At 32.2% G+C, this 72,089-nt stretch overlaps 4 protein-coding genes across 4 annotated transcripts in view; 2 read left to right on the forward strand and 2 right to left on the reverse strand.

The window, feature by feature from the left end:
• The first annotated feature begins 1,861 nt into the window (after positions 1-1,861).
• On the forward strand, positions 1,862-19,816 carry LOC145329113 (hexokinase-2-like). The gene is made up of 21 exons (XM_080173156.1): positions 1,862-1,994; positions 3,152-3,256; positions 3,704-3,784; positions 4,093-4,151; positions 4,564-4,615; positions 5,568-5,638; positions 6,953-6,999; positions 7,616-7,665; positions 9,349-9,427; positions 9,877-9,937; positions 12,701-12,754; positions 13,335-13,420; positions 13,629-13,758; positions 14,331-14,413; positions 15,051-15,149; positions 15,482-15,519; positions 15,751-15,788; positions 16,342-16,413; positions 18,219-18,288; positions 19,085-19,226; positions 19,676-19,816. The coding sequence occupies exons 1-21, from the start codon at positions 1,966-1,968 to the stop codon at positions 19,733-19,735; spliced, it is 1,506 nt and encodes a 501-aa protein (XP_080029282.1). The 5' UTR covers positions 1,862-1,965; the 3' UTR covers positions 19,736-19,816.
• A 3,895-nt stretch (positions 19,817-23,711) lies between these two features.
• Positions 23,712-26,021, reverse strand: LOC145327923 (uncharacterized). The gene is made up of 7 exons (XM_080171453.1): positions 25,878-26,021; positions 25,433-25,570; positions 25,099-25,132; positions 24,710-24,859; positions 24,535-24,651; positions 24,080-24,196; positions 23,712-23,935 (listed from the first exon to the last, which is right to left on the reverse strand). Exons 1-7 carry the CDS (start codon positions 25,939-25,941, stop codon positions 23,830-23,832), a joined length of 726 nt encoding a protein of 241 aa, XP_080027579.1. The 5' UTR covers positions 25,942-26,021; the 3' UTR covers positions 23,712-23,829.
• Positions 26,022-55,838: 29,817 nt separating this feature from the next.
• Positions 55,839-56,847, reverse strand: LOC145327925 (uncharacterized). The gene is made up of 2 exons (XM_080171454.1): positions 56,405-56,847; positions 55,839-56,142 (listed from the first exon to the last, which is right to left on the reverse strand). The coding sequence occupies exons 1-2, from the start codon at positions 56,639-56,641 to the stop codon at positions 56,062-56,064; spliced, it is 318 nt and encodes a 105-aa protein (XP_080027580.1). The 5' UTR covers positions 56,642-56,847; the 3' UTR covers positions 55,839-56,061.
• Positions 56,848-69,528: 12,681 nt separating this feature from the next.
• The window catches only part of LOC145327598 (uncharacterized), a 3,769-nt gene continuing 1,208 nt past the window's right edge, over positions 69,529-72,089 (forward strand). The window contains exons 1-2 of the mRNA XM_080171137.1: positions 69,529-69,647; positions 71,242-71,328. Of these exons, the coding sequence (XP_080027263.1) occupies positions 69,536-69,647; positions 71,242-71,328 (199 nt within the window). The 5' untranslated portion in view covers positions 69,529-69,535. The remainder of the gene's footprint in view (positions 69,648-71,241; positions 71,329-72,089) is intronic.

Below are 72,089 nucleotides of genomic sequence, written 5' to 3' on the forward strand. Positions count from 1 at the left end.
AGAAGCATATTTTGTTTTATAAGTTAACCTTTAACCCTTCAAAAAAAAATCTTATTTTTAATTTTTATCCGTACAGAAACCACCTGGAGGCCTGAAGCTCTGGAACCTGGAGGCCTATCCAAAAAATCTTAAATCTGGGGGAAATTCATCATATAAGAATGATTTTATTCCTAATAACCTATCCTCTCAGTCCAAAGATAAAGCCTATACACCAGGTTTACGCAAATGTGTCAGAACTCCCCCCCCCCCCTTATTACTCCTCCTTCTTTTTCTTCACTTCAACTGATACAAGCAACTTTTACTTTAAATGTCCATTTATTTACTCCATCCACTTTTAACTCACAAATCAGACCAAATTGTTCAGTAATTGATCAGTAATTTACCACAAAAATGCACAATTAGATCAGCAACTAACCTTTAAGTGCTTACTTACACGGTGAGAGATTACTAGGGAAATATTAAGATGAAATAAATTGAACAAAAAAATTACAAATATATACAATTGAATTAATAAATAAACAACTTTCTTAAAATAATTTTCATTACTCATTTGATACACTTTTAAAAGTATTTTTTTAAATAAACAAAACATCTTTTATAAAAGGCTCTTTGTATGTTTTGTTTACTTAATTAAGAATATACAACAATGTTTAAATTATGTATAAAAGCTATGCTTTTTTTCACAATTGACATAATTTTAAAATAGTATGGTACATTTCTATTATGTCGATGTTAAAAAAGTAATGGAAGATTACAGAAACATAGATATTAAAAATGTAAACCATGATTCTAGTTTCGCCTCTATTGAAAGTGGAATCTTACATTTCAAAAATCGTATCAGCGTTGAAGATATCTTCACCAAGAGAGGCAAAAGTGGAATCTTACATTTCAAAAATAGTATCGGCGTTGAAGATATCTTCACCAAGAGAGGGGAAAGTGGAAGGGTAGATAACAGTTTTAGAGGGTCCAAACCATAATCATAGATTATGTTTCTGCTTCTATAAAAATGGATTCAACTCCCTAACTGTATTCCCTTTTCACATTGTTTACGTGAATTTCTGCCGGGTTTGTAAACATTAACGATACCATTTATTGATAATAAGTTTTATTTTGATAAGAAAAAACATTAACATTATATAAATTTATGTTATAAAATAAATGAAAAGTGACACTGATAAGATTATGACGAAATATTGCATTTTATTTTCTTTTTATTTCAGTTTGATATTTCTATTGATAAGGACATGTGATTTTTACACTGTGTGACGTGACTTTTGGTTTATTTTCATTTCAGTAAAAAACTTTGGTCAACACAATTAATTATAGTTTTATTGACATTATAGACATGTATACGCTAATACTGCAGTAAAATAATGAAAGCAGTAAAACAACTGTATGTTCGTTAAAATTGATTTTAATCAGAACTAAATAAGCAGAATATAAATGTTTAAGTCTAAACTAAATTGTAAGAAATTTTTTTGCAAAACTGCACTGTTTATGGACATACTGACATTTTTATGACTCAATTTTTGAGTTGCTTTGCTTTTAACATTGTAGTAATAGGAATCAGTACTCCTAAATCAGATGAATATGACAATTATATCAAATAAAAAAATGTTGTCAAAAAGGTTGTCGGACATTCTAGTAACCATTGCATGTTATGTTTTCTAAATCATACAATAGTAATCACCATGCAAAATTTGAAATCGTTAGGAAAATTCTAATATGCCCGTATAAACGACAAGAACTACTGATATAAATTACTGAAATTTCGCTTTAATGAATGTTGTCATCCTTGTTTTATGCATTTTTTTTAATCTTAAGATTTAAAAAATCTTCCAAATCTTTACCAAAAAATCTTCTACAAAATGTATCTGTATTATGATATGTCATTTTCAGATTTAAAATTTTGATATAAAGTTTATAATTAATATCTTAATCTGGAAGGAAAACTATTTTTTTAAAATGGCGGACGATAAAGAGCTAAAAAGAATGTGAGTATTTTTATGAATTTTTTGTTAAAAATCAAGGTCTAACAGAACTGGTTTTATTAAAGTATAATTATTAAATTAATTATCCACGGAAAGCTGTTTATAATACGATGCGATAAATAACTATTACTATCATAAACACAAAATATATGACATAATCAAATTGTTACAGTAAATACTACCTTTTCTTCTTGATTAAATGAATCGTTCCATCAATTTAAAACAATTAAAAGTGAATATGGAAGTTTTTATAAATTAATATTCCTTTTTGTTGAACAGCAATATATTTTGTAACTTTTTGGTTGAGGGTAAATCTTTTAAAGGTGGTATATAACAAGGATGACAACATCCATAAAAGCGAAGCACTGAAACGGTAGGACAAACGGACATTAACACTTGTATAGTGTCAGAACTGAATAATCATAATATAAATGTATAAGGGTCAAAGCAAAATTGTAAGTAAATTTGAACACAGTAATAGTGTCTGACTGATTATGACGTAACAAAAAAAAATTAGCCAATGAGAGGCCACTATAAATTTTACCATTGGTCAATAACGGCCTCTCATTGGCTAATTTTTTTGTTACGTCATAATCAGTCAGACACTATTACTGTGTTCGTAAATTTGTTGAAAAAACTGCTTGATTCAGGATAATGTTTATGGACATACTTACATTTTTAGGGCTTGATTATAGAGTTGCTTCGCTTATTACATTATACTTTGTTGTCCCAAGAATCAATATGCAAAAAATCAGATCAATCAGATGATTAGTTCACATAAAAATTTGTTGTTAAAAAAGTAAAAAAATCAACATGTTTAAAATGGACGTATGGACATTTTAGTAATGATTATAGAGTTGCTACGCTATCTAAATTGTACCTTTAGCGTTTTATCTGTAACTTCTGTATGCCTTTATTTTACCTTATGCATTAAACTATAAAATAGAGGGAGCACGAGCTAAATGTAACTCTACCAACGGGGTGGGAGCCCTGTGCCGACTTTCAATCATTAAATAACAGCCAATAACATCGGAAATATAAACACAGCCAAACGAACAGATAGCAATTTGCAAGCGCAGACGAAAAGAGGTCCCAACAACTTGTGCCATGTATTTGTCTGTGTTATACATCTAAACATTTATGCCTTATATTTTCTTTAGAAATAGCCAGAAGAAGTTTGTAAAGCGTTGTACGAGTGTCAATCTTTATTCTTACCAACCTCAGTTCATTACAGAAACTAGAAGAAAAATTGAAGATCTTTGCAGGTTAAAACGAGTTTTTATCAATTTATAAAAGTAACAGGTTGTCTGCCTGTCTATATGTGTGTGTGTGTGTGTTTGTGTTTCAGTGGGTGTGTTTGTGTGTCAATGTGCGCCAATGGCTCGGATCAAGCTAACCGCTGAACTGATATGGTTCTTATTTACAATTTGTAGCTTCCACTCTCAAAAGATATATTGCCCCAGGAAAAAACATACCACCCAAAAAAAAGTTAAGGATCTACTTTATCTATGTATCTTAGAATTTAATTATCTACTCATATCTATCTATCTATCTGTCTATCTATCTATCTATCTATCTATCTATCTATCTATCTATCTATCTATCTATCTATCTATCTATCTATCTATCTATCTATCTATCTATCTATCTATCTATCTATCTATCTATCTATCTATCTATCTATCTATCTATCTATCTATCTATCTATTTAGGGACTTGGTGGTGAATAATGATCATATTCATTGTGTGGAACAGAGGATGAGAGCAGCCATTGAACAGGGTCTTGGGGCCAGGTAACAACTTTTATTTATTCATTTCATTCTAGAAGCGAAACTACTTTTCAATATTGTTCATTCATTATTCTCATATAAAAGTAAAATGATATGTGTCTGTCTTAACCGAAGGATCTCGGTAACCGCTGAACCTATATGGTTCTTTTTTTACGATGTAGCTTCCCATAGGTTCTGGGAAGGTTTATAACAATTTTGGGGAGAGTACCACTAACGTCCTAAGAGAAATCGTCCCTAGAAAAAATGACACCCCAACCCCCCCAAAAAAAAAAAATTTTATTCTTTCAAAAACTACAATTGAATAATTTCAGCACAAACAATGAAGCCTCAGTGAAATGTTTTCCAACATATGTCAGACATCTTCCAACAGGTTTAATAACTTTTATATTTAAATCATATTTACAGGGCACGGCGGCCGCGCCTCAGTCATGCTTAAGCCTCAAATATAAGCCCGCTTGTGTGCAAAGAATAAAATTCTGGAAAGATGGATTGTCTGTTTAGGAAAAAGTTTAGACATCCAGCTTATTTCAGTTATGATATGGGGAATTTAATAGAGGCTTAAATGCGGCTGACGAGCCCTATTGCAATTCCCTACAAATCTTAATAGATAGTTTTAGTTATACATAATTTTCTGTATTTAACTTACTTTCTTTTAAATTAAATGGATAGAAACGATTTCAATTTATTAAAGAGAACTTAAGGTTTTCTTAATTTAGCTGTCTATTGATTGAAAGCAAACTGTTGTTTTCGTCATAAATCTATGTAAAAATATTTGATTACAGGAGAAGAGACTGGAAAGTTTTTGGCTTTGGATCTTGGCGGTACTAATTTTAGGTATTTGATTTTCTTACCAGCATCGCTTCGAAACCGATTAAAATCCGTTACAATCATAAGATTAAATCCTATAATTGTACATTTTTATAGCCGCGGAAAGTTGTTTATTATAAGATGCGAAAAATAACTATTTTATAGTTAATACTTGATCAACAAGAACAAAGAGCCAATAGATTTATTATTGCTTGGAAATTCTTAATCTATTCTTAGAGACAGACCTTTATAAAAACAAGGATGACTACATCCATAAAAGCGAAGCACTGAAACGGTAGGACAAACGGACATGAACACTTATATAGTGTCAGAACTGAATAATCAGAATATAAATGTAGCAAAATTGTAAGTAAATTTGTTGAAAAATTGCTTTATACAGGATAATGTTTATGGACATACTTACATATTTAGGACTTGATTATAGAGTTGCTTCGCTTATAACATTATACTTTGTTGTCCCAGGAATCAATATACCAAAAACCAGATCAATCGGATGATTAGATCACATAAAAATTTGTTGTTAAAAAAGTAAAAAATCAACATGTTTAAAATGGACGTACGGACATTTTGGTAATGATTAATGATTATAGAGTTGCTACGCTTTCTAAATCGTACCTAACTACTAAAGGAATCACCATGCAAAATTTGAAATCGATAGGACAATTCTAACATGCCTAAATTAACGAAAAAAGCTATCCGTTACGGACGGACGGACGGACGTACGGACGGACCGACCCTAATTATAGAAAAGCTTTGCTTTTAAAAAGTCCTTTAGCACCATTCAACTAAGCTGTTGCAGACAATCCATAATTTTGATGTATCAAAGCGATTTAGTATAAGATTGTGAGTAATTGTTATTCCAAGAAAATTTATCTTAGGAAACGGACATGTACTCACATGTATATGTAATATGAATTATTAGATTGTAATTAGATAAAATATTCGTTTTTAAATTTAGAGTTCTGCTGATTGATATCCAGAAAGGAAAGAAATTCAACATGGAATCTAAAATATTTGCTATACCTATTGGTGAGTTTAACATTTACTTAGGGCCTGGTCATCAGCTGCCTAACTGCAACCACTAAGCCCGCTTGAATTTAAATGCAACCTTGGCAACCCAGCTTTTTGGGGATCAATAATAAGCTGCTAAACGACAGTGTATTAATGGCTTGTTACGGCTGCCAAGACCTCTATCTTATTTATATTCAAAAATATATATTATGCAAAATTTTAAACTCCTAAAGCATGTTTATTAAAAGAGCTTAATAATGATTTCTGAAAAAAAAACATGTATAGCATCGTATTACAGACAATTTTCCTAGAATATGAAAATAAGAAATCATAAAATTTACCAGTTTTTGTTAGCACGAGCCTCTCATTGCTTACAAAACAGGTTTAATATTGTAAGTTTTCATTTAAATATCCGTGGAAAGCTGTCTTTAATACGTTGAGATAAATAACTAATAGTGATTCAACTTTCCCTGCTGTTATTAGTTAACTTTTATGAGTAGATACAAAACGGCGATTTTCAAAACTGCGAATGTTACAAAACGGCAAAATTACAAAACGGCGACTGCTTCATAAATTGTTCATAGATTCAATGTATAATTTATTTGTATTCTTTTTGTTTGAATTAGTAAATTAAATATATACATAAGGGGGGGGGGGGGGGTTTAATGCAACCATCTCGTAATCAATGTATAAATGGCACTTAGAATTGGAATTTTGATCTGAAATTTTGCATGAGTAATCCTTGGTAGGTCTATTTTCCCTAAATCGAACAAAAAGTTGGAAAAGTAGCGGCTAACGGCTGGCTGCTCATCCGTATAGCCATTTGTTGGGTATTTTCAAGCGAAATCCATCACGAAACCTCTCTCCACATAATGCTCTTTTCCGATCCAAAACGTTTTCAAACGGTTCTAGCCGGTAGTTGCTGGTACTAGAAATCTAAAAAATGTTATTTTGTATCATTTCACATGATTTAAAGCAAAAATATGTTTCAAAAAGTTGATTTCTACGTAATTTATGACAGATTTGCCCTAAAAATAGTCAAAAACGGCAAAACGGCTGAGCCGATTTAGGGAAAATATACCTACCAAGGATTACTCATGCAAAATTTCAGATCAAAATTCGAATTTTAAGTGCCATTTATACATTGATTACGAGATGGTTGCATTAACCCCCCCCCCCCTTATATTTTTGTAACTATCGTTGTTTTGTAACATTTGCAGATTTGTGATATCGCCGTTTTGCAATTTCGCCGTTATGTAACATTCGCCGTTTTGTGATTTCGCCGTTTTTAAATTCGCCATTTTGTATCCACTCCATTTTTTAATAATTTAGAGATTATGGAAGGTGAGGGAACAGCTTTATTTGATCATATTGCTCAGGTATATAATAAGGCTCCAGGATAAACTCAGGAGTAACAAACGTCATAGTGGACAAACCTAGGAGTGTTAAAAATATTATGTTAAGATACAGGTTATATATATGTATATACATATATATTCAAATAAGCCCCTCGCAGGGGTTAGGCATTTAAAAACCTACATGATGGTTTAAAATAGGTTAAGGGTCCAACCCGACGTTTGTCACTCCTGCGTTTGTCCAATGACCTAAAATGCAAATAAAAAAAATATTTTCAGATAAAAGATGAATAAATTTTGTTAACATTTATCTCACTAAATTTAATATAATAATTGTCATGTCCATAGATTTTTTAAAAAATATTTATATATCAGTATTTTTCTCGTATTCATTCGAATCCGGTGAATTGGAACCGGTTCTCATCCATACGAAAAAACTATGTCTAGCATCCTATTATATCCAGCTTTCTACGAATATAAAAATGTACAATCATGAAATTAAAACCACTTTTTTAGCCAGTACCTTCGGCACCTCGGGGTTTAAAAAACTGGTTTTAATCTTATAATTGTACATTCTATATCCGCGAAAAGCTATTTATAATACGATGCGAGAAATAACTATTAAATATTTATGTTTTAGTGTCTGCATGATTTCATTGTGGACCAAAATCTTCAAGATCAAACAAACAAGTAAGTATATTATTTCTGGTATGACTTCGAAACCGAATAATATCTGCTGGATTCAGGGGCGTCCAAGCTTTTTTTTTAGGGGGGGGGTAAAAAAATTTAGGGGGGGGGGTAATTCGTGTTTGGGGGGGGTAAAATAGCGCGCGAAGCGCGCCGAAATTTTTTTTTACCCCCCCCCAAAATTTTTACCCCGGGGGTAAAATTTGATTGGGGGGGGTAATTACCCCCCCTAAAGTCTGTTGGGGGGGGTAAATACTCCCCCCAAATCTGTTGGCGGGGGTAATTACCCCCCCCAAACTAATTTACCCCGGGGGTAAAATTTTTGGGGGGGGTAATTTAATTATGTAAAAAAAGCACCTACCTAATCTATTAAGTTAATAAGTACTATCTTATAACATAAAGTAGTAAGTAAGGTCTATTTGACTATAGCTTCAGATTTCATTACTTTTAATACTGAGTTCTCCTTTTTAGGAAAGCTTCACATAGATCCCATGATGGTTCCACACTATTATAGGTCAATCTTTTGAGTGGTTTTAGGCTATTTTTCTCCTCCCTTTTTACCCTTTTGAAAACACGAGTTCTTAGATGCTAAGGGCGCCACTACTATTCAAATATATAGTAGTATCTCATTCTTTAGAACATAAAAATACAATAATTAACTCACTAACCAATGAACCAATATGATTTTACTTTAAAGTGAAGCGTCTTATAGGTCCTGGTAAGTTTTATAACTAGTTTTGAGACACCCTGACATCCTCCCAAAAGAAATCGCCTATAGAAATTCTTTTTCATTATTTAATGAAATATTTAATTTAGTTAGGTATCTATTTTATGGAATCTTCAGTGCTTTACAATTACATCATAGATCCCCGGGATGGTTTTAGCCCTTATAAAGGCCCAAGCAAATAAAACATGATCAAACTATTAAATTTTTTGTTATCATGGTTAAGAACTGTTTTAACTGGTTGGACAGTAAAATTTTTTTTTAAGAACATTCAATTTGGGGGGGGTAAATACCCCCCCCAAAAATTTTTTTTAAAGAACATTTATTTTGGGGGGGGGGGTAAATACCCCCCCCCAAAATCGTTGGGGGTGCCTACGGCACCCCCAAGGTAGGGGTAATTTTTTTTTGGGGGGGGTATTGTTCACAAAATTTTGGGGGTGCCTACGGCACCCCCAAAATCGTTTGGGGGTGCCAAATGGCCCATTACCCCCCCCCCTTGGACGCCTATGGCTGGATTAGAACCGGTTCTGAGCCATACTGAAAAATCATGTATTATAAACAATTTTCTACGCATAGTGAAATTAAAAATCATAATATTAATACCAGTTTTATTAGCCTTGGTCTTTAGTCCCTCGTGGCTATACAAACAGGTTTTAATCTTATATGTTTTCACTTTAATTATCGTGGAAAACGGTTTATAATATGATCGGATTAAATTTATAATATAAATTTTAAATAAAATTTTGAATATCTAACGAAAATTTTCTTTGTCACATGTTGAAAGTAGGTAATGCCATTTGAAACAAATATTCTTCACAAATTTTTAACAATAAAAAAAAGACAAAAGTGACCTTATTATACAAAGAAAAATTATTTCTGTGTGTTTTTTTTTATTTTTTCACAGTACATGAGAAATAACTAAATTATTTTTTTTTATCATTTTTGTAATCTTTTTTTCCTAGGCTTCCACTGGGATTTACCTTCAGTTTTCCATTGAAACAGGAAGGATTGGACAAAGGAATTCTAACTACTTGGACCAAGGTATATTATTAGCACAGTGAGAGGGAACAATGGGTTGTTTATTACACTGCTCCCCTAAGATATATAATAATGTTTCCTTATTCGTTGGCTTACCATCTTTGGAGACTTTATCAATTATAATTGGCTGGTTCATTAAGTTCTGTGTTCAAACACTTCAACATCTAATTCCAATTTACAGAAGGGGTAATTTTGTGTATTATCATTGAGGATGTACATCAATTTATCAGCCATTGTCTTATCCCTCTCGATCCCAGAATTATTAGTTTTTTACAGCTAGAGATACATAATTCAGTTGCTATATTTCAAAGAATTGGATTTATTATTAAACAAAAACATTTGGTAAATTTAATTGAAGGCCTGTTAAATCACAAAATAGATATCAGTTTTGTTTTCATATCCGCAGAAAGCTGTCTATAATACGATGCGACATTTAACTTTTTTGACATTAGGGTTTCAAATGTTCTGGAGTTGAAGGCGAAGATGTGGTCAAACTTTTAAAAGAAGCAATACGTAAGTTTTATTTTTATTTTTATTCTTATACAATTGGATGTTAACATTCAAAAACGCGAAACTCTAAAACGGCGTAAGTAAGACGAATGGTTAACGGACCCAACATGAATGAAAAACTCAACGCATCAAACTTTTAAATTTATTCAACGTTTCGAGGGCAAAACAATTTATCAAAATATGCATTTTAAGTCAATTATTACTTAATATATGTTTTATAGGCATTTTTACATATAAAAAATTCCCTATGGTTACACATTGATAACAAATAAAGTGAATAAATAGGATATATGTTTATACAAGGTTAATTAAATGCAAAGTAGGGCAGTTTAAATAACAAAATAGAATTAAATTTTAAATAAAATCTTACTTTTTTTCGTCCATGTACATTATTAACAAAACACAAATTGAAACTGGCAAATTTTTGATTGATTTTTTGTAAATTATTTGAAAGTTGGACGGTCAAATTAAACAAGTTATTAAATCATTTGCACTATAAAAAACTTCAGTATAGGGATAAAACCATGTCTGACCATGAATATAAATGGTTTCTACTGTTAAAATGTTTGGCAACTGGCTTTGAAATTTTTTTGTAAAATATCCGAAGAATGAGCATTAAATCTAACAGAGGCAGCATTAGAAGTTTGTCCAACATATTGCATTGGACATTGTTTACACTGAATAGAATAAATTACAAAATTATCTGAACATTTAATATTTGACTTGATTGGGTACTTTTTTTGAGAAAAACTGGCAACATGTTCAGAAATATTTTGACTACGATTACACAGGTTACAACCAATATCTCTTATGCTACATTTAAAGAATCCATTTCTTTCTCTTAAGTTGTATCTCTGAGTAGGATATAACTTGGCTCGAATTAGGTGTTTACCTAAATTTCTTGCTCTTTTATATCCTATCAGTTTTTTTAAAAACTGGATCTTTACTTGCTAAAGAGAAATGTTTTTTCATAGAATTAGATACAGAATCAATACGAGGGTCATATGTTAAACAAAACACAGGTCTACTGTTACTTTTTGTAAGGCTTGTGTGCGAAAAATAATCTTTACTTTCTCAAAAGCATGTTTTATAACTTTAGAGTTATATCCACGAATTAATAAATTACATTCAAGTTCTTTTAATCTAATTACAAAGTTATCATTTGAAGAACCAATTCGTTTTAATCTATAGGCTAAGCTGTAAGGAATATTTTTGGTAACAAATGGTGCATTCGCACTTTGAGGCTTTAAATAGGTTACACGATCTGATTCCTTTACAAAAAGGTCAGTTTCAAATTTATTATTTTCATTTATCCAAATATTACAGTCTAAAAAATCAACAGATCTGGGCCTAATATTTAAAATAGGAAAATTTTCAACAATAAATTGGACATTTTTCCATTTTGTTTTTACAATTTTATCTTTTAAACGATATTCACATGTAAATTTAATAGTGTTATGAAATGTACTTATATATTTTTAAAAATCAAGAAGTTCATCCTCTGTTCCTACAAACAAACAAAGAATGTCATCAATAAAGCGTTTCCACCAAGAGGGGGGACGGCCTTTCCAATCTGTGAGTAATTGGGATTCAAGTTTTCCCATGAAAATATTGGCATATGTTGGTGCCACTTTTGTTCCAATGGCTGTCCCCCACTCTTGCAAATAATGCTATCCATTAAATATGAACGAGTTGAATTTTAGAACAAAAGATAATAACATAATTAAAAAAGGAATAGATACATTACAATCGCCATATTTCTTATCATTTAAAGCTTCTTTAAAAGCTTGTATCCCTTTATTGATAGGAATTGAAGGATAAAGTGCCTTGTCATCAATACTGACCAATATAGCCTGTTCTGATTGGTCCATATTTTCATTTTGCTGATCAAGAAAACGTAGTAAATCGGGGGTATCTAAAATGTGGCTATCAAGCATTGGGGGAATATGTTTGGCTTTAAAATCTAAATAGCTACTTAGATTTTCAGTATTGCTGGAACACCCACTTAATCTAGTGGGCGGAATTTTTTTACCTTCTGCTAAACCTTTGTGTACTTTGATTAAGCCATAACCTCGCGCTTCTGCTGGTTGGTCAGGCAAAAGTTGGTCAGCCAGCTTTTTGTCAATAGTCTCGTCTACAACAGCATCCTCTAAGGCCTCCTTGATTCTGTTGTAGTGTACGTTCACTATTACTTGATCTATTTGTCTATAAACAGACAAAACAGATCCATCCTGATTGATTATTTTAGACCTGAGGTGTTCACCTTCAATTGCTGAAATATAATCATTTCTATTTACAATAGTGGATGGTAAAACGGCTTGGTAAGACAAACAAACATTAGTACTTGTCGAGTATGGGAATTAAAATAAGCATTATGTGAATGTATTAGTCTAAACAAAATTATATGTAAATTAGTTGCAAAACTGCTTAAATACAGAATACTATTTAAGGATATATTTACATTTTTAGAACTTGATTAAAGAGCTGCATCCCTTATAATATTTTGTCTTGTTATAATATTACTTAGTATTCCAAAAATAACATGAAAAATTGTTTCTAAAATGGTTAAAAATCAACCTGTTTAAAAGGACACGTACGGACATCCTGGTAGCGTTCAAAGAGTTGCTACGCTTCAATAACCTTTTTAATACAATGAACTAATTTCAGTTTGCTTTTATTGGAAATCTATTTGTCTTTCTTAATTGCCATTGTTCTATCCATACACTTTAATCACGCAGCAACTACAAAACTCATTTTTAATTTTAGAGAGGAAAGGAGATATTCACATTGAAGTTTGTGCAATTCTTAATGATACAACAGGTACTAATTTAATCAATTTAGAAAATGATTCAAGTTGTTTCCATAAAGATTTATGAACTATTAATTGTACTAGAGGCCCAGAGGAACATTTGGAGAAATAGGGGAGGGGGAAATCGCATTCGCTTTCAATTTTAGTTTTTAAAAGGAAATGGAAAAAATGTTTTTTTTTGTGGGAAAGATTTTTATAGGCTTTATTTTCTGTGGGTTGTAGAGATTCACTCCACAAATATAGTTATTAACCATGACTAGATCTAAATGCAGCTTTACTGAATAGGAGGACCATATCGGTTCAGCGATTAATTAGATCCTAATCTAAAGATAAAAAAGCTTACTACTTTATAAAATAGTATACATATGGAACTAAATTTCAAAATCTCGATTGAAAGCATTCTATACCTCTTTATGTAGTTAAAAATAGACAGAGTAAAAAAACGCATATAAAATCAAGTAAACTATGTGATTTTTCGAAGTGCAAGCTGGTAGGTATTCTTACTAGAAAATCTAAAAAAATATAATTTAATAGAGGCTATGAAAGATAGAGGTCTGATTTTTCTAGAGTAGATTCCCCTAATTGTTTCAGGTTGTTTAATGTCATGCGCATGGAAGAACCCAAAATGCAGGATTGGACTTATCATTGGTACTGGCACAAATGCTTGCTATCTTGAGGTAAAATAAATTCGGTTGTTTTATTTAAGCAATAAATGTTGCAGAGGCGTTCAGAAGGGGGGTGAATCCACTGACATTGCCAAATCAAGGGGTTAAAAACTTAATACAGCCCTTAAGGGTCCATGGTCCAACCTCCTTGACATGGGCCTTTTTAGGTTAAAAATTCGCCAGAAAATATGTGAAATATTTGAAGTTATCTTTTCTTTAGGATATTGATAACGTAGAGCTGTGGGACGAGGATAAAGGAGAACCCAGACATGTTATTATCAACACAGAGTGGGGAGCTTTTGGTAATCAAGGGGAGCTAGACTTTATCAGAACAAAGTGGGATAGTGCAGGTAATCAGGGGATGCTAGACTTCATCAGAACTAAGTGGAATAGTGCAGGTAATCAGGGGATGCTAGACTTCATCAGAACTAAGTGGGATAGTGCAGGTAATCCGGAGTTGCTAGACTTCATCAGAACTATTTGGGATAGTGCAGGTAATCAGGGGTGCTAGACTTCATCAGAACTAAGTGGAATAGTGCAGGTAATCAGGGGGTGCTAGACTTCATCAGAACTAAGTAGGATAGTTTAGGCAATCAGGAGATGCTAGACTTCATCAGAACTAAGTGGGATAGTGCAGGTAGTGTTTGGGAGTTTAACTTTTATAAACCAGCTCATAGCGCCTAATAAAAAAAAGATGTCAAACAATAAAAATGACCAATAATAGGCCAGAATAAATTTTACCATTGGTCGATTACAATGTATGTATATCTGGAATATCTTTGGTTATTTTTATTAGGCACTATAAGCTGCTTAATTTTTCTAAATATTACTATACTTTTTATTTAGATTTAATTGAAATCTTTTTGTACCAAATTTGTAATAGTTAAACGCTTTGTTGTATTCTAAGTAACATTTTATATAGTTGATGAAGGAAGTTTGAACCCTGGCAAACAAATCTTTGAAAAGATGATATCTGGCATGTACATGGGTGAGCTGGTCAGACAGGTACAATGTTGTAGAATCTAGAACAGTTCACGTTAAAATGTTCCTGGAAACGATTATTTCCAAAAATAAATGAAATTTTAAGGCTGCTAACTATCAAACGTCTAAACGTCATGTCATGCCATGTTCGCACACCGTTTTAAGCGGCACTATAAGGCCTAACATAATCTGGAATAGCCAATACTCAACAGAGAAAACTTCAAAGAAGAACGCGCAAAATATTTCGTTTTCGCTCATTTACATGCATTGTGCACCATGACTATTATACATTATGACTTTTCCGTATAATTTGTAAGCCTTCTTTTGTAGGTTAAAATTTTGTGTGAGCAAAAAAATTTCTTGAACATTATTACCAGGATCAGTTTATCATGAAATAAACTAGATCCATATTTTCATAGTTCTAAACTGTTTAATGGGGCTCTAACGAAAGAGAAAGAGCAAGAGGAAAAATTTTACTACAAACTTTTCTGTAATATAACATGAATTTATATCTTTCTAAAAAAGGACACAAACGTTTATGAATGGGATCCGGATTCAAGAAGTTTCCAAACCCTTAAAACGTATATCAAATTAATATTTTGCGATACCTTTATATTCAAATTGTATTCAAGGTAGCAAATTAACAAAAAAAACTATTGAGGTTCTGGTTGATATGGTTTGGGAGGACCTGATATTTGTTGATCAAAATACGGACAGTCTATTTGAACATGGATCTTTTCTTTCCAAATATGTCTCTAAGGTAAGTAATACAACTAGCGACTATGCCCCTAAATTCTAGGGTCTCTGTATTCAGAGGTTCAGGAGAGAAGGATAAAAATAAGCTTAAAGCCATTCAAAGATTTAAAACTGAAAATAAAACAGCATAATACCATTTAGTGGTTGGATATACCTGGTATGATGGACTTTTCATACCACCCCCCCCCCCCCCCCAACAAGAAATGGCCACTCCAATTATTTGTTGTTGAGCTATACCCCAACCCCTTTTAGTTTGCATTTTAATTCACCTTAACATATTTATCAACAATAATGCAGTTTACTGATTGTGCATTCAAATTAGAATATATATATTAGATAGAAGCTGATCCAGTTGGAGATTACACAAAATGCAGGTAAAATTCATAATTAGATATTCTCAAATGACTACAAGTAACTTATGTAAAAAAAAGTATGCTTTTGCACTTTCATAAAAAGGTCCACCTGCCTCAAAAAAATATTCCCATGTATTAAACTCTTTGCGTCTTACTTCCAGATTTTAAAACTATTATTTTAGCAGCGAATGCACGCTTCTTGTATATTTATATTCAAAAGCTTGAACTAAATAAAGGTATATTTTATTATAGGAAAGTGATGGCACAATTAGGAATGCCAGCTGTTTCAGGTAAAACATATTTTTACTGATAGAATCTTTACATTAAAAAGATAGGTTGTATGTTTCTTCATAAAGATCTCACTATCTGCTGCACTGTACCGCATTATCCTGTTAAAAAATGTTCGATTTTTACATAATATTCATGGTATTTGTCAACTTTATGCCATAGCATTTTAAGATAAAATTAGGCATGTGGCTGCACTGCACAATGGATATAAGATATGTGGATATACTGACAGATATGTTTGTTGTAAATTTAGCTTGATAATGTGGACATCATTTATTGGTCAGTTCGTTTAGTCAGTAATGTTATTTTAGCCATCTGACAGCATTACTTTATCAGAGTACATGAAAATCTGGTGCAACATCCACGTAGTAAGAGGTCATTTATATGCCATAAGAGGACACCACCCCCCCCCCCTCGTACCTTTGCTCCAAGAGATTTAAATTAGTTCATCTGTAAATAATGTACAGATGTACTATATATAGTAACAATATATATTTTTTAGAAAATCTTGCTCATAATTTTATAATGACATGTTCATCATATTATTATTTTTAGACGAGGATTGTTCAGCGGTGAGATACATATGTGAGTGTGTTTCCCGCAGGGCTGGATTTATGGCAGCTGCAGGTAATTATTCTTTGTTCAGCAGTAAGATACATATGTGAGTGTGTTTCCCGCAGGGCTGGATTTATGGCAGCTGCAGGTACTAATTCTTTGTTCTGCAGTAAGATACATATGTGAGTGTGTTTCCCGCAGGGCTGGATTTATGGCAGCTGCAGGTACTAATTCTTTGTTCAGCAGTAAGATACATATGTGAGTGTGTTTCCCGCAGGGCTGGATTTATGGCAGCTGCAGGTAATTATTCTTTGTTCAGCAGTAAGATACATATGTGAGTGTGTTTCCCGCAGGGCTGGATTTATGGCAGCTGCAGGTAATTATTCTTTGTTCAGCAGTAAGATACATATGTGAGTGTGTTTCCCGCAGGGCTGGATTTATGGCAGCTGCAGGTAATTATTCTTTGTTCAGCAGTAAGATACATATGTGAGTGTGTTTCCCGCAGGGCTGGATTTATGGCAGCTGCAGGTACTAATTCTTTGTTCTGCAGTAAGATACATATGTGAGTGTGTTTCCCGCAGGGCTGGATTTATGGCAGCTGCAGGTAATTATTCTTTGTTCAGCAGTAAGATACATATGTGAGTGTGTTTCCCGCAGGGCTGGATTTATGGCAGCTGCAGGTAATAATTCTTTGTTCTGCAGTAAGATACATATGTGAGTGTGTTTCCCGCAGGGCTGGATTTATGGCAGCTGCAGGTAATTATTCTTTGTTCAGCAGTAAGATACATATGTGAGTGTGTTTCCCGCAGGGCTGGATTTATGGCAGCTGCAGGTAATAATTCTTTGTTCAGCAGTGAGATACATATGTGAGTGTGTTTCCCGCAGGGCTGGATTTATGGCAGCTGCAGGTAATAATTCTTAATTTTAGGTAGATAAATGGTTTAACAGTATGGCTTCCAAATCGATTGATAGAACCGGTTCTCAGTCATACTGAACAATCATGTATAGAGTCTTATTACAGACAATTTTCCACTAATATTGAAATTAAATTGTTTTTAAACTGGTTTAAATCTTATAATTGTTTAATCTAATATCCGCAAAAAGCTGTCTATAATACAATGTGATAAATAACTATTATTTTCCCTGCAGTTTCGGCTATCTGGCTGCGGCAAAAACTTTTATTTTAAAGATATATGAATCATATTTTCTCTAGCTAAGGCTGACTTCATGGCAGCTACACGTAGGCATTCGTTATATGTTTTAGAAAGTTAGCTGGCTCAAGGACGTCAGATACTTTAGCATATTAGATACTCTCCCCTACAAGTACGTCAAAGCTTTTTGTGAGAGAATAGTTATTTCTCGTATCGTATTATAAACGGCTTTCCGCGGATATAGAATGTACAATTATAAGATTAAAACTAGTTTTTTTAGCCCCGTGGTGCCGAAGGCACCGGCTAAAAAAACTAGTTTTAATCTTATGATTGTACATTTCTATATTCGTAGAAAACTGGATATAATACGATGCTAAACATAGTTTTTTCGTATTCATGAGAACCGGTTCCTATCCACCGGATTCAAATGAATACGAGAAATGAAATTTTGTGATTGTAAAACTTTGGAAACCAATATAATTTACAGTTCATTTTTTGTCTTCTTGATATTCCAGCAATTGGCCTAGTACATACGACACAGCGTAAAGTGGCACCAAAAAATTACGTCATACGTTAAAATAACCAATATGAGAGGCATTTTACCATTGGTCAATTACAGTGTATACTGGCCTCTCATTGGTCAACTTTATTGAATTACGTAATTTTTTGGAGCCACTTTACGCTTTCAAATCAATAAATACTCAAATAAAAATTATTTCCTTAAAGGAATTACCGCTCTGCTGAAGAAGATGGATTATCATGATGTTGTGGTTGCAATTGACGGCTCCGTTTTCAGGTAATATTATACATGAAATGTAAGATATGGTTTTTAAAAAGTCCGTATTTTTTTGGTGTTTAGTATGCAACTTTTGTATTAATGATGGTCTTATTAGCAATAAGTAAAAGCATTTTATAACAATACCGAAAACGGCCGTAACACGCAAAGGTGAAAAGAAACAAACATGGTTGTTTACATAAAAGGGGATACATTTTTATAAATGTATGTAATGAAATAAAGCAGGAAGATAGGGATAAGACAATTGTGCTGTTTGCAACCTATCTTTTTACCAATATTGATTCGCTAGCAAAGGTAAAATTTCATAATAAAAAGGGGAAGGGAAGTTATAAACCATCATCTGGATGTTACCTTAATTCCTGTATTTTTAGGATTTACGAAAATAATAGCAGGGATCTAAAGGGATAAGAGAATGGCCGATAAAGTGATGTACATCCGCAATGATAATGCACAAAATACCCTCTTCTGTAGATTGCAATTTTTGGTTTAAACGTTTTGACACTCAACCTAATAAATCAACCAATCAAAATTCATAAAAAGTCCTCAAACTTGTTTAGCCAACAAATAAGAAAAAGTTAATAAAATGTCATTGGGGACCAGGGTAATAAATAGCCCATTATCCCTTCCTTCCTGAAATAATAAGGTTACTGAAATATTTACTGATACACTCTAATAATTTTGATTCTTTTAATTTACATATGTGCTACTTTACAGACAGTGTGAGTGATCTAAAGCTTTATTAAGTCTCAATAGTCTTTGACAACTCTTACAAAAATCCTATACAATTCGTGTTTAGATTCCACCCTCATTTCCCGAACATAATGAGGTCGCGCATAGCCCAGTTGATGGGGGTAGAGTACAAGTTTGATCTCATGTTGTCCACAGATGGATCAGGACGTGGAGCTGCTCTTGTGGCCGCTGTACTCCAGAATCAACAGGTAAATTGTGCACCTTTTTAGTGAGGCGTATATGCTATTTGTATAAATATTTATAAAGGGATCTTAAGGGATAAGACAATGGAATAAATTAATGGACTTTCCCAATGAGGATAAAAAAATTTGCTTTGAAGAATACTAGTTTGAAAATTCAGGAAAAGTACCCGATATTTTAGATCCAACGAATAAGATAACGTGGTTATAAAACTTTTGGCACTTGTGTAATTTAAAGTCCAATGTCCCCATCCTCAATTTATTTTTCTGTGCCATGAACATAAAACGTCAAGGGAGGGAGTTGACATAAGCTGATTATTACACTAGTCCCCAAACTTTAATAATTACGTTATAGGTTAGGGTTCTTTCATTTAGTATCCCTTTAAATCCTTTAAAAACTAATAAATATCTTTAAAGGTATATGATTAAATTAATACTTAATCTTATTTTTTTACTAGGAAAAGAGTGAGAAAGCGAATGCCACAACGAATGCTGAACCTACTCCAGTAGCAAACTAGATTAAAATTTAAATTTCTTTAGCTTTACATAAATTTTAGTAGAAAAACTACTTGTAATAATATGATTGTTGATGTTTAAAATAGGCATTTATATTCATTAGAAACTAACATTTATTATATAGATCTATAAATAACTTGAAATTAAAGTACAAAATTTTATCATAATAGTAGCTAAAAGGGCGTCCAAGCTTAATAGTTTGGAGATACAAAATCTTAACGTTGCAACAAAGTGAAACATCTAATCTAACATATTATGGATGATACCTGCCATAAAAAAAAATATTATTTGGTAAAGGTGGACGGCCTTATTTCTATGTGTAGACAATAGAAATAGAAGAGTAGAAGAATATTCTGAACCCTTTTTTCGTCAAATCTAAGAGAGAACATTCCTAGCAGACAAAAGTATTGTTTACTTTCGACTCAAGCTGATGTGGATTCTTAAAAAATGATAGACTCGCTATTCGATAGTGAGGCAAAATTATTTTTGTGAAAAATCATCCAAAAGCACATTAAAAATCTACAAAAATTAAACAAAATCATATGTTAATAACCCTCTTAAGATTTTATTTCATTTTTGTAAACTTTTTTATTCGATTTTGGAGGATTTTTCACAAAAATAATTTTGCATCACCAGCGAGTTGCCAGCCTAACTTTTTTTTTAAGAATCCAACTTTGTTTCAAGCTTTCAAATTGTAAACGAAATTTTTGGGCAATTAATTCTGATTCCGCAAAGCTTTCTACTAAGAAAATATACTGTTAACAGCTGACTTTTATGTATGTATGAAATGAAAAAAAAAACATGCCTTCGTAGGAAAATGTGTACATAATTTCAACCAATGAGATCCAATGTAAATTCCGATGCGATTCTCCTATTGGCTCAATCAGACATTCCCTCTCTTTCTTAGTATCTTTATTGTGTAGACTATCGGAAAAATATCGAATGTGCTTTTGAAGTCAAACTGATGTAAATTTTATAGAAACCAGTACTTTAGCACGGTTAAATTTTAGGGCGTCTCGGCCGCGGATTGTCTAAATATTATCAATACGGCTTCAGATACTTTAAAATTAAAAAGGGCAACCTTATTTGAATTCTGTCTCAAGCTACACATTAAATCAATTAGGTCCATATTTTCAACAAAACAATTTTGTTTCTCTTAAACAGGATGTCCAGCTGCCGAGAACTGGTAGATAAAAGTCAAAATTTATGTTATTAGTGTTAGTTCATGCTTACTTTATAACCTTTATAATATCCATAGATATAACGGGTCTGCAATAAAATCATTCTTTTTTTAAAACACGAATTGCGCCGCGTGTTATTATGGTAAAAAAACACGCATACTCTCTGAACCGCTCTAAGATCTAGTTCAACCATTTACACAAATCGCGCAATTCATCAATTGAAAAAAAGGATTCTTTTTTTTGCAAACCCTTTAAATGATAAATAATAGTCTGAGATACCTCTAATGTAACTTTGCCAAAATTTATAGTTTTGTAGCAATTTAAATCGTTATTATTACATATCAATACTATTTTTACAAATGTAAATTATGATACATGCAATAGTTATTTAAAATTATGATATTATTATAAAAAAAATATGCAGTTTATGAAATAATATGCTTCCTAATAATAGTAATAATATATGTTTATGTAATAATGTTATGTTAGAAATAAATCATGAATGTAAAAATTGTTTTTCATATATTTTTCTTAGCACGCGACTACGACATTAGCATCTAAGGGCTATTACTAAGAAGGGTTTTGGAAGGTAAAAATAGCCTTCCTATGTAATTATTCAAGGAGTAATTATTCAAATCTTTTAAGCCAGATAATCAAAGGATAGAAAAAATAAGAATAAGAAACTTTTAACGTTGGTTATAACTATGCTGACGAAAATCAAATTCTTGCCTTAAAAGTCCATCGTCCTCATAGCATTCAAAATTGTCAGTCCAAGTAAGTTTAAGGAGTAGCTTCAATACTAAAAACACAAATAATAAAAATAATTACATTTTCAGTATAGCTTCGAAACCCAATAATATCCGCCAGTATATAATCAGTTCTCAGCCATACTGAAAAATCATAAAAATTCATACCAGTTTTGTTAACCCGTGCCTTCCGCCGCTCGTGGCTAACAATACTGAATTTAATCTTCTATTTTTTTATTTTAATAGCCGCGAAAAACTTTCTTTAACATAATTCGATAAATAACTATCATTTTGTCTTTGAGTTAATTTCATCTAATATTTTTTTTTTATTTTGTAATATTTCATTTTCTACATATAACACTGATTTATTGATTTGGTTATGTAACTGTACACTGTAACTGCAATAAATAATTTGTTTACGTAAATTGTCTTTTTTTTATTTTGACATTTCCTTTCATTAATATTATTTTTTTTTAATAGAACATTCACAAGTGGTTTAGCATAGTATGAATTGTAAGAACAAGGATGACAACATCCATAAGAGATAAGCTCTAAAAATCAAACGGAAGGACAAACGAACAATACGTTTTGTAGAGTGTCTGAACTAAATAAACATTACTTTGAAGCTCTAAAAAATGTACACAAAGTTGATACATAATTGCGTAAATACAGGATACAGTAAAAGGACATACTTTCATTTTTAGGTTTTGAATATATCTTGTCTTGTTTACAATATTGTACCTTTCTGTCATAGGAATCATTTAAAAATAGAAGAATAGAATAATTATAACATACAAATTTTAAACATACGGACTTTCTGGCAACGATTATAGAGTTGCCGCAGTTCCTAAATCGTACCTAACTTATAGGAATCATCATGCAAAGTTTGAAAATTCTAACATGCCTAAATTAATTAAAGGAGCTTTATTTTTGAAAAGCTTTGCTTTCAAAATTAGAATAATAAAAATTTATAATCTGCTGTATTAATTTCTGACACTCTACAAGAGTTATTGTTCGTTTGTCCTTCCTTCTCATATTTTATCTTAATTTTATGGATTATGTCATCATTGTTTTAGTTTTTAAAAATGAAAAATCTTGGCTTATTTTTCCTCAAATTTTTGTAACATTTGGTCTGCAATTATTGTAAAATATATATTATGTTGTTATTATTTACTTAAAAACAAAATGAGTCAATGTTTTTTTAGGAAATATTCACAGAATATATAACCCTGGTCTTTGCATAGTAGGCTTTCAGTAGCAAAGCTATTCTATAATAATATTAAATGCGTTTGTTAATTAGCGTTTGTTTGACACCCTGATGTTTGAGCTAAGCGAGAAAGGAACTGAAAGATAAAAGAGACATAAAGACAGAAAGAGAAAAAATTATGGATAGAAATAGTTTAATAATTACAGTAAAAATTTAATTTCAAATTAACTTTGGAAAATAAATAATTAATTTTCTTGCATAATTGTCTTTGCTTAAAAAATATTTATTACCAGATCTCATCTCCGCCAATTTAATTCCTTATTCTGACATTTGATTAAAATATTAACTCATAATATGTAAGAATTTATTAGAAAGCATTTTTAGATGCAAATTTGAAATCAGTATGACTTGTTCTTTTTTAAGATGGTTAAAAAAAAGGTAACTTGCTTTATCCAGTAACCAGTTCTAAAAGGGATATTTTACTAAAAATGACTTCTGAAGAACGTAAAAAGCTGTTTTCATGGGCCTAAAAAAAAGTCAAAATCTCAAATGGGGACATTGATTTAACCTTTTACTACTTTATCATTGTACTTTCAACCAATATGATGCAAAATAGATAAGTTAATTGTAGGAAATTATATCACAGATTTAACATCAGACATTTTTACCCTACATGTACCTTTAGAGATATTTAAAAACACCTTTGATGCATATTTCTACAAAGAATATCGACATATATTTTTTGTAACCCCTACTGCCACTGGTTATTTCCAGAAACCAGAAAACGCATTCAGGTTGATTCACAAATCGGAAAACGCATTTTTAAAAACACTGTATTTAAAAACATAAAAATAAAACTATAAAAATTTTAACAATGGTCAAATAAAATTCATAATCAATTCAAAAGTGTTTTAGTAGATATGAATACATATGACATGTCCTTTAAATATCTATAGGAGAAATCAATTATTATTACATAGATAAGTTCCCAAGTTAGTGCAAATTGTTGAATTCGTGGTAGGTGAAGTTGTTAGGTTTGTTTTCTTGCAAAGGGTACCAACTGCATCCCTTAAAAAATATAATTTTCATCACTTTCTTATATTATGTCTGTTGTTTCCTTTTTTATTACCCTTTTAAAATAGAGATAATCTGTATTTACACTATATTTATTCTTGTAAACTATAGAATAAGTTATTAATAATAATGACTTACGTGCAAACTTTGCTACCAGCACATCTACCCACTAAAGGATATGCTCCACTTTTCAACAATGTTGATGCTTCGGCGATGCAAGCTTTTGTAGTTCCACACATTTCATTTAAAACTTTACTAAATGTTTTAATAAATTGTAAATGTACTAGAGGCCTCTAGTGGCAATTTGTATGTTTATTTTGTTCAAGTCTTTACAGCACCTCTTTATGTTGCGATCACGTCTCTAAGATACTACTTTATGTTAATTTTTTTGATTTTTTTTATATTTCTCCTGGGAGGGTGGTTGTACCCTCCCCAAAATAGTTATAAACCCATGAGACCCATGAAAAGACATAGACATCTTGTTACTTTATTATATGGATTATAAAATGTATAAGCGAGACTTTTGAAATGTGACTCAGGATTTTTAAAAAACTCATATTTTTATATTATTTATAATATGATATAAACATTACCTTATACAATCAAGGGAACATTTGCTCTTCAAGCATCTATTATATCCATTGGAAATACATTCATCTCGAATATTCTGCACATCAGGGGACCCATTGCAAAGATTAAGTACAACCTCTCTTAAAAATAAATATTGTAAAAGAGATGTATTATTTATATACAAACTAAAAGACATACCTGCAACAATACTGGTTGTTATAAGAAGAAAGTACTCCCACCTCATGAGTACAACCATAATTCTGAATCAATTTTTCTCCAATTGATGAACATGCTGCTTGAACCGGTCCAGGAACACCTTGTTGTGTGCAACTATCGTTTACAACAGTCCTAATAATTGTAAGATAATTCACAATCAATGATTATGAATAACGAAATATAAGAAAAAATTAAAATTGTTCATTGGATTTTTATTGCTTAAGTATCTTTTATTTTCAAAATGAAATAAAAAAGAAGTCCAACTATTACAAATATTTATGCAAGTATATTCTAACATTAAATATAATTAATAATAAAACATTGTATGACTGAATATTTACATTTAACAATTATCTTAAAATAATACTTACTGTGTACATCCTGGCGCTGCAATCAAGTTGGAAACTAAATTAAAAAAAAAATTTTAATAAAATCAAAATAACTATTTTTACAATAATGCAATTGAAAACCCTTTGGGATTAACAGGCCTTGTTTCTCTCAAAATACTTTACTTAACCTAAGAACTGTAACTCCATTACATTACTTGCTCTTATTGAAAACCAATACTTCCTTATTACTCTTATAGATTTATTCTACATTAAGATTATTCCCTGAAAATAAGCTCCTTCACACTTTTTTTACTATCCCCTGCAAACTTTTATAATATATTATATCATTATCATGGCAAAAACTTGAAAAGAATACCTTTGTTGATAGTCAGTTTACATCTCTTACTTTTCGCATTAAACTGCCATGAAGTGCAATATTTGGTTTTTCCACATATAGCTTCACACTTGGCTTCAGTCGGGCATGGGAAAGAAGAATTTCTACTTGGAGTTGGACCTTAATGCATAAATATATAAATATTGAAAATATCAATGTATGTTTTTCTGTTACACTAAAAATGAACATGGCCTATTTTTTGAATATGTTGAATACTTCTATTTTAAAAGTACTGGCATCCTTATAGTTTAAATTAAACTGCAATAAGTAATGTCAAGCTATTATTGAAGACAAAAATATAATAAAAACTATTTGGCAACTATTATCATACTGTTTTAACTTCAATGAAAGATGCTATATATACTTTTTTAAAGAATCTAAAATCTTTTCTTAAATTCTAGGTTTAATGGATAATTAAAATTATTACCTCTTGCTGAAATGAAAGCACTCAAGCAAGCTACAATCAAACAGAACAAGATTTTTTGATCCATCTTTGAAGAAGAGTTCTAAATAAAAAAAAAATGATTACTAAAATTTACAACAAAGCAAAATTGATAGTAAATAATTTTCTTACCTGGTAAACTACTGCTGCACAACTTCAAAATGTGTCCATATTTATTTAAAATTACAGGTGTAACTTTTACTGCAAAATTTATCATACAGGGTGCCCCATTTAAAATTGTTTCTTTTTAAAAATGTTCAATTTATAACATAAGTTATATTTGAAATAAACACAAGGGCGTTTACATTGATGATGGAAATTAAATGACAGATACCAAAATTAGAGAAAGAGAAAGAAGAAAAAAAAGAATATAAAGATTAGCAAGAAAATTATTTAAATATTGAATTTCTCTTTGTGATTTAACTGAATAAATGCAAAACATTCTACAACAGCAAAAACACCCTAGTCTTTTGAAATCACAAAATTAGTAGAATACTATTAGAGTAATGTTTAAAGTTGATGATAGTCATAAAGTTTCAGACAATTACTGTGCTTAAATTGTAATAGAATTTATTTGTAATGTAAGACGCTTTTTTCAGAGTGGTAAAGAAAATATTAAAGGGGAATATGAAAATATTAATAGGAATATAATTTTTTTTTCAGATAAACAACTAGATATCAAATGACATATTTCTGACTATATCTGATCCCTGACCTTACAGTTCAATTAATTTTAAAATCCCCTCCACCCTTTCTTTAAATAATTCTTTCCCTTTTATGAAATAACCCTTTAAATAATCCCCTTCCCCTAATTACCCACTCCTCTTTCTGGACATTGCCATTCATCCCTTTCTTTAGTTTCCACCCCCCCCCCTGCTTTATCCACCCTTTTTTCCCTCTTTATCCAGCCTTTCCCCCCCTTTATCCACCCTTTTTTCCCTCTTTGGCCAGCCTTTCCCGCCCCCATTTACCCACCCTTTGCCTTCCCCCCCCCCATTTTCCCACCCTTAGCCTTCCCCCCTCATTTTTATCCACCCTTCCCCCCATCCCTTTATATGATTGAGGTCGATGACAAATTAATGCCACGCTGTATCATGGGATGGGGGCGTGATTGAAATGTGTAGTATACTCCTTTGATTAAACTCAATTTACGGGTTTTTATATAATTGCAACGTAGTTATAAGACTTTTGGTAGCAATAAATTGAGACGTTGGGTATCCCTCTAACTTAACCGATTTTTGATTAGTCAACGGTCTAAATTTGTCTCGGCCAGGATATGATTAAAAGCCTAAATCGGCCAAGGAATAGCCGAGTACAATAGTTTTAAACTTAAAAAATTAAAAATAAAGAGCTAAATGATTTATTGCGTCTTTCTCTTTTTATCGACAGACGCACTTGGATATATTATTTTCATAATTAATTATATGTATTTCCCATGTTAACGTCACCTTATGTGTAAATTTGGTGAGCTACATTATTGAGCAGCGTTGTTAAGTTAGGATGGAAGAATTTTGTAATGAAAGCAAAAGTGGGGTAGAGGATAAGGGATGGGGTAAAACGGGTTATCATAATGTTTTATTTTCTTGACTTTAAGTTAAACTCTATCATGATTGAACCACCCCCATATCTTTAATCTTAACCCTCCCCTTCAACTAATAATCCTTTCAAATTAACTGACTCTTTCATTCATAACAACAACAACAAAAAACATAAATTATAATATATTTTTTGGTCAGATATTTATATATTTCTTTTGCTTTGGAAAAGATCTCTATAACCCATAAAAACTGTAATAATTGGTAGACAAAAATCAAATTTATCTTTCAAAAAGAAATAGTAATTAAACTCTTAAAAACAAAAAAAAATCAGGATATAATAAACCATGATGAATGTAAGTTTTTACTTTTTTCATAACTGTAAAGTGTACAAAAAAAGGAAAAGCCTATAGATAGTTGGTTTATTTGCATTTTCAAACTGTATCAAAATTCAAAAGTATCCTCCAAATTGTTGAAAAGCAAAATTATAAAAAAAATAAATTATATATCTAAGTAACTAATTCCAAACTTAGATAACAACTTATAATTTCTACACATTTGCATTTTTAGAAGCTTTCATGAAGTTATCATTTATAATTTCTTTGTGTGAATTGTCTTTCAAAATTTCTGACTTCTGTCCTGCTCTGTGTAAGGTTAATGGCAAACTGACTCATCTACAGGGGTCCGGGATTTTTCATAATGTTTAAAGAAAACAGCTAAAGTTTCCAATCCTGGCTAAATAAGTGCAACACATTTTAAATGAATCATAAACCTATTTTTTATAATCTTAAAATCAAAAGTTTATTTTAGATTACCAATTGCATTTATTTGAAAATCTTAAGTTTTAACACTAAAAATACTCAAACATATTTTTTGTTACATTGTAAGACTTTTTCTGATTATCGTTCTTCCCCCTTTTTAAATGAAACCCCCAAAAATAAACTGTCCCTAGGTGACCGTTCGTATTACCTTTTTCTTTCCCCTACCCCATCTACCCTCGCCCATAATCTCAAATAAAAGGGTTATGTGTATAATAATAATTCTCTCTTGAAAAAGTATAGGTTTACTACTGAAGAATGGGAATGGAAAAGCAATACTTCTTAATGAAAAATAACTTTTAATAAACATGAAACAGATTAAACATTTATTTTTAACAACTTTTAATCTGAAATAAAATTAACACTAAAGTGCAGTGCAACTTATATTATATGATTATTTTTATTCTTTTTAATTCTGAATTAGTTTATCAAAACATAATCTATTTAATGTGAATGTTAATATTCTTTTTCATTGATTATTTATATCTATAAAATACAAGTTTATGATTTAAACCCACACTTTTCATTTGGACAGCTGAATATCATTAATAACTTGCTACATGGGTCACACACATCCATTGACACATTTGAGGTTTTTACAAAATTACAAAAAAATCTAAGTATCTATAGCTAATACTTTCAATATATTAAAAAATACTTAAATAATTTTTCTTAATTTTTTAACCAAAAAAGAAAAAAATCCTGTTATTTCTTTTGTCAAGAAAAGAACTGTAAGTAAGTTTGGTTGTTTTGTGAGACCATCATAAAGATTGTACTATCTAATTGAAATATTTACTTGGGTGTGAGGGGACCTTTTCATTTAAGAATATCTTCCCTTTTAAGCCTTTATTTGTATACCCCAAAACTGTTTGTGTTTAAAAGATTCAGATAATCAAAGTATAAGTATAAGGAAGAAAAAAGGTTCTTTTTATTTCTACAATTAGACATAATTTTCAAAGTTTGATACATACTTTCATTTTCTTTAGGGTTATAAAATTTTTTTTTCTTTAAGTATTTTCTTATAAAGTTAACCACTTTTGAGATTTTTACTTTAAAATACTAAAAGTCTGATTACTAGTGGAATATTCTACATGCACTTTTCCATGTAAGTTCATATTATAAAAACATGATTACGGACTAAACGACTAGGGCATCTCATTTGAAGGTTTGCTACAGCAATCCAGGCCTTTGGTTCAATCTGCGACAAAAGAATTGTGTAGTATTTAAGGTTTCGAGATGAATTCAAGGTTTATAGATTAGGATATAGAATTCCTAGAACACTCAAACACCCTTATGATTTGTGTCGTTATTTGGCTGCTAAAAATCTATGTTTCTGTGCACCCTGTATAATAAATAATATATGTTATGCAACGACCCTTTACTTATCCCATGATATAAAGTAATGAGATTTATTTTGTCTGAAGCAAAAGATCTCAGAAATTGCTGGTCTGCATCAAATGAACTTTTAAGGGAAGCTGTATACATTTCTGTGGGTTGTTTTAGACTATTTTCTGGACTTCTCCCATCCATCCATAAAAGCTAGGAAGAGGCGAAACAACTAGTACCTTACAAAATAATAATGGCTACACTCATGGCATTTAGTAGCTCTGTATTTAAAGTGGTAGAGAAGGGCAGGAAAATAGTCAAAAATCCAAACTTAATTCTAAAACTTAACTAGCCTATACAAACCCTAGGACCTTTTTGAGGTTTCTTTTCAACGGAGAATTAAATCGGTGAAAAAACTTACAATTTTATTTTATAGGACTAGCGGTTGCGCTCCTAACATCTATAGGCTCAGTATTCGCAGGTGTAAGTATGGGCAGAAACCATACCAAGTGAAGCTTCTCTATAAGGGAGAACTCAATTGTTTCATCTTAACATATAAACAAAAATCTTACTACTTGATATAATAGGATACAGCTAAAATTAATAAAATAAACATTATCTATAAATTTAGACCAAATCATAAAGGTAGTTTTAGTTTTACATCTCCTTTTGTCTTCTCATATTATTGGTTTTGATCCCAGCCTTAGGATTGCTCCATCTCAAAAAAGAGGTTTTTGAAAATCATTTGTAATTTTTAATTAATGGTAAAAATATTAGTATTAAGTTTATCAATATCAGTGGAAAAATCTTTTATAATTTTGTGAAGAAAACTTTCGTTTTAAAGCAAAAATTCTAAAAACAAATATGATGCTAATATAAAATTTCAATCATCAATTTTGAATAGTATTCTAGAAAACGTTTTATACTGACTTATAAATAGTTATTTCTCGTATCGTATTATAAACGGCTTTCCGCGGATATAGAATGTACAATTATAAGATTAAAACTAGTTTTTTTAGCCACGTGGTGCCGAAGGCACCGGCTAAAACTAGTTTTAATCTTATGATTGTACATTTCTATATTCGTAGAAAACTGGATATAATACAATGCTAGACATAGTTTTTTCGTATTCATGAGAACCGGTTCCTATCCACCGGATTCAGATGAATACGAGAAAATTATATAGTAGCTTTGCTACAATTACAAAGTTAATTTCTTTATCTTACTTTACTTACGCCCCTAGAGGCCTCTAGGGGCACTGTGTGGAGGGTAGTAAATTTTCAATTTCCGTTTAATAAGAAAAAGTATAAAAATAATTTAGGTAATTTTTTTTGTGCGATTTGTCTTGGAAGGGTTGTGATACCCTCTCCCAAAATAATTATAAACCTGTCCAGGACCCATGGAAAGATAACTATTAAAAGGAAACCACAGTGGTTCAGCGGCTAGCAAGATCCTTTGATACAGACATACACACACAAGATATCCTGTTACTTTTATATAAGGACTAGAGGCTACGCCCCAAGCATATAGGGGCTTTGTATTCGAAATTACATATTTATTGGAAAGTATCTTAAAATCATCTCAAGACTTAAATCTGAAATTTTGAAAATAAAAAAAGCCTAAATTCACCACAAGACCTATGTGAAGCTTGCCAAAAACAGATAATTCTCTCGGTTCAGCAATTATTGAGATCTTAATATTCAAACAAAGAAAAACCTTACTACTTCATACAATGAGATAGATACTCACTTAGCATCCCATAGTTTGTGTATGCTCAAATAAATCTAAACATTAAAATTATTATATACTTTAGTATCATATAACATCCAAAAGTATAGTTTTCTCCTATTATATATTATTATTTAACCATTCTTTTAGTACCTCTGTGTGGATGTTGTTACATAAGGACCAAACAAGCTGCTTTGCTCATAAGTGAAAGTCAGTCAAACCATCCATTTCATGGTTCTTCTGCTTCAATTTGTTATTTTTTAAAATTCGAAAAGGATTAAAATTGTTTCTATTAGCTTTACTGTTAATAGTTATTTATCACATCGTATTATAGACATCTTTACGCGGATATTAAAATTTTCAAAGAATGTTAAAAGGATTTGAACCAGTTTTGTTAGCACCGAAGAGCTGAAGGTTAGGGCCAACAAAACAGGTGTATAGTTTTATGATTTTTATTTTAGTATTCGCAGAAAATTGTCTGTAATACGAGGATATACATGGTTTGAACAGGTTCTAATTCAATGGATATTAATTGGTTTGGAAGCCATACTGAAAAAAAACTTTTCTTGCCAGGTTTTGAGTTTTATTTAGTAAATTGTGTGAAAAATAAAGCTTTAAAAGAGGTAAAATCAAATTTTACCTGTTTGATCTCTATTAAACGTAATTATTTGAATCATTAATAATGAATTAATTAAATCTTTATATAAATTTTCCTATAATTTGCAATATTTTGTTATGAAAACAAAATAAACAAGTGGCTGATATGACAACTACAATAATATATGAGATTACATAACCAGAAAACAATTTATCCTGCAGAAAATATGCATTAAAAATATTTTGCTTACGCAAATTGTCTTTTTTTTGATATTTCCTTTCATTAATCTTTTTTGTATTCAATAGAAAAATACAAGTGGATAAAAATATCTACGTAAATTGCCAAACAAAATAAAATTATAAAATATTAAAAAGTAACATAGCCATAACAAACCATTAATTCTTATTTTAATTATAGTGAAACTTAAGCATGCTAAATGTTTAAAAACTTGTAATAGTCTCAAATTATTAAAACTCTGGAATTCCTAGAAATTAAGTGTTTTAAGTATAAGTAAATGGAAATACAATACATGAATATATATATATATTGAAAGACAAAAATTTGTCGTCAATGTAGGTTGCTAATGTAGACCTCATTTATTGGTTGGTTTGTTCGTCCAGAAGGATGGGAGGGGATGGGGGATATCATTATTTTAGCCAGCTGGAAGCATAACTTTAAAGAAAGCATGAAAATTTGGTGCAACATCCATGTAATTATATATTGATTATTGAGAAGCTTAGGCTCTAAAATTATATAACAAGTATTATCTAAAGAATAATGCAACAAATATCTGCAAAAATAGTATTTCAATGCAAAAAATGATTAATTTAGGTTAATTAAATATCTTAATATCCATTTACAGCTCATATTCTCATTTAATATATTGAAATAAATTATGGTTCGCTTAAAAAAATTTGTCACAAAACCTACAAATTGCACTGTTACTATTTAGGATTAAGGTTAGCCCTAAAGATCCTAAGACTCTCATCAAGCATATGCTTAAAGTCAGAATGAATAATTATTTGTAGTCATGCTTGGTGACTTTATCACTCACTTGAGTCTTGCTGTTGTGGACCTATATCTGTATTATTACACTACACTAATAATGACACTTTTACCAATGTTTGTAGCTTAAGATTTTGCCAACTACTGAACCAATCTACAATTTGGGGAAGATTTTAATAGGTTCCATGAGGGTTTAAGCCTATATTTTTTTATTTTTCTATCCTTTTGAAGACAGAGTTGCTAGATGCTAGGAACGCATCCACTAGTATATTGATATGAAAAGGATCTTGGACAAAGTAGCTTCAGACAAAGTAGCTTTAGGACAAAGTAGCTTCAGGACATTTACTTAAGAAAAGTAGCTTCCTAAGAAAAATAGTCTCCAATATGGCCGCAGCGCTCGGCCCCCTAGCCTATAACCTATCGTAACCTATGTTAGCCTCAGAACATTTATTTAAGAAAAATATCATCAACTGAAAATTTTGAATTAGAATTTCGTGGATTTTGCAAAAAGTGGTTGATAGATTTTTACAATTTTTAATATTGTTTTTACAATTTTGAATAATGTTTTTACAATTTTTTGGTTAGTTAAGGTTAAGTTATAGGCTAGGGGGCTGAGCGCCTGCAGCTAGGCAGGCCAGGGGGAAGAACACTGCGGCCATGACCTTTATTACCAGTGGAGGCTACTTTCCTTAGGAGGCTACTTTGTACGGAAGCTACTTTGTCCTGAAGCTACTTTGCCCGAAGCTACTTTGTCTGAAGCTACTTTGTCCAAAGCTACTTTGTCCCAGATCCTATGAAAACATACACAAATTATGATTATATAGACAGATGGATGTACCAACATCTTAGTACTTTCAACATACTTTATACTAAAAATACTGAAAATTTTACACATTTTATATCAAATATCTATAATACAAAATATATTTTGACATAATAAATATTTATAATTAGATAGATAAATAAAAAAATATCTAACAATTTTTGTTTTATCTTTGATGCCTCAAAAGATAAATCAATAATACTGTGTTAATAGAAATTCTACAAAACTTTATAAAAATATAAAATCTTCAAATTAAAATACATTTTATAGTTCTTCAGCCATGCATTGTTAGAAGGATAAGGTCTTATCTCTAACCAAAGATACGGCCGATAAATCTCAGAATTCCAGTGGTTCCGCCAGTAGTTCCGCCTGTGGTCCCACCAGTAGTTCCGCCTGTGATCCCACCAGTAGTTCCGCCAGTAGTTCCGCCTGTGATCCCACCGTTTATCCCGCCAATGGTCCCGCCATTTGTTCCTTCATTTCCACCTCCTACCTTAAAACGAAAAAAAGGTTTGATTAGTCCTTATACTAAAGTAACAGGATGTTTGTCTGTTTGTGTATCTGTGTCTCTGTACTGAAGGATCTCGCTAACCGCTGAACTGATCGGGTTCTCCTTAACAGGGTAGGTCCCGGGAAGGTTTATAACTATTTTTTTGGGGGGTGGGACACCCTCAACCCCCCAAAAAATGAAAAATACCCCCCCGTAGGGGTGTAGCCGATAGTATTATATATATGAGTAAGGAGTATATCTTTAGATGCTCAGCATCTCTATAAGTGCCCGCCTCCCTCACTGAATAAGAAATAACATATACCGACATTGGAGTAAATGGTATTAGATTCTAAGATATTATTGTAACAGTTAGATAAAAACCCTTTTATTTTTCTAATTATCCTCTTTTTTGGTGGTGACAGAATAAACTTACTATTATGTATTTTTTATTAGATTCAATGTATATACATACACTAAAACCCATTTAAACTTTTATCTTACTTTTGAATTTTCAAGGTTTCCAGGGTGGAGAGGACAACAAAACTTTAAAAATATTGAACCCTTTTTTACATTTCCCTTTTTTGGGGGTGGGGGAGCATTTTTTTATTGGGAGGGTGGGGATACCCTCCACCAAAATATTTTAAAACATTCCCTGACCTATAAGAAGCTTTACTTTAAAAAGGAGAATCATATTGATTCAGTGGTTATCTCGATAGAGATAAAAAAAAGCTTACTACTTATTATAATAGGATAAATGTTATTCATTCAATACCAAACCATGTACATAAATATTTATCTATTCATCTATGACCGTTTTTGGTCTTGTTTTCAATGTAACAAGGATGACAACATCCAACGGACATTACCACTTATATAGTGTCAGAACTGAATAATCAGAATATAAATGTATAAGAGTCGAAGCAAAATTGTAAGTAAATTTGTTGAAAAACTGCTTGATATAGGATAATGTTTATGGACATACTTACATTTTTAGGACTTGATTATAGAGTTGCTTCGCTTATAACATTATGCTTTGTTGTCCCAGGAATCAACATAATAAAAATCAGATCAATCGGATGAATAGATCACAAAGAAATTTAAATAAAAAAACAACATGTTTTATGTGGACGTACAGACATTCTTGTATTGATTATAGAGTTGCTGCTACGCTTTCTAAATCGTACCTAACTACTAAAGGAATCACCATGCAAAGTTTGAAGTTGATAGAACAATTATAACATGCCTAAATTAACGAAAAAGGCTATCTCTCTGTGACGGACGGACATACGGACCGACCATGATTACAGAAAAGCTTCGCTTTTACAAAGATTCTTACTTGGTAGCCTCCGTAAGAGTTATGATAGGACTCCTGATAGGCTAGGACTGGGGTGTGGTAGGAGGCTGCAAAGGGCTCGCCATATGTTGGGGAATTGTAGGGTAGGGAGTAACTGTCATCATATGGGGAGGTGTGGAAGGGTGAAGAGTAAGACCCACCATAGGAGGGGGTATGGAAGGGTAAAGAGTAAGATCCACCATAGGGGGTGTGGTAGGGTGAGGAGTAAGGCTCAGAATAGGTGGGGGCTTGGTAGAGGTCGTGTTGAGGCTGTTTATAGGTGAGGGCTCGGTAGTTGTCTTGATAGGACTGTCCATAAGTGGGGGTAAAGTAAGTTGGGGATGGCTGATGATAGGAGTTTGTGTGAAAGGCAGGAGGGACGTGGGTATGCTGGTGGCCGCCATCTCCTTTACAAACACCTACCAGCAAACAGAAGAATACCTTGAAAATGAAAAAATATTAATATTAGTTTCTTTCTATTTTCTTAAATACATCAAATTATTTCAGTTATTTCCTAATCCTTATAAAAAAGTAACAGGATCTTTGTCTGTCTATCTGTACTTAAGGATCTTGTTAATGATTCTCTTTTACACTCTAGCTTCTGGTAAGGTTTAAAAGGTAAGGAGAGTACCACAACACTTTAAATTACTAGCGGCTTCGCCCCTAGCCTCTAGGGGCTTTGCCTCAAGAGGTTGATCAAACCAATTTCTCTTATTTTAAATTTTCTTAAAAAATTTTTGGGGGGAAAGATTTTTTTGGGCGGGAGGGGTAGTCGACTCCACTATTTTAATTTTAGTTTTAGAAAAAAGAAAAAAAAAATTAGGGGAGGGATTTTTCATTTTTTTTAGGGGGGGGGTCCCAACCTCCAAGAAAATAGTTATAAACCTTCCCGGGACCTACGAGAAGCTTCCCTGTAAAGGAGAACCTGATCGGTTCAGCAGTTAGCAAGATCCTTCGATACAAACAACAGACAAACAGACAGACAGACATAGTTCTACTTTGTATTAGAGATATACATATAGCCTATACGCACTAAAGATCCTACGTCAAGCATCCCCAAAATGTACATCTTAACAGACAAACATAAATCATCTCTTCTTTATTTTATACTTGGACATAAAATCCTTAATGTAAGAAAAGTAAGTGTACTTGTACAAGGATGACAACCTCCATAAAAGCGAAGATCTGAAATGGTAACAAAAATGAACATTAACACTTGTAGAGTCAGAACTAAATAAAAAGAATATAACTATATTAAAATAGTTTACGTAAATGTGTTGCAAAACTGCTTAAATACAGACTTACATTTTAAGACCAAATTAGAGAAAACCTTCGCTTATAATATTGAACTTTGTTGTCCTAGAAATCAGTATTCCAAAAATCAGATGAATTGGGTAATCATATCACATAGAAAATTGTAGTCAAAAAAAGTAAAAAATCTCTTATTCAAAAAGGACGTACGGTCTTTCTGTTAAAGATTATAGAGTTGCTACGCTTTCTAAATTGTTGATAATTTTTATAGGAATCATCATGCAATCATCTAAAGGGCAGTTCTAATCTGTTTAAATAAACGAAAAGAGCTAACTGTCCCACATGGACGGACTGACCCTAATTATAGAAAAGCATCACTTTTAAAAATGATGTGAAACCTACCAATTTCTGCATAATGCATAAGTCACAAGCCTCTCTAGTGTCTTGACACTACCACGCACGTGTAATGAACTACATGCACTGAATAAATATTTCCTTATGCCCCCATATTTATATCAACCATTTAGAGTAACATTAAGTTCAAAAGAAAGATTTCTTTCTTTAAACAAAGGGTAAAAAAATGCTTACCCTTAATATTATTATAACGGACAATTTTTTGGGCATTTCCCTCATAGTGCTTTGGTGAGCACAGAACCCCAAACCCTTCATTTTTTAATTAAAAATATAAGAAGGGAGATTTTTGTTGGTTTATTTATTACTTTAGCTATTGTTTGATTATTTTCAGGGTTAGGGCACCACTGGTATAGGCCCCGCAGGGTTAGTGTCAGCCGCGTAAGGGTTAGGTATATTATAGTAAAGATAATCCCCATTATATTTAATATTTTTTTAAAAACAATTATGTGGGTTTTAGGTGCTTTAGATATACTTTGGGGGTAAAGCACCAGTTTTTCTTTCAAGAAAAAATGTAAAATATTTCCATGCATTGTTTTTTAAAAGCGAAGCTTTTCTTTAATTAGGGTCGGTCTGCCGTCCGTACTTCCGTCCGTACACTCCGTCCGAGATAGATAGCTTTTATTTGTGTTAGCTATGTTAGAATTGTCCTATCGGTTTCAAACTTTGCATGATTATTCCTGTAGTAGTTAGGTACGATTTAGAAAGCGTAGCAACTCTATATGCATTACCAGAATGTACGTCCATTTTAAACGTGTTGATTTTTCTACTTTTTAAACAACAAATTTTTATGTGATCTAATTATCCGTTTGATTTGATTTTTGGTATATTGATTCCTGGAACAACAAAGAACAATAGTAAAAGCAAAGCAACTCTATAAACAAGTCCTAAAAATGTAAGTATGCCCATAAACATTATCCTATATCAAGCAGTTTTTCAACAAATTTACTTACAATTTTGCTCCGATTATTATACATTTGTATTCTGATTATTCAGTTCTGACACTATATAAGTATTAACATCCGTTTGTCCTATCGTTTCAGTGCTTCGCTTTTATGGATGTTGTCATCCTTCTTTTGGTTAGTGCAACGGTGCTAAAAGTCGCTTTGCATAATGGATTTAAAATATACGTTGATATTATGACAGGGGAAAAATTGTCGTCAATTTAACTAACATGTAACTCATTTAATGGCCAGTTTATCTAGTAGGAAAGGGAGGGGATGGAGTAAAGGGGGTGGATGGGGGGTTTCGTTATTTCAGCCCGCTGCGAGTTTCACATTATTAATGAACATGAAAAACTGGCGTAACATCCAAGTAAAAATATATCCATTCTTGGCATGGTTGTCACATATCTAAATTTTGTATGTATCTTATTGTGTAAAGTAGTAAGTTTTTATGTCTGTAGTGAAGAATCTCGCAAACTGCTGAACCAATATGTTTTTTTTTACCATGAAACTTCTTATAGGTCATGAGGTGGTTTTAGGCTGTTTTATTTTTATAAATCAGTGTGGGTATGATCTAGGCTATTTTTCTGCATTCAAATCCCTTCGAATATAGATCACTTAGATGATAGTGGCGCAGCCTCTATTGTTTTTTTTTTATAGCAATAGAGCATAATAGTTATTTTTCGCATTGTATTATGAACATATCGTATTAGAGACAGCTTTTCGAGAATATTAAAGATGGTTCTGTTAGCGCCGAGGGGCTTAAGTCCCGTTCTAACAAAAGTGTTATTAATTCTATGATTTTTATTTTAATATTCGTGATAAATTGTCTGTCAAACTATGATATATATGATTTTTTAGTATGACTGATAACTGGTTCTAATCCAGCGGATATTAATCTGTTTGGAAGCCATATTTGTATGTTCGTCACTGAAGAGGGTGAAGTAAAAAGTAGATGTGCTGAAAATGGATTGCATATTTCTTCAATAATTTCCAAAGCTGTACAGCAGATAACCCAATTATTGCAAACGCTATGTTCAGCTACAATAGTAGTAAATATTGAGATAAGACACTGATGCTAGGTACACTTTCGGAAACTAAAATTCAGAACATCAAAAAGTAGAGAGGGCCGGGATATTGAACTGTAAATTACATTGGTACCCAAAGTTTTATAACCACGTTACTTTGATTCGCTGGTTCTCAACTTTCAATTTATTCTGATTGGTTGCTTTAAAACTTGTAGTGTTTCAACTTTTCAAACAAAATAATGCTACAAAACAGGTAATTTTGTTTATCATCAATAGGGTTGTAAAATATACTTCAATTTATTGTCAAGTGAAACACGCCAAAAAGCACAAAACTTCCTTAATATGAACTATTATTCTTAAGAATCTATTTTTTTAATATCCTTATAATAAAGTAACTGAATGTGTTTTTGTCTGTGTGTCTGTACCAAAGGATCTCGCTAACCACTGATCCGATAGGGTTCTTCTTAACATGGTAGCTTCTCATAGGTCACAAGAAGGTTTCGGGGAGGATACCACCACCACCCTCCCAAGAGAAATCACAAAAAAAACATAATTTTTTTTTACGTAGAGACTTTAACGCAACTTAAATAAGTAATGTATTATCTTTTAAAAAACATTCAAAATGCCACTAAAGGCCTCCAGGGGCGTAGCCGCTAGTAATAATCTAATGATTAAAAGAATAAAAGAGATGAGCCACAATTAAAATTAAGGTTTATTATTTTTACATCATCTTATCTTTTAAATTGAAATAATCTTCTGAAATTTCATTGAAATTGAGGGGCTAATCTACAAGTACATATGTATTTATTAAATAGATTTAATAACTCTAGATAGTAACCACAATTTTAAAAAATCATTTAATTAAGAATTATAAAAGATATCAATATGAATTAGGCAAAGTTGCTCGTAATTCAAAATCAAGAAGATTATTAAAAGAGGTAGCAACGTAAGAAAATCTAAAGAAAAAAACTAAAAAAACTGCATAATTTGATAAATGATGTTTCTCAAATAAAAGTTTTGCTATGATAATAGAGATAATCTAGAGATATGATCTCTAATTCATCCAATAGGAGAACAGTGGAGGTATTGTCCAGACATGTCATTGGTTGATATTGTGTACAGATTTTGGTAGGAAAGTGCATATTTTTTTCATATCGTTCGTGTAATGAGTCAGCTATGAATTGTTGATTATCTTAAAACAAAGCTTAGCTTTTCTTGGTTAAATTATATCACATAAAGATTTATATCTTAGTATAGGGTGAAGCACATGACACAACCAATGAAAAGGTATCTATCAATAGTTGAATAAAGTTAGCTTTCTAGAAGATATATCCGCAAAAAGGTGTTTGTTGAATATATTGAAACTATCCGGCTGGATTTGATATCTGGCTATATAATCTATATTTTACAACAAAAATCCCTGCTTTTTAAAATTTGGACTGGCTGGAATTTTCTTATTTTTTTTAGAAAATGTTCATATTTATGTAAATTTATTTTAGAAATATCAAAACAAAAATTTTGGTGGCGGCAGCTTCTTGGCACCCACCAAGGTCACAGAAGCCATTTACAGATTTCTGGAGACATGGAGGATCAAGACCTGCAGGATCATACCTGGAACCAGAAATTGACTTGAACACATTTATTTCATATGAAGATGTACTACTATTGTATATTTTAGTATGTTGCTAACATTAAATCTTTGTTTAATTCAAAAAATATTTTACTTTTTACCTGAATGACCCTGCCAGGTTTGCTGGCATCCTGTGCCTGCCAAGTTATTTAAAAATTCCAACTCTCAGTTATGTGTCATGCACAAATTTAAAAAATCACTCAATTATAGCCCTCTACCTTTCATACACAAAAAATGAGATAGGAAAATCGGAGGGGTGGGGGCATTTAATGCCCCCCTCTCCCCAACCATTAAGGGTTAATTTTACAGATTGACGTTTGTAGTAGTTCTTTAAATTAATTGCTTAGAAGAAAGATCAACTTAATAGTTACTTAATTATAAAGTTTTAACCTTTTTTATCTAATAAAACACCAGTTTGTGAGAAAATTTTTTTTGCAACTTAAATATCTGGTTATCTGGCCAGATATCCGGCATTTGAAATCAGCAAGATATCCGGTATCCGGCCAAAAAAGTATCTTGCCCAATCCTATTGATATGATTCATCAAAAAATGTGCATTGTTTGGCCACTTCAGAATGTTTCATCAGGTTCAGTTGAAAAAAAGAACCTAAAAACAAAGGTTGCCAAATAAAGTGGTTAAGATCCGGCTGAGGACCTGATCATTCTGGTATTTTTCTTGAATTAGGTTAAAATTAATGAATGTATTTTATAATATTATGACTAATTAAGCCTCTTTTTTTTATTTTTAGATGCTACAATTTTTAATCTCAACATTGCAGCTTATAAGAAAATATCTTTTTAATTTGTTTAGTTGTTTAAACTTCTTAAGACCAACAGGTTCCCCATGTTTTTTTTATTTTCATGTTTCTTTTTAGTTTTAATAGCCCAAAACAGTACTGTTTCGGATTTTATTTTCTAGAGGGTTAAAAAATCTTGTCCATATTCCCATAATTATAAACATTGAATATGGAACGTTTATGATGATTAGAATACTTTGAAGAAGATTTTTAGCCTGTTTAATTCCTTAATACGGTATTCCATATCTTTAATATATTTTTAAAGCCTTTAATAAATATAATGTATAGGTATAAATAATTTGAACTCATTATCTATGATTTAGGATAAAAAAAGATGAAGCACATTATTTGTCAGTTAGTTTTCATCCTACTTCTACTAGAAGCAGTTGAGAACAACGTTGATAATAAAATATCAAATAGAGATGAATCACTGGTGTCAAAGGGTGAGCAACTTAAATTATTGTCATTAACATTGAACAATAAAAAAAACATGTTAACATTAAAAAAGTTTAAGAATCCCTCATAGGTCATATTAGCCTCACAAAAGTGAACCAAAGAGAATTTTTTTCTGATAGACAGCCACCATTATTAAGGACAGAAAAATATAAAAATCAAGAATGACAACATTTATAAAAGCGAAGCACTGAAACGGTAGGACAAACGGACATTACCACTTATATAGTGTCAGAACTGAATCATCAGAATATAAATGTAAAAGAGTCGAAGCAAAATTGTGAGTAAATTTGTTGAAAAACTGCTTGATACAGGATAATGTTTATGGACATACTTACATTTTTAGGACTTGATTATAGAGTTGCTTCGCTTATAATATTATACTTTGTTGTCCCAGGAATCAACATATCAAAAATCAGATCAATCGGATGATTAGATCACATAAAAATTTGTTGTTAAAAAAGTAAAAAATCAACATGTTTAAAATGGACGTACGGATATTCTTGTAATGATTATAGAGTTGCTGCTACGCTTTCTAAATCATACCTAACTACTACAGAAATCATCATGCAAAGTTTGGAATCGATAGGACAATTCTAATCTGTTTAAATTAACGAAAAAAGCTATCCATTTGTAACGGACGTATGGACCGACCCTAATACTAGAAAAGCTTCGCTTTTAAAAACACCTAAATACATTTAAAGGCTACACGAAATAATTTCAGAGTTCTCTGAATCCAGGCAAAAAACCTACTACTTTATAATACAGGAGGAAATGTAAATGGTTAGTATGCTTTATTATGATTGCAGATGATGACACTGAAACTGAAGTTGCAACAGCCGAGGATACAGAGTCCCTGTTACATGTCTTTCTACTAACATTCTTCTATTATTCAGGTCAATGTACAATATACATACTAGGGTGGGTTCATATCGGAATTAGACAAAGCGGGGATATGCAACAGATAAAATTAACCTTCAAAACATTTCTGACCGAAAAAGAATTTTAAAAAATTGAGTTTTAGAACACGACCACTTAAAAATATAATTCATTACTTACTAGTATGCAAAGACGACATTCAAAATTTTTTTTATCAGAACTATGGCTTCATGGTGCTCCCTGGAAAGGCCTTGAGGAGCTGAATCAGGAACTTTTGTCCGTTTCAAAATATCTCATTCCTAGCCTTAGAAATCACTAAAAAACCAAAAAATTTTAAGGTTTATTGAGAATTGTCCAATTTGTAGAGGTTTTTTAGATTTTCTCAGGCTAGGAACGAGATTTTTTGAAACGGACAAAAGTTTCTGACTCAGCTCCTCAAGGCATTTCCAGGGAGCACCATGAGCCATAGTTCTGATTCAATAAATTTTTTACTCCCATTTACAAATAGCTATACAATTGAATGTCTGGTCGTCAGCGGCTTTAAGACTTAGGATAAATTTTAAATCATCCAGAGGTGTATTATATCTATATAAATTGAGTGCAGATCCCCGCTTTGGACTCAGAAAAAAAATGTCCAAAATCGACCCACCCTAATACATACATATATCACATCTATGCTTAAGATCTTTGTAAACAATGAAAGATTGTGTTCTGATTTTCATGGAGTATCACAAACAGCTATATACATGCATTCTATCCATTATTTTCTTTGGGAATGGTCAGTATTGTCCCTCTCTTAAAATTCGGGAATTTTTCTAACCCTTTTCCAAACATGTTGAATACAATCCTTATTCCTTCTGAAGCTGAATGCGGCATCTTCAAAGCCTGCCAAATAATCTTTATATTTTTTTCAGTGCCAGTGATGATGATAATAAACTCATGCATTGCTTTAACTTTTCTCTACAACCTCTATCTAAGGCCAAGGTATGAAAACTCAGTGCTTTCACAATAAGTGCCTGTTGAACACTAATAACCCCCCCCCCCCCCTTTATTTGTAAAATATTTAGGAGGGGGCGGGTATAAACTCCTATACCTGACCTAAACGAATTGTAAAAAAAGAAAAAACAAAGGAGACAGGGTTATCAGTTCTCATCAAGGCACTGTGTTTTAAAATAGCTTAGTAATCTAACATCTGTTGTACTCAGGAAAGGAAAGAAATCCTTCAGTGCTGCCCACTGCCAGTGCTGCCAATAAAACATGGATCTTGAAATCAAATTGGCATTTGTTAGCCAGAAAACACTTTGGAAACACCCACCAGTGATGCAAATGAGCCAGTGTGTGTTTCCAAAGTGTTTCCTGGGAACCTAGTAATAGTGTCTAACTTTTTATCTTTGTGACATAACAAAAATCCATCTCTTTTTTAGGGGTTTCCTTTCCCACCTCCCCTCTTATCCTTCGATTTTTGTTACGTCACAAAGATAAAAAGTTAGACACTATTACTAGGTTCGTTTCCTGGCTCACCACTGCCATTTTGATTTAAAGTAGCATTGCTGTGATTTGAAGATCCATCTCTGATCTGATATTTTATAAACATATTTTTACATTCCTTGGTTAAACAAATGTTTGTTTTACAATCTAGCTGTATACAAATTCCCACCAATGATAAAGTACAAAAAGGCTGTGCATATCATGATTTGGGGGGTATATCAATTAATTCTTCATTGTCTTGTCCCTTCAGATCCCAGGGCATAATAAGCCACCATGTTTTAGTTTGTGGACTCTTCCGAATCAAGGTCTTGCTGTTATTTTTATAAACACTATTTTGGGAAAGGTATGTTTTTTTTCCAGTTTGCCTTCATAACCAGTTAATATACGCTTGATTAGGACTGAAAAATCATGTTTAGCTTCGTATTACAGACAATAACTATTCTGACACCGTTTAATTTTCTTTTTTAGATGCAAAGCATCTCTATAGGTATCCACTTCCCTCCATTCACTCATTCCCTAGGTATGGTTTCATCCTTATGACATCATCAGAAGTTAAAGTAATGGAAAATTATATCCCTATCATCATCTATGGATCTTGCATTCATGATCCTTGCCTTTTCTATTTGACTTTAAAAACAAATGTAAAACATATACACGGTGTTTCAAAAAAAACTGTGTTTTCCAATTTTAGAAAACAATCAGAAGGAGTATGAAAAAAATAATTATATGTCCATATTCTCTATAAAAATATGCATTGAACTTATAAAAGGTGATTTTTAATATCTCTTAAAACAATGCCACTTTTTAGAGCCAAAAGAATTTAAAAAGTGTGTGTGTTTCTGTATTCGCGTAGAATTTTATGGTATAAAGTTGAATTAAAATCTTCTCTTTACCTGAAAACAACATATTAGCATGCACAACAAAATATTCTAATAAATACATTTAAAATTTAATTTAAAATACATGTAATGAAAACAAAAATCAATTATCTTATTGCTTGAATTTTGATTCTTAGTATTAAAAATGTTCTTGTCTGTACCTCATCCCTCCCTCTATAATCTCTTAATTTCTTAATTTTGATTGACAGGTCATAACAGATTAACTCATAAAACTTAGTTAATATAAGAAGACGCATTTTTAGCAACAATTTAAACCAACATAACTTGCTTATTTATTAAGATATTGAAATGAAATAAAAAGTAACTTGTTTTATTTATTAATACGCACAGTATCAAAGGAGATCTTTTATGAAAAATGACTTTGCCATAGAGAAATAGAAAAAACTAAATTCTGAATAATCTAAAAAGCTCTTTGCATTAGGCCAAAAAAAAGAAAATATGTAAAAAATCTCAAATGGGGACATTGATTTAACCTTTTACTAATTTAATATTGTACTTTCAAACCAAAATGTTACACAATAAATAAGTTAATTGAATCTAATAGTTATCACAGTTTTAGCATGAGGCATTTTTACCCTACATGTACTTATCAGTACAGCCACATTTTTAGAGATATTAAAAAACACCTAAAGTAAATGTAATGCACATTTGTACAGAGAATATGGACATATAATTATTTTTTTCATACTCCTTCTGGTTATTTCCCAAAACCAGAAAACGCAGTTTTTTTTTAAACACCGTGTATATAAATATGTTCAAGGCCACGACCATTTGTATTATTAAGTAGGTACAAAGCCTCATGAAAGAACAATAAACTGCAATTTAAAGTTATGAAGAGATATAAAAACGAAATGCAACCTTGAAGTTTAAGGATATCTGTAGAATGGATGTCCTACTAATATAACATCCACCCATCCATTTCTAGAATATATCTTTGTTTCTGTATGCTGAGCTTATTGAAACAAAAAACAACAGACAAGCAAAAGTTTGTGCTGATTTTTTCAGGTAAAACATAGAAAAAAAATGTTTTAATGATAGATTATTCACTTTTACTTAGTGTTACAGAGGGTTAACTAAACCTCTGATTTGTTGACACGCTTGCAGTAGCAAGTGTCCTTACGATGACTATACTTTGAACATACGTAAATTGTAGAGTATCTTTGATCAGCTATAGGGGTCAAGTCAAGTAGATGTATATTCATGTGATTTATTAAAATCCATAAAACAGCACAAAAAAACAAAATTAATTAAAATATAAAACATAGGTATTGTTATAATTCAATAAATTTGCATCCAAAAATATCAATTATTATTTCTTAAACAAAATCTTTAGTATGGCTTGTTTATAGCTTAAAAGTAAGTGGTATAGTTCCTTTCGTAAGATCGCCCCATAAAGGGCGATTAGTCGTATTTTTAATATGGCTTTTTATAGGTTATTTTAGGTTAGGTTAGGTTATATTGGGTTAAATGATTGCCCCACAGGGTTAGGTAATCTACTGTGAAAAATATGAAGAATCGCCCCGTAAGGAGCGATGTTACGAAAGGGACTATACCCAAAAGTAAAAATCTTTAGCATGGCTCATATTTAGCTTATAAATATTCATAATAATTAAATTTTACTGATATAAAAAATGGGCTTTTTGTTTTTATATTATTTTTTCATCATAAAAGAATTAATTTATCAGAAATTCTCTTTATCTCCAATCCATGCTATAAACAAACAATTGTATATATTCTTAAAACTACTTAGGGAGGGTTAAAAATAGTTCTTTAACATACCTGTTCATGAAATGACACAAGCACCTATAGCACTATCACACTCTATTTTGCAAAACACGATTGTCATTCTACAACAAGAACAAAGCATTCTCTATCCTCATGGAAAAACAAAACAATTTATCACACACAGTTTGCTGTGCAAAAACCAATAATCGTAACCAATACACACAGTTTAGCCTATATTTACTACCAGACTCTACATTTTTGGGATCTTTAGCTGCAGACTTTATATATAAACAACCTTACTACTTTATATCTACTAAGCAGGATTAACTGAACAAACATGCAAGTGTAAAAGTAAACCAAACAGATCCCTTTGTTATATTCAAATATCCTAGCTAGAAATAGCCTAGTTCAAAACAGGCTATAGATCAAGCTAAAGAAATTTAACCTAATATTTTTTAAATTTGAAATTTATCCTAGTTATTCTATTACTCGTTTCCCTTAACAGCTGTAGGTCAAACTTGATTGATTAATTATATATAAATATCTAGAGTAACTGGTGCTTATAATTTCATTGATGCCAACATCCTTCTGTTCAGTTGTATCTTTAGATACATCATGATAGTACATGCTCCCAAACTTTTACAAGAAGGTTGCCATATTTTATCAATCACATACCTTGTACTGTAAAGCTTAGTTCAACTCACTGTCTGTAATTATTTAACTATGAAACTTGCCAAATTAATCTGTTATTTCTTGATGAAATTCCTAAAAAAATTTTAAGGGGTTCTAGCGAGGACGTCCATGGGGTGAGAGGGAGGGGCAGAGGTAAAGTAGTTTTTAGCTCCCCCCCCAAAAAAAAAAATATTTTGTAACCTGAAATTTTTTTTTATTTCACTTCTGTTTAACTTTAATCCTTGTTTTATCACTGCATTGTCCATCATATTAAAAACCCCTAATTTTGATAGCAATACCTGCCAAAATTTAAATTTTAATTAAAAAAAAGTCTTTAGCTATCCATCTATGGACATAACCTTTCTTATACTTAGGATTTAAGGTAGCCAAAATTGTATTCTGGGTTGTTACCTTGACTTTTTGTGTTGTGTCTATTTTTGCTAGTCTACACTCTTCAGATAGACAGGTAATTTTTTTAATTACACCATTCTTTATATTGTAAAAATTTGCTTGTATATTTAATTTGACCAATAATATCTACCTTAACAACATATGCCTACATTTTTTATTGAGAAAATTCAGGATTCATCCTATATTGATTCCTGCACAGTCATGATAAGTAATGAAAGAATATTTTTATCAATTCTGAACAAGAATGCTTTTATATTTTCATAAAACAACCACATTAAATCTTTGTATATTCTAATCAATTGCTTTGCTTTGGTCATGCAAGTTAGGCATTCAATAAATCTTTTATGGGTGGTCTAATGAAAAACAACTTTTGAAAAGCAAAAATATTGATGATTATGGTGGTAACAAAAGTTTAATTTATTTTTTTTCCAGGAAAAGACTGTAAAAGTGTTGACAATGCTGCGACAGCTTTGTGAAATGTATGTCGCTGTTTGTTAGCTCAGATACTCTATAACTAGAGAAAATATGTCAGTCTGAATGTGAGATAAATCCGTATACTAAAGTAACAGGATGTCTGTGTGTTTGTGTGTTTGTACCGAAGGATCTCGCTAACTGCTGAACTGATCAGGTTCTCCTTAACAGGGTAGCTTCTCATAAGTCCCGGGAAGGTTTATAACTATTTTGGGGGAGGGTACCACCACCCTCCCAAGAGAAATGACAAAAAAATCTAAATTTTTAAAAACTTATGGGAGACTTTAACATCAAATAAAGAGGTATCATACATAAAAAAATTAACTTTAACAAACAAAAACATTTAAAGTGCCACTAGAGATAAAGTAAAGATAAAGTAAAAAATACTCTACTGCTTCTCATTATTATTATTCACCAAACTTTAAAAAAATACTCTTTTACATGCAAAACCCATAAAATGACAGGAAATTTAATTTTAACAAAATTGTAACCCGCACATCCCACAATTTTTGAAAATCAAACCAAAAACACCAAAGATATATGATTATCAGAAAAAAATATAAGTGTATAAAAGGCTGCTCTAAATAAATATAAGAGTTGGTCATTATCTAATTTTCATAATTTTAGGAGAACAAGAGATGAATTTATTGACCTCCCAATAAATGAGGTAAACTTAAATCTAAGAATAAAACCCACAAAAATATTAGATATGAATATAGGAATATGGAGAAAAAAAATCCTTATATTTTGTTAACAAATACATCACTTTTTTCAGGTGTTTATCTTTCTATTAATAAATTAACTTAATAAATACAATAATAATTAAAATCATTATAAAAGATAATAAATTCTTAATAACTCCTGTTTAAATTGCGAGTCACTTACATTGAAAATCAAAATCAAAATCAAAATCAAAATCAAAATCATTTATTAACCATAAGATCATACAACTACCCCCGATCTTTGGACACTCCGCCAATCGAGTTACTAGACAGTTTTATTTACAATATTAACATTTTAAATAAGTTGATGGTTGAATTTATTTCCATCATAATTCATTGTACTAGATCGAATAAAAACATTTTAATAACATAAATATGAATTAATTGTGGCAGGTGTCCTGCGCATATGGCCAGGTACAGGCGTAGCCCTTTAGGCTGGAGCATGTCCTCGATGTTGGCGGACACTATTGCTGGCCGACCATACGCCAATGACTTTGACTATCTTCTGTTATACTATAGTCAAAAAAAAATAATTTATTATCTTGAATCCCAGCCCCTGGCTATACCCCTAGCTTTCCCATTGACCTCCTCCCTTCCGGATTCTCGTACCACCTGCGGATGTTGTTGTGTGCAATCTAAATAATATAGTTAATACTCTTGTAAACTACGAATAGTTTACTTTATGTTGTCAGAATAGGTTTGACTAAGGATGACTGAATAGCAACAGACTAAAAAAACTTGGTTTAATACTGCTTAGTGTGAACTACCTAGATACAACTATCTTAAGACTTTCATAAGTTTAGGTTTAATCAAAAAGAATTTAATAATTACTACCCTGTAATGAAATTAAAACTTAATTAGTGATGTAAAGAAGAAACTAAAATTAAATTTTAAGTGTAATAAATGGTTAAGATTCTCAGTAGTTAAGATTTTAATCGTCGGGACCGACTCCTCGATAAATCTCTGATTCTCGAGGAGTCACATCCTTGCTTAATTTTTCTTAACTAAACCTCCTTGCTTTAAAGACTTAATCTCTGTAGAAAATAGTTAACATTCTTAGTAGTTAAGATTTTTAGTAGTTAAGATTTTAAATCGCCGGAATCAATTCCTCGATAAATCTCTGATTCTCGAGGAATCCTATCCTCAATTAATTTTCTTAACTAGCGTCTCTGCTTCCGAAATGTTTAGAAATATCTTCAGTTATGTATTTAAGATTTATAATAGTTAAGATTCTCAATCGCCGGACCAACTCCCCAATAAATCTCTGATTCTTGAAGAGTTTTATCCGTGATTAAGTTTCTATAACTAAACATCCCTGCATTCGGAGCTTGATATCTTAATTAAGTTAAATTCTGGTTAAGTTATTATTACCTAACCACAATAGTAAAATAAGATTAGTATAATAATAGTTAAGATTCTTAATCGCCGGAGCCAACTCCTCAATAAATCTCTGATTCTTGAGGAGTTCTATCCGTGGTTAAGTTTCTTTAACTAAACATCCCTGCTTTCGGAGCTTAAATATCTTAATTAAGTTAAGTTCTGGTTAAGTTATTATTACCTAACCACAATAGTCAATTAAGATTAGTGACTCAACCATACATTCCTGCTTAATTTAAGTATTCATCCCTGGTTAAGTTATTGTTTAGAATGAACTTCTAAAGAATCTCTAATTCTCGATAAGCTCCTTCCGCAATTTCTTACCTAACCATAGTAGTTAAGAATACTCACCTAACCATAATAGTTAAACTTCTCGAATTGGTTAATTTAATTTTAAAATGTATTTGTTAAGCAAGATACTATAAATAAGCTAGATACTATGAATAAGATGGTCTTAATTCCTCGCAATCTTAATAGATGTCCCGTTTCCGGAAAAGTCATTCTTGTATTCTCTTGCTTATTAAGTATAAATATACTTAATTCTATGGTTTTTTTATAAGAGTGAATTTTCGTTTATACTTCCCAAAAAAATTGCGAGGTTATTAATCACATCCATATACATGTATCCAGGTTTATCTCCAGGTTTCTGCCCTGTACTGATCTGGAGGACCCGTACTGGTCAATTAACCTTCCAGCATCCTACAAAAAATAATAATTAATTAAAATAATAATTAAGATTAAGATAGTAATAGTTAAAACATGCTTAAGATTGAGGTATGTTTCCCTTTTAAGATATTTTATTTAATTGATAAGCAAAGACTTTTTTCTTAAATTGTTTAAAATCACGTATATTCTTAATTTCATTTGGAAGTGAATTAAAAATTAGAGGAAATTGAATAAGTGGGGATTTGAATAAAAATGCTCTTGTTGCTGTATCTACATTAAAATCTGTACGTGCCCTTGTATTGTAGTTATGTACTTGATGCCTAAAGGTCCATTGGCCTTCAAAAATTTCGGGCTGTGATCCATGCAAATATTTATGCATAAAAAGCATGATATTATAATCTCTCAATTCAGCATATGGCAAAATACCTAGTTGCTTAAAAAGCACCGCCGATGGTGCAGTTGCTGATACATTACAAATAATTCGTACGCATTTTTTTTGCATTTTTTTAATCATGGTTGCCATAGCTTCTGTAATCCCCGTAAATAATATTATTGAAAAATCCAACAGACTGTGACAGTACGCGAAATATAACAATTTAAGATGTCTCTTATCAAGTAAATGTCTCATAACTCTCAAGGAATAAATAGCCTTTTGTAACTTTTTTTGCAGTTCACCAAAATGATATTTAAAAGAAACCCTATCATCTATTAACACGCCTAAATGGCGTGCCCACTTTTCTCTGCCATGATCTCCATTAAAATCAATTGGATCCAATTTTACTATTTTTTCCTGATTAGTTTCTCCATAGTTGTTTCCGTCTATAAAGACTGGAAACTGCTGTAAGAGTTCCATATCATTTTCGTTAATATTTTGTCTAGGAGACTTAAATACAATGACTTTGGTTTTTTTAGAATTAATTAATAACTTATTGCTATTGTACCAAGAGACCGCCATAGGTAAGACTTCGTTTAATTTGTCAACTAATTCTCTAAATGTGTTACTAGCTAAAAACAACAACGTGTCATCACAAAACAAATTAAACAAAGCCTCCCTACAGCTGGCCTCGAGGTCATTGATGTATATGATGAAGAGGAGCACGCCGAGGCAGCTGCCTTGAAGGACACCGATCACGATGTCCTCCAAGGAGGTGCTGAACTCCCCTCCAAAATACACACGCTGAGCCCTACCATCAAAGTAACTCTTAAACCAGTCCAACAAGGTTCCTCTTATCCCATAGTGACGAAGCTTGTTCAGCAGTATCTCTCTATCCACAAGGTCAAAAGCCTTGCGGATGTCAAGTAACACCACTGAACAAACCTTGCCCTCTATGAAAGTTTGAGTAACCAAGTTCATCATATTGAGCACATTGTGGCTTGTACTATAATTTTTCCTGAAACCATACTGTCTTTGTGAAAAAAAACTATGTTCTTCTAAAAAATCATAAATTGAGCTATAGATATACCTTTCTAATGGTTTCGAAAAGGAACAAATCATAGACACGCCACGATATGACTCAAGTTCAGAAATTGGACCAGATTTATATATTATGACAGATTTCGAGATCTTCATGAGATCTGGAAATCTGCCAGTACTAATAGATGTATTATAAATATGACATAGCGGCACCGATATCGGTGCCGCTGTTCTAATTAAAAGTTTCATACTAAAATCATCAATATCTTTGCTACTTTTTGGTTTAATGTTTGTTATTATTTCAAATGTTTTTTGTTGTGAAAGTGGCCCTATGAATAGGCTCTGTTCAATTCGGGGGGGTAAAAAGTCTGTGTAGTGTCTGTCGGTCGTTGGAATCTCTGGTGTTAAGTTTGTACCTAGTGAGCTAAAATGCTCATTAAATCTATTAGCTATCTCTACTTTGTCTGTAATACGAGTATTACCGATCTCTAAGTAGTCCATCTCTTTTGAGTGCTTTGATACACCCAAGACTTCTCTTAAAACTCCCCAGAGCTTCCTACCATCCTTCCCCACCTCCCTAATTTGACCTTGATAATAAATCTTTTTTGCCCTACGAACACTACGGTAGTATTCGTTCCTATATCTTTTGTATCTGTCTGTATTTTCATTTGAGGGAAAATTAGTCATTATTCTAAATAATTTATCTTTAAATTCTCTACATTTTAGTAAATGGTTATTCATATATTTTTCCTGTGGAATGTATTTTTTATTCTGCTTTACCGTGACTAACGGACAATGTAAATTATAGAGCTCTTTGAAAATTACTAAAAATCTTTCGTACGCTATGTTCACATCTTGCGATGACGTCACTAAGTTCCAGTCTACATTATTCAGAGCATTATTCAACGATTCAAGGTTTTCATCGTTTACTTTTCTCCTGGTGAAATCTTTTGATTTTTTATTATTTTTGAATGAATTTTCATAAAAAGTTAAAATTGTTAAATAATGATCTGAAAGATCTGTAGGCATGACTATTGAACTAGCAAGATTTTGGACAAAGTCCTTACAAAACATTAAATCAATTAGAGAGTAGCTTTGGTTATGAATTCTTGTGGCTCTTAAAATTAGGTTTAAATATCCATAGGTAATAAAATTATCCATTAATTGAGATGCTGTACTATTAGGTAAAACTGAAAGAAATACATTTATATTTAGGTCGCCGGACAAGAAGACTGGACAATTGAAATCCTCCAATTTGTCCAGTAAATCAACTAATTTATTAAAAAAGGCTTGTATAAATTCTTCGCCCGGCGTCCTGTATATATTGACTGAAATGAATTTGAAGTTATTATAAGTTGCTTTTAAAATAATAGATTCAAATATACTTTGTTCATAAAATTCTTGAAATAATTCTACTACTTTGAATTTAGACTTAACATATGTTCCCACTCCACCACCGCGCCCTTGCGGGCGCGGTTTGGAGTAGAAATCATAACCCTCGATTTGAATAAAGTTTAAATTATGGTTAGGCCTAATCCAAGTTTCCTGTACTGTGAAACATATTGGTTCAATATTATGTTCTTTAAAATTGTCTACTATTGATAAAAGTTCGTTAAAGCAGGATGATAAGGATCTACAGTTTAAGTTAAACATTGAGAATGTTGGCCTATCAAATGATTTAAGTATTTCAATTGCTTGCTGTTCTGATCTATAATTGCATTGAACATTTAATTCATCACTAAATTCAGAATAAACTTCCCCATACAAATGAGATGCCAAGTTATAATTCGGGTTACTATTCAATCTATCCAAAGTCTCATCTACCTGACATGTACCACATTAAATTAGCTGCACACAACTCCATCCCCAAACTGATACGGTCCTCCTTCTGTTTGAAAGTCTCCGGGCGTCCCATGTACTGCCAAGAACTAAAAAACAAGATAATAATACAAAGAAAAATGATAACTGGTGTGCGTTAGTTACCCCACCTTTTGAGTATCTTAATCATTACATATAATTAAAAATACATTGATACTCAGACATTATTTAAACATTTTAACATCTCAAACATTTTTAAAAAAATATTCAAATGAATAACGATTTAGTATAAGTTTGCGTTAAAATATTTTGAATGATGAAGGATTTAATTTAGTTTTTTAAGTCAAGTGTTAGAATTAGTGTAGGCCACTTTGGTGCATCTTGTGCATATTTTCTATAATATATGATGCCTAGACCGGCTACAACATAGCGACTATACTCGTACCAAAAATATGATTCTGCAACTATATCATATAATGGGTGCCAAAATCTTGTAAAACTTAAATAGTACAATATAAGCCAAAATCTGGTGACACTCAATAATTTCCAAGAAAGTATTAACATAGTATTAGATTTGGCGAATAAATAATGATTGCCGCTTATAACTTGACTTGAAATGTTTTTATTATGCAAAGGAATATACTCTCCTTCATTTCTTGGCCACACTAGTTGCTGCTGACTTTTTGGCCTCTGCTCTCGTGACCGCTGACTGCGCTTGTCGTTTCCCCTTGGCCGCTGCTGGTACCGATACTGCGTTGACCTCGGTCCTGGTCTCCTCGCCTGTGGGCGGGCGTGCAACGGCTTCGGGGTAAGCCTCATCATCCTCCTCATCGGAACCAGGGTCTTCTGTCCTCTGTTTAGCTGAAGCCCTGTAAATATCTTCTACATTAATATTAAGTTTTTTAATGTAGGAATCACGGTTAGCAGCGTCATAAATGTCAAAGATAAGCGCCTTTGCTGACAATAGACTGTTAACATGGGGAAGAGGCTTAACTAACCCCTCTAAGGTCGATGAAAAGGGGTTAGTTACTTTGACCCAGCCAGTTTTCAAACCCTTGGGCTTGAAGCTGACCCCGACAGACGTGGTCTTGCACTTCGAGGCCAGCCCGGTCATATGCAAGAAGGACATACATTGCCTGTTGGTTTGTGCCAGATCATGTGCTACCCGCAGCCTTTTCTTCGGGTCGTACTTAACGGCACTCGAGGCCGTCCAGAGGTTTTTGTTGGCGGCCTTGGCAATCAGAGATTCTACGTGTGGACGTTTATTCAACATAAAGTCATAAAGAAAACGCCGCGAGTGAAACCGAAAAATAAACAGAGCTATTTCTGATTTTCTTGCTGCTAGCGGGTGTCCACGCTCAATGATACTATGAAAATCAGTAGGATACGGTTTATCACCTGTAGATACCACTTTGTCCAGCACAGGCCTGATGAGCTGGTTGTACACTCCCTCCACGTCTAGCTGCTTGGACTCCCACGGGGCCTGAAAATTGTAGACTCTGCAGCTCCACATCCTATCTCTTTGTTCGCGCTGGACTCCTGCAATAAGATGATGATAATTTAGGAACTCATCACACCGGTTTTTTTCGGCCGAGAGATCTTTTAGCAATTTAATTTCAGTCTCAGCTGCTGTCAGCCTCAAATTTTGGGCTTCATCAGTCTTTAGATCAGGGTCTGTCAGTTTTTGCTTTATTTCATTAATCTGTGTTTCATACGTATCCCTTATCCCCTCAATGCGCGAGCTAAGGCTATCTATGCGGTCGTTAATCTGCCTAGTCTGTTTTTCTACCGTTATGCTAACCTGCTTGCTGATCAACTTTTCCATGTGCCTCCATGCGGAGGGGTTGAGGTCTACACCTCTGCTGCTATCGCTGGCTACCGGGTCGACTTCAGTTTCACTATCTTTATGATTATCGATAGAGTTAACGGCAGAATTAGCAGAATTAACAGAATTAACAGAAAATTTGTCGACGGATTTAGATGTTTCCGTGTCAATGGTTTGGCTAAGAGTGGACTTGCCACCCCTACCGCCTGTCATGGCTCAAGCGCTAAAGAGAGGAGGTAGAAAAGGGATAACCTGTACCAATAGGAGTAGCTGTAGAAAAAATTCCGACCAATCAGGTGCCTCCAATAATGTCTCCTTTCCGTTAGCCAATCACGTATTACTACGTGAATACTATCAGCCAATCACAGCGCTGTACATCAATACGTGTCTGCGGCTTATGTGTGTGTGTGTGTTTGAGCAATGTATACCTCCCCTACTAGTGGAAGTAAGGGGGAGGGGGTAGTTAGGAATTGTACTCAAAAGTGGAAGGGTACAATAAACTTCAACTCTACATTCACATCACATTTATAAACCCATAAAAGACAGAAGTACCAACCAAAATGGTATAGGGTCACCCTTCTTAAAGAGTCTAAGGATTAAATAGTAAGCCAATCAATAAAAAATCTATAATTTACTATTTTCAATTATCAAATTCGAGTAAAAGTTTATAAGTTTCTTTCTACCATAAAAATTAATTACACTTTACAAGAAAATCAAGCTAAATAATTTTAAAATGTCACAACATGAAACTTGTTTAGAAAACCAAAGGACATCTTGTATCCTATCCTGGACTTTTTTTTGCTTATCTGGTACTTAACAGAGCAGGAGTTAAACAAGAAAAGTATTTTTTTTATAGTACTGGAGCTACTCTATTAGTGTTTGTATCCATTCTTCTGTCTGTCTTTTGCGACACAAAAATAAATAGAATATTTATCTTGGTGTAAAAAAAACGTTTAGCTGTATAATTGGTCAAAAATGCTTACAAAACAGACATTTTTGACCTAAGATAATGAAACAAATTCTTTACTAGCCCAAGTGATCAGTTTTGAAATATCTTTCCATTTCATTGAAAATTAATAAAACTTTTTTAAAATGCAAATTTGGCTGTCAGGTTTTAAATAAATGGATACTATTTTTCCATCTTTGTCGGGATAAGGGACAGTTGGAATGTGTCCTGTTATGAATATGATGTATGCATACTTTAAGATCATTAGAATAAATTATCTTTTTTTTATCATTTTTGTAGTTTGATTTTAAAAAAAAATACCTGAAAAAATTTATGTAAATTTCTAAATCGATTATTAAAATGTTTTACAGAAAATTATTGAAAAACAGCCTTAGCAGATATTCTCTCAAAATGTGCTACAATATATTTTCCTTCAGGTTAGAAATATTTTTTAAACCTATATCTATCAAATAAAGAATATCTTACCCTTAAACAAAAATTATAAAGTTATCATATAGTTATAGAGAAGATTGTTGTAATGCCATAAGATCATCATCATAATTGTAAATATATTAAATATGACCTTTTAGTATTAAAACAGTTTATTTCTAATAATTGATACTTTATGATTTTAAAAATTACATGTCTGTCACGGTTTTCACAAATTATTAGATACTAAATTTCTTTATTAGTTTTTGTGCAATTAGACTTCTAAAATTTAGCCTTTTGGCGTTATCCCCTTTTTAAAATTTTTAAATTAATTATATGCAACGCCTCCCCCCCCCCCCCCCAAACCTACGGCTCTGACCAAGAATGATAATTCGGTTAGGTTAGGTTAAAGGCTAAAAGGGCGAGCGCTGCGGCTAGGCATTCTAGGGGGCCAATTAGTGCAGCTAGGTAGAGAAGTGGATGAGCGTCAGGGCCAGAGATATAATTTTGTTGGGGGAGGGGGGTTAGGTACTCAAATATTCAAAATTAAAAAAAAAATCCTAAAAGGATAATACCAGCCTTTCTAATTAATTAAATTTGTAAAGGATTGAATAACCTTAATTAATATGCTTTAAAAAGTCTTTCACAATTTAGGTTACATATCCTATTTCAAAGATGAACTTTTTCTAGGCATTCTATGAGTTATATGTTCGTCATATGTGGAGGAAGGTAAATGCAATCACATTCACTTTATCTAAACCAGTTGGATTGCCAGGGGGGCGTATTTCAAAATACAACCATATATCTGAGAATATATTGACATAATCTGAAAAACTAAATTTATCCCGTAACAAAAATGGAATAATGGGCCTTTTCTTTCAATCAGAGTATGCTCTAAAAATTTTCAAACAAAATTTAATTGAAACTTGAGCTTGCCCAAACGTTCTGTTAATATTTAAAATTGACAGTTTATATATAGTAAAAGTTGTTGCAAATATAGGAATTAGGTGATACAAAAGAACAGAGCTGGATCTTTAAATCGTTTTGATGGTGCGCTGGAGGTGCGCTGATGGTGCGCCACAGCTACTGCTATTTTACATGGATCTTTAAAAAGATTTTCGGCGCGGTGTTGCTAGATCGCTGGCGACACTCAATAACATATCCATATGTGCCGGTACAATTTTATAACTTAAGCCAGGTCAGTAAGGTGTTTTATATAAAACAATATATAATTTATTTTAAAAATAACTATAAAAATGTTTTCACAATAGTTTTGCATGAATAAAATTTAACAAATAAACTAATTTAAAAAAATATTAATTTTTTAAATATGATTCACCCCAATTTAGCGCGGCAATGCCACTAATTGAGTACCATTGGCGCACTGGTACCGCCCACTGGCCGCGCTAAATCGCCAATGCTAATTCAATTTAAAGGTGGGTATTAATAATCTGATGGTGCGCTGAAATAAATCACCCCGGTTCAGCGCACCTCTGAACGATTTAAAGATCCAGCTCAGGTAAAAAGTTAATTAATTACATTTTGTTGATTTCTTAATTTCTTTGCTAATGCTTTAAAGGACGCCTGCAAGAAATAACACGCTTTAACTGCTGAAAGACTGCCACAAGAAGACCCAATACCCCAAATTATAAGCCTTCAGCTTCAATAACAAAAAAGTTCTAGGCATTTCAAAATAGCATTTTATGTACAATGGAATTTTTGAAAGATTTCCAATGCTCATAAAAGAAAAAACAATATTAAATTACGTCGCCTAGACACAAAATTATAACCTTATCTTTGTCAGAAACTTAGATTGCCTGTAACTGATTACATTTTTACAATAAAAACACCACATTTCATTGTCAAAATCTATGAAAAAAATTCGATTTAGATTGCATTTTAAAACGAAAATCATAGCGGAAACAAAGGGGTAAACTAATACAAGCTTGGCTGTGATTGGTTGTTAAGCTGATTCAGCCTTCTGATTGGCTACAGTACATTCGGTACAACGCAAGTAAAACTTAATTTTTTTTAATGATTTTGACTATACAAATGGGTATTTTTATTGTAAAAATATAATTAGTTACTGGAAACCTAAATTTATGACAAAAATAAGCTTATAATTTTGTTTCTAGGCCACGTAGTTTAATTTCAAAGTTTTCAACATGAGCATTGCAATTCTTTCAAAATTTTTATGTACATAAAATGTCATTTTAAAATGCCTAGAACTTTTTTGTTATAGAAGCTGAGGGCTTCAAATTTGGGGTATTTGGTCTACTTGTGGCAGTCTTTCAGCAGTTAAAGCGTGGTATTTCTTGCAGGCTTCCTTTAAGGAACAGCTTAATTTTATATATTGAATATGATTTACTCAACTGATTTTAAATTAGATAGACGACTGATTTTATATTAGCATCTACATTAAATATGAGATAACCTTAGATGATTGTAGATAGTATTTTAATAAAAAATAACAAATGTAAATGTTTAGAATTGTGATTGAAGTGTTTATTCAATATTTCATTGAAAACATGGATATTGCGATTAAGTATGGTTTTAATGGATTCTACTATTGGCATTTCTTTCTAGTAAGTATCTTCCTGGGTTTAATTTTTTCTACCTCATTTGCTGTGAGTAAAAAATATATAGCTTTAAACTTTAAACTTTTTAAAATTTTTAAATATCTCCATCCTTGACGGCACAGGAGGACAACAAACCTGGAAGTGTCATCTATTTAAAAGGCAAAACTATTTTAAGCATTTTATGTGGCCTAAATACTAAAATAATAAACAAGGGAAATGCATAAATTGGCCCGACAATGGGAAAGTGGCAAATAATTTAAAATAAACATTAAAATTTGTTTAGAGTGTTTTGTATACTGGTAGACTTGTTGATGCTTGGATCAGATCAATAACAAAATATACCCAATTATATTCAGAGGTAAAATTATCAAATATAAATTTATGCCTTTTTAGCCTTGCCAACAGAACCATGTATTAGGTAAACAACTTAATAAATTACAATTTTTTGTGCAAAATTAAGTTTACCCTCTTTTATATTTTAGGACAATAAGAGGCCAAATTCTGACTTTCTGCAAGTTCTATTGTCATTTGCCTCGGCATATCCCAATCCCAAGCTTGTTGTGGCCAGACAAAGTCAATTTGAGAAAAATAATTAGATTGATATGCTTCAGAATAAACTAAAAACAAATATAATATCATATTCAAATGTTTTATTCATAATCAATGTTTTTATGACTTTTTGAAAAAAAAAATCATCTAGTGTTAGGTTCTTCCACTAATTCAAAAAATCAATGCTTTTTCATCATTTCTATTGTTTTGGGGTACCCAAAATATAAGTACCCAAAAAGTTTGTCAGTGTTTTTGAGTGTTTGTTACGGCAATCGATACAATAATATATACTAAATACAGGAGTATATATCCATTATTTAAATCAGCAAATAAGAATTCATATGATTTATTAGGATTCATAGAACAGCACAAATTACATCTAAACAAGGATGACAACATCCATAAAAGCAAAGCTCTGAAACAATATGACAGATGAACATTAACTATTGTTGAGTGTCAGAACTGGATATACAAAATATGAAAATATAAGGTTTGACAAAATAGACGTAAGTTTGTTGCAAAACTTATTAAATGCAGAATTCTGTTTAAGAACATACTGACATTTTAATACTTGATTATAGATATGCTTCGCTCATAATATTGTACCTTATTGTTATGTGAATCAGTAATCAAAAAATCAGATCAATCGGATGATTTTATCACATAAAAAAATCAACATGTTTAAAATGGACGTACGGACATTCTGGTAACGATTATAGAGTTACTACGCTTTCTAAATCGTACCTCACTACTACAGGAATCACCATGCAAAATTTGAAATCGATAGGACAATTCTAACATGCCTAAATTTACGAATAAAAGCTAACTATCTCGGACAGACCGACCATAATTATAGAAAAGCTTTGCTTTTAAAAAGAATAGACAAAAATGTCACTTTTTCCTTTATTAAATTCTTTTGCATTTTCAGATACAAAAAAATTATACAAAACAAATAAAAATAAAAAATGCACTTTTAGTTTTAATAAATGTTTTTAGCACAAAAAAATATATGCTAAGGGAGGGTTAAAAAAGTATTCTTGACTTACCTGATAGTGAAATAACACAAGAACCTATCGCACTACTGCAATCTATCTTGCACACACTGATTTTTCATTCTTCCAAAAGAACAAAGTAAGTCTTTATCCTCATGGTAAAAACAAAACAATGAAGCCAAGCCAAACATTTGCCACACACAAGCACATCTCTAACACGCTCACACACACCTCACTGTGTTATTCTATCCAGCTTAACCCTTACAGCTCGGGCCCCAATTCCCACGTTAATAGATCGGGGGGGGGGGGGGGCAACAAGAGCCCCCCCCTCTATCTCGGCTCCTGTTACAGATAAAGACGTAAATTTTTTTTTCTGGTGGTTCATGTGTATTTTTAGAGAAAATTACATTTTCTAGTCATAGCGGCCAGGCCGCTTTTTAGCGGCCAGCCGCTAAATTTTAAAACAGCTGTAGAGCGGCCAATTTTGCAGCTAGGATGACCAAATTTTAGGACGAACTTTTATTTTTCATAACAAAAAAATTACTTTTTCTGATCATCGCCAAAAAACGGAAAATAACGGAAACCGCCATTTTCGGCGGTTACGGCGGTAAAACGGCGGTTGGCGGCGCCAATTAATATTTTTATCTGTTTGATGTTGCTCAAGGATTTACCAAAAAAATTATAGGACTTTAGCTGTAATAGAAGCCACGATATTCATGATATATGTCTGTAGTAAAAGCCGGACAAAAATCGGTCATAAAGTCGGTCAGGGATCGGTCAAACGGTCATAACATAACTTTTCTCAGAAGGTCATTGATATCTAAGTATTCACCAAAAAAAATTTTAGGTTTCTCCTTATACACAAAAGTCATAATGTAGAAATTAAGATTTATTTAGAATTTTTTTCAAATTTTGGTGCTACCCAGGGACAAGGGAAGGCTATTTTGGCAAACAATGCTTTAGAGTTGATTTCTTACATTTCCAGTTTAAACTTGATGATAAGATAAAGCAACTTTTGGCAGAATTTGATAAGAAACTAAAGCATTAATATAGCACTTTTTGCTTTGTTTACTAAAAGCCGTGCTAAAAGGATTGTCAGAGTTTATCTGCTCGTTCAGTTTAAAGATGTATGAGCAGAAATAATGTCTTTTTACAATTTTTAAGTATTTTATCTTAATCATAAACTACTCGTAAATTATATGTTAAATAGTGAATAAATCCTAAAGAGTGAATAGCTGTAATACTTTGAAAAATATTTAGGATTGTTTAAATATTTATCTCATATACAAATTTAAATTCAAAAAAGGTTTTTATGACACCTAGCAATAAAATTCGGAACTACATAGCTATGTATTTTCACAATCATACATTTTACAATATTTGTTGTAGTTTAATTTTGCCTTTCTTAGCAACTTCTTGTATCTAATGGCTAAACACGTTGGAGGAAAGTGGCGAAATAGGAATCTAAAATAAAAAAGCTTCCCTGAAATCATGATTTAATAAGTACTGCAATAATCAAACCTAAAAACTTCTAATCTCCTCCGAATATTACAACTTACAAACTTTTTTAATCATTTAAAATATGGGTAATTTCCCCCAAAGTGCCTTGTAGAGCACAGAGTCCCCCCTGTCCCTACCATTAATGTAAAACAAAAAACAAAAAACGATCAAAGGGGCTGCATGTTAGAATTGTCCTATTGTTTTAAAACTTTGCATGTGATTCCTGTAGTAGTTAGGTACAATTTAGAAAGTGTAGCAACTCTATAATCGTTACCAGAATGTCTGTATGTCCATTTTAAACATTATGTTGATTTTTTTTTACTTTTTAATAACAAATTTTTATGTGATCTAAATATACTATTGATTTGGTATACTGATTTCTAGGACAACAAAGTACAATATTTTAAGCGAAGGAACTCTATAATCAAATCCTAGAAATGTGAGTATGTCCATAAACATTATCCTGTAATAAGCAGTTTTTCAACAAATTTACTAACAATTTTGCTTCGTCTCTTATACATTTAAATTCTGATTATCCAGTTCTGACATTCTACAAGTGTTAATATCCATTTGTCCTATCGTTTCAGAGCTTTGCTCCCATAGATGTCGTCATCCTTGTTTGATAAGTAATGAACAATGAATTTAATTTTGAGCTTTAGGCATAAGTTCGAATTTTTAATTTTTTTGTAAAGATCTAAGATGCTGTGAGTATTGGGTTGGATTTGTCCTATTTAATTTTTTATAGATTCATATAGTGAGATATTATTTAGTTATTGAATCGTTTTGAAACTTTTGCCTTAACCTGCCTCAAGGGGTTAATCAAGGTGTTGATCAAAGTGCTTTTGATTAAAAAATTTTTAAAATATTTTTTTTTGTTTGTAAACAGTTACAAATATCTTGAATAAGAAAAAAATGTAAAGATTTTAATTTCAGGAAGTATTTTAGAATATTTTTTAAATCTCCCTAATTCTAAATTCTTTAGTAAGAAATCTTTGTTTTGATTTAAGAAGCAGAACTTCAGAAGCTAACGAGGTTTGGTGATAGCTTATGATTTATACTATCTGAAATGAACAATAGTGCATTATAGAAATAGTTGCACCTTTCTTTTTGCTATATCAGCTGACGATTACCAGGGTAGGTTTCGTGATTTTCCAAGAATTGTTGATGAGACGGACCGCCCCTGGGTGCTACCCAACCGACTTTGACCGGACATTACGACCGACACAGACCAGATATCCTAATAAAATCAACTCTTGCCGACGTATAATTACTAAACTTAAAAAGTCATGAAGTCACAGCACTCCATCTTACCTAAAAAAAATGAGATTGAAAAAACTCGAGGGGGGGGGGCACTTGGAGCCCCCCCCCCCCAATCTGTAAAGGTTAAAGTTTCACTTCATTAGAGAACATGATAATCTAGTGTAAGATTTAAGTAATGATAAATCCATTTGAATAAATATTAACTGCTGCAAAGGGGTCTTTTACAAAAAAAAAATTATTGCTTTGAGTAAAATGATAATTTGTTTGCAATGTTTTTTTTTTATGAAAAAGTCTAGTTTTATTCTGGAACATAAAGAATATATGAAATAAATATGTTTGAAACATGACATAAATAAAACATTTTAGTTATTTATTTCAATTAACATCAATTTGGTGCACAAGTTTTGTCACAACCTTACCCCTAAATCAAAATCAAGTGGAATTTAGATATTGGTTTTGTCTTTAGGGGTGTAATAAAGATATTAAGAGGGGTGTTCTAGTGGGAATACTGTGAAACTGAATCTTTTTTAACACCCCCCAAAATGTCTTCTCTTTCGATTTTTTAGTGATCATCTAGAGAATCCATCTGCTTGTAATAGGATACAATACTCTAATACCCAGATTTTTTAGGTTAAGTAAAATCAAGCAGACAACTAACCCTTTGATTGCACGACATTTCTCAGATAAGACCTAACTGTGCATGGTAATTTTTTGCGTCTGTTTATGGGCAAGGTATTCCCCTTACTCTAACTGTTTATGTTGCAAACCTGACATAGCAGCAGTAGGAATAGTTATAATGTTGTTAGTTATGACACGGGGTCAGGACGAGATTCGAACCTATCACCTCCCCAACGACGAGCGGGTGCACTACTTGTTGAGCCATGGTTAAAATTGGTGTACCAGATATGCCAGCGGGTTTTACACTTTGACCTTTAGCACTCAACTGCATAAAACAAACTGTATTTCAAATCCAAAGGTTTTATATGTAATTTGTAGTCCTATATCTATCACATGCCAATAAAAATTGAAAAACATGCCAGAACATTTTTTTGCGTAATGGACAAATTATCATCAATTTAGCTTGTTAACATGGACATCATTTATTGGTCAGTTCGTTTATCCAGTTGGAAGAGGAGGGGGGGGGTGTTAAGTGGGTGGAAGGGGGAAATCGATATTTTAGCCAGCGACAAGTTTCACTTTATTAGAGAATATAAAAATCTGGTGTAACATTCAAGTAATAAAAAGTAATAATAAATCCATTACAAAGAGAGACATAAAAGAATGGTTATACAGTTATGAACAAAAAACAATTAAGAAATAGGAAAACACTTCAGACTTAAACCTGTATAAAAGAATTAGAAACATGATATCTTTCTAAAATTCTGGCAACGAAAATTTATGTTACAGGGCTGGGAATCAAGCTGTGGTTTCCAGTGTTGGTAAGTAAATTCGTTGTTCAATGTTTTTTTGATTTTGTATTTACAAAAGAATAAACTGGATGCATTTTTTTTGTAACATTTGGCCCATAATTGTGGGATTTATTATGATCGATGAGATTTTTTTTATTTTTTTTTATAATCTATAATGTATATTACAAAGAAGCTTGATGTCTGTCCGTCCGTCCATCTGAAGCTTAAGATCTCGGTAATCACTAAACCGATCGGATTCTACTCTTGAGGGAATATACTTACTGGTCCTGTGGTGGTTTTAGGCTATTTTCTTGGGGAGGGTGGGACACCCCCAACCCCCAAAACACAAAAAATCCCCCCCCCCATTTTTTTTGCAGAACATTTCCTTGGTCCTTTTTTTTGCAGAACATTTCCTTGGTCTTTTTTTTTTGCTGGAGATTTCCCTGGTCCTTTTACGAATTTCGCCTTAATTCTTTTTTATCACCTCTTAGGGCAAAGCCCCTAGAGGCTAGAGGCGAAGCCGTTAGTTCTTTTATAAAGAAATAATTCAAGAAAATGAATTTAAAATATTATCAGCTACACCCCCTAGGAGCCTCTAGGAGCACTAAAGGTAGGAGGGGGAAAATTGGACTGTACCCCAATTTCCAATTTAAGTTTTAAAAAGAAAATTTAAATAAGTTTTTAAATGGGTCAACTAAAATCAAAGAGAAAAAAAATATCCTCTTAAAAATAAATGGAACTTGGTTTAATTTTCTTAATTCCTCCATAGCATCAAAAATTAAAAGGTTTTAAAATAAAGTCTAAATTAATTTAAGCACAAAATAATGAAGAGAAAAATCTACCATCTATAATACAAAGTAGAATGATGTCTGTCTGTCCGTCCATCTGTCCGTCTGTCTGTCTGTCTGTCTGTCCGTCCCTTAAGATCTCGGTAACCACTGAACTGATCGGATTCTACTCTTCACGATATATCACTATTTTAGGGGAGGTCATTTCAACCCTCCCAAGAGAAATCGCCCCTAGAAATAAATTATCCACAAAATATTTTTACTTTTAAAAAAATATAAGAGTCGTTTTTACTTACAAACCCCTGATTAAAGGCCACTAGAGGCCTCTAGGGGCATAGCCGCTAGTATAAAATAATTCAGTTGTATGTATTAGAAAAATGGAATTTGGACTTGGTAACAAGGAAAACGGAATATTTATATATTATACAAATACCAATTTTTGGTATCTAATGAACTTTAGCTTTAAAAATAAAAAATATGCATTTAAAACTTTCAGTATTGAAGCTTAAGACAATGGCCGGTAAATTGATTTACATTCCCAATGATAATTTACATATACCCCTAATGTAAATTACAATTAGTGATTAAAACGTTTGGGCACTCAACTTATTGAACTAACAAATCTAAAATCAATAAAAGTCCCCAAAGTTGGCAAGCCAACGAATTATAAATTATTTAGGACTGGTATTGTCTTATATATGATTTTTTTATGCTTTGCTTCTTATGGATGTTGCCATCCTTTCCAATAAAACACAAAATCTTATAATTAAACAAATGATAGAGATAAACAGGGTTCGGCAGCTGCGCAGCTGCGGCTGCGGCTGCCGTGGCTGAGGCTTATAGTAAACTATCTTTCTTAAGAATGTATTTTTTTTGATAAAACACGTAATCTTATAATTAAACAAATGATAGAGATAATCCACAATTAAAATAAAGGCTTATCTTTTCTTTTTATGTTATCATTATAATTGAAGAAATCCTCTTATAATTCCTTTGAAATGAAAGGGCTAATCTACAATTATAAACATACTTAATATACTCAATGGCGTTCAGAGGACTTTGAAATGGGGTTACGAGGGTGTATTACACACAGCAAGAGGAGGGAAGTGTCAACCTTACCTTCTGTAAAGTCAAAAAAGACAGATAGACATAGCATCAACATTTTCTAAGAGTTTTGCTTTGATTCATCAAGTAATGTGAATTGTATGCAGCCGTATGGCCACTTTAAGTCAAGCAGAACCTAGAAACAAAGGTTGCCAAATAAAGTGGTTAATGTCTAGCTGAGGAAACCCCGTCTTGAATTTGGGTTAAAAATTAAGGAAAATGTATTTTTTAAAGCGAAGCTTTCCTATAATTAAAATCGGTCCGTCCGTCTGTCCGGAACGGATAACATTTATTTGTTAATTTATACATGTTAAATTTGTCCTATCGATTTCAAACTTTGCATGGTGATTCCTGTAGTAGTTAGGCACGATTTATAAAGCATAGCAACTCTATATTCTTTACCAAAATGTCCGTTAGTCCATTTTAAACATTACGATTTTTAACTTTTTTTAAAACAAGTTTTTATATGATATATTAATCCGTTTGACTTGATTTTTGGAATACTGATTCCTAGGACAACAAAGTTTAATATTATAAGCGAAGCATCTCTATAAACAAGTCCTAAAATTGTAAATTTTTTTAACAAAGTTTTGCTCGACTTTTATACATTTATGTTTTGATTATTTTGCTCTTACACTCTTCAAGTTTTAATGTTTGTTTGTCCTGCCGTTTCAGAGCTTTGCATTTATGGATGTTGTCATCCTTGTTAGACTATGACTAATTAAACCTTATTATATTTTTGTAGGATAATCCTTTTAATCTTTACAAAGTGGCTTCTTATAAAAGAAAATATCTTTGTAATTTGTCTAGTTGGTCAACCTCCCTCATACCAGCAGGTAATTTCTTTTTTTAGTTTTAGTAGCGAAAATGGAATGTCAAGTATGTCTTCAAAGTATCCGGTGGTTTAGAACCGTTTCACAGCCACACTGAAATATCATGTATCACATCATATTATATCCAGTTTTCTACAAATATTAAAATATACTATCATAATATTGAGCGTGTGCCTTCGGCATCTCAGAACTAACAAAACTTGTTTTAAACTTACAATTGTAAATTTTTAAATAAATGGAAAACTGTTTATAATTCAATGCAATGAATAAATATTTCTTGGCTTCTTTTTAAGATAGAGGGCTAAAATTTATTTTCCACATCCCTTGTGGATGGACATATTCAAGAAGGATGGTCGGACTCCTTTTAAGCAGCTTTTTGGCTTCTTTTATCCCTTAAAACTGATTTGCACATATCATTATTATTGATCCATTTTTCAAAATTAGTATTTGTAATAAAGTTTCTATTTCTATTCTCGTCCATTTAGGTTGCTAATATAGATTTTTTTTATTGGTCAGTTTGTTCAGAGAGGGAAGGATGGAGTAAATGGGATTGATGGGTGAATCGTTATTTTAGCCATCTTTATTAGAGCACATGAAAATCTGGTGCAACATCCAAGTTATCATACATCAATAAGCTTAAATTGATTAAAACTACTTCTTTACTTGATTAAAAAATAATTTTAATTTGCCCAAAATTTATGACTTAGGGTGAAATAAGATGAAGAACATTATTTCTCAGTTTGTTTTGCTCCTACTTCTACTAGAAGCAGTTGAGAACAACTTTGGTAAAGAACTATCAAATGAAGATGTTGAATTCTTGGCGCCACAGGGTGAGCAACAATTAAATTGTCAATAACATTTAACAATAACTGTATAAGTACAGATGTATAAATCCATACCACTACCTGCCCCAAGTGGTGGAGACCCTTTTTGTTTCCTAGCAAATAGCTGCCTGTTCTTTAATAGGGACTAAGCTGTTTTTCCAAGGCTACTAGCTTATTTTTCAAAAACCCTATACAAAATCGAGACCGGGTCTCTGCCTTCAAGGAAGAATCAAATAAAGCTCATGAATTTCTTACACTTTTATCTTTCAAATACAAAATAGAAAGAAAATGAACATTTTAAAACAATTCTCTAAGTGTCATTTATTGCATCTTAGTAATGAACCAACAAAGCACCCTCCCTTAAAACTTACCAATTATCTTTGAATAAGAAGCTTACGGTTTAGAAGTATATGAGTCAGTGAGATTGTTTTCTGTTACACAGACACACACACATATACATCATGAAACTTTTATTAAGGACTTGTAACTTTGCCCCTAGCCTCAGAGCGGTCCGAAAAATATCTTATCCTGCGACAGCATAAAGTGTCACCAAAAAATGACGCCATTCGATAATACTGACCAATGAGAGGCCAGTATAGATTTTACCATTGGTCAATTGGTGTATATTGACCACTCATTGGTCTAAACATATGTTTCCTTGTAGATGATGACACCGGTACTGATGTTGATACTGCCGATGTTATAGAGTCACCACTAAACACATGTTTCCTTGTAGATGATGACACTGGTACTGATGTTGATACTGCCGAGGATACAGAGTCACCACTAAACACATGTTTCCTTGTAGATGATGACACTGGTACTGATGTTGATACTGCCGAGGATACAGAGTCACCACTAAACACATGTTTCCTTGGAGATGATGACACTGGTACTGATGTTGATACTGCCGAGGATACAGAGTCACCACTAAACACATGTTTCCTTGGAGATGATGACACCAGTACTGATGTTGATATTGCCGAGGATACAGAGTCACCACTAAACACATGTTTCCTTGTAGATAATGACACCGGTACTAATGTTGATACTGCCAAGGATACAGAGTCACCAATAAACACATGTTTCTTTGTAGATGATGACACCGGTACTGATGTTGATACTGCCGAGGATACAGAGTCACCACTAAACACATGTTTCCTTGTAGATGATGACACTGGTACTGATGTTGATACTGCCGAGGATACAGAGTCACCACTAAACACATGTTTCCTTGGAGATGATGACACCAGTACTGATGTTGATATTGCCGAGGATACAGAGTCACCACTAAACACATGTTTCCTTGTAGATAATGACACCGGTACTAATGTTGATATTGCCAAGGATACAGAGTCACTACTAAACACATGTTTCCTTGTAGATGATGACACCGGTACTGATGTTGATACTGCCGAGGATACAGAGTCACCACTAAACACATGTTTCCTTGTAGATGATGACACTGGTACTGATGTTGATACTGCCGAGGATACAGAGTCACCACTAAACACATGTTTCCTTGGAGATGATGACACCAGTACTGATGTTGATATTGCCGAGGATACAGAGTCACCACTAAACACATGTTTCCTTGTAGATGATGACACCGGTACTGATGTTGATACTGCCGATGATATAGAGTCACCACTAAACACATGTTTCCTCACATTAATCTATTATTCAGGTCAATATATATCATATCTGCATATTAATTCAGTATATCACTAGAAGTCTGTCAGTCTAGATCTTAAGTTTAAGTTTAATATCTTACTAATTTATGAAAGACTAGCGGCTACACCCCTAGAGGCCTCTAGGGGCACTTGAGGAGGAGGGAGTCGAATTTGATAACCCAATTTCTTATTTTAGATTTTAAAAAAAAATTTAAAAAATATTTGGGGGGTGGAAATTTTTTTTTTTTTTTGGGGGGGGGGGGCTATTTTTCATTTCTGGGGGGTTGGGGGTGTCCCATCCCCCAAGAAAATAGTTTTAAACCTTCCCGGGACTTATGAGAAGCTACCCTGTTAAGGAGAACCCGATCGGTTCAGTGGTTAGCGAGATCCTTTGGTACAGACACACAGACAGACAAACATCCTGTTACTTTAGTATATGAAAGATTGGCAGTGACGTCCAGGCTTTAAATTTTGAGGGGGTTAAACTGAAGGGTTTTTAAAGGTTTAAGGAGGGTAATTATAATGTAATGTATTCTTAAAAATCTTGTGGGGGTAAAATAAGGGGTTTCAATGAAGGGGGTAAACATTTTTTTAACCTCCACCCTTGGACGTAAGTGAAGATTGGGTTCTTAAGTTTATGGATTATCTCCTAAAGTCATATGAAGGATTTAGGCTATTTTCTTGGGGAATGGCTTGGATCGTGACTCTGTTTTTAAAAAATGTGAGTCCATAAATGTGTATTTATAAATACTTTTCAAAGTATTAAATTTGGGTG

Source organism: Acartia tonsa, chromosome 9 (assembly GCF_053477335.1).
Source record: "Acartia tonsa isolate MP-2025a chromosome 9, ASM5347733v1, whole genome shotgun sequence".
Taxonomy (NCBI): Eukaryota; Metazoa; Arthropoda; class Copepoda; order Calanoida; family Acartiidae; genus Acartia; species Acartia tonsa.

What these genes read in the sequence shown, in the direction of transcription:
- LOC145327925 (XM_080171454.1), bottom strand. Translation starts at nt 56,641, where the DNA reads ATGACAGGCGGTAGGGGTGGCAAGTCCACTCTTAGCCAAACCATTGAC. An exon ending in AAAAGTTGATCAGCAAGCAG is followed by an intron (nt 56,143 to 56,404) that starts GTTAGCATAACG and finishes ATCTTATTGCAG; the next exon opens with GAGTCCAGCGCGAACAAAGA.
- LOC145329113 (XM_080173156.1), top strand. Translation starts at nt 1,966, where the DNA reads ATGGCGGACGATAAAGAGCTAAAAAGAAT. An exon ending in GATAAAGAGCTAAAAAGAAT is followed by an intron (nt 1,995 to 3,151) that starts GTGAGTATTTTT and finishes TATTTTCTTTAG; the next exon opens with AAATAGCCAGAAGAAGTTTG. An exon ending in AATTCTTAATGATACAACAG is followed by an intron (nt 12,755 to 13,334) that starts GTACTAATTTAA and finishes TAATTGTTTCAG; the next exon opens with GTTGTTTAATGTCATGCGCA.
- LOC145327923 (XM_080171453.1), bottom strand. Translation starts at nt 25,941, where the DNA reads ATGGATCAAAAAATCTTGTTCTGTTTGATTGTAGCTTGCTTGAGTGCT. An exon ending in TAAACTGACTATCAACAAAG is followed by an intron (nt 25,133 to 25,432) that starts GTATTCTTTTCA and finishes TTTTTAATTTAG; the next exon opens with TTTCCAACTTGATTGCAGCG. An exon ending in GCTGGTAGCAAAGTTTGCAC is followed by an intron (nt 23,936 to 24,079) that starts GTAAGTCATTAT and finishes ATATTTTTTAAG; the next exon opens with GGATGCAGTTGGTACCCTTT.